Below are 72,089 nucleotides of genomic sequence, written 5' to 3'. Positions count from 1 at the left end.
GCACGTTCAAGCTTTTATCCAACCACGAAAAACATTTGGTGTATTACTTTAGAGAAGAGGAAAAGGAAACAACAATATTATAGCAATGTACCACAAATGATGAAGTACTACCTTAGCTGCTCGGCTGCTCCATTCTCCCAGAATAGCTCTAAGTCTCTCATTTTCTTCTACATACTGTTACACACACACACACGCAGGTAGAGAGAGAGAGAGAGAGAGAGAGAGATTGTCATGTGAACTACTTGGAAAAAGAAAGAAAAAACGCAACATCAAGCGACAGCCCAAAGACTGTACAAGACAGACAATGAAGATACTCAGATAGAATAACCCTAGTTGTTAGTAATTACTAACAACGGCTGTTATACCAGCGTATATGGTTCTTTAGGAATTGCCAACCATACAAAGTTGCACTTAGCTAAGCACTAGAAATGCCTTCTGTATTCAGTAAAAGAACCCGTAGATGGAAATACGTGTCTGGACTTCATTTTATAATATCTTTCATACCATTAAATAATGTTAGGCAAACTGGTAAACTTATTTCCTATCACAGAGATGCATCTACTCCCAGGAGTGAGAGGATAAACAATTACCTCCCTCAATGAAAAAGTGGGATGAGAAATAATTTAATTATTAATCTCAGAATCTCAGAAAGAGTTGAATTGACTCGACATAGCAATAATGTAAATGTAAGAATTACATTTTGACATGGACATGTAAATGGATGATCTGTGTTTGGACTATCATTATTTGCCTTTCACTAGATCTCACAGTTACATGCTACATACAGTAGTAATGTGACTTTGCTGTTTATGTTGGACATCCGAATTCTAGAGATTAAGAATGTATTTAGATAGCCGAAGCCAAACTATCCTGACATTTTCAGGAGATTCATTTTCCAGACAGATTGTCACACAAATAAAATAATACTTACATCTAATCGTGTCCCAAGGTGGCGAAGACATTTTCTCGTAATTCTTTATACTTGAAGAAATGAACAATAAAGGAAGACAATCCATCAAAATAAAAAATTTGCGCTCCTCAAATTTAGGTGAAACAAGGGAAACCACACCGTGGAAAAAATCGATGCATAAATTCATAATATTTCTTTGTCAAAAACAGGAGCTTTCAATTATCCTAAATATAAGTGAGTCATACAACTAAAATTAAATGGTACGTTTAGGATAACTATTAGGGTTAGCTTGAACGAGAAAAAAGCAGTCAATATATAAGCTTTATGTAATTGGAGCACATTTGACAAATTAGATATTACTAACTACGACCGTTAGCAACCAATAAATTAATTAACACCGTAAACAAAGGGACCCAAGAAATCAGTCTGATCAATGTGCTAATTTCTTTCAAAGGGGTCCAATTTTATTAGGCCAATAATGATTACATCAAAAGCTAATACTAAAATGTTATTTTATAATAAATTTATTCTTAATAGCAAATAAGTCCAATTGCTTAATGAAAAGTACAAAATATGCAAGCAAGACAGAATCAACACAGGAGACCGTCCCTAGAAGAAAATTAAACCCAGCTGTAATTACACCAAATATCTTACTTGTTTTCATAACCCAAAAATGCTACTTGACTTTTAAAGCATTTTAAAACACACCTGATTATTTGCATGGCGAATACGTTGAATCTCAGCATCCTTCTCCTCTATTATAGATCGAGCAAGCCTCAGCTCAGATTGCAATTGATTCATCTGAAACACACAAGTATTTAGAAGAAGAGAGAAAGGGATAAAACAAGAAGAGCTAATTTTCCAGTTTGAAAGCAAGACTCTTGTGAGAAAAGAAATTACAATCTTAATACCAATGACTTCCACTAGAAAACAATAAGGGAATGAGAGAGGAGAATCTCACTCAAAAAGAAGCCACAAAACAGACATGCAATTGCACGTATACTAGTCAGAACCATAGGTCAGCTGGAAATGAAAAAAGGACAAAAAGACACAAGCTACATAATACCTCAGCTTTAAGTGTGCGTAACTCTTGATCTCGAGTTGCCAATAAGTGAGCAAGATCAACCTGGCAGAACCAAGAAGACTCGTCAACATCATCATTTTGAAATCTTAGTACCAAATCCAAGTGATTAATGACTAATCAACATGGCTGATTCCATTATCAGCAGTCCATAATATCCAAATTATTAATTTTTTTTTTTTGGAAAGAAAAATCCTTGAGAGAATCATAAAAGATGAAAGTGCTGGTGTATTCAATATTGTTCTCACCATCTACTTTTGGAGTTTTTTCCTTTTCAGTTGCTAACAAATACTACTTGCTCAGTTAGTCAAAAGTCATTTGCATGAGCGATCAAATTAATAGAATCAGGGCCAACCTTTTGGATGCCCCGACTAATAGCTGGATGATAATCTTAAAAGGACAGTACTTCAAATGAGATCTTATAAGTTCATGTTTTCAAGTTCTCTTTTCCCCTCAATTTATTCTTATAGCTTAAATATAATTAACTCGACATGCAGCCAACAAGTAATTCTATTTCTTTTCTAGAGAATACAGAAACAGCAACACAATTTTGACAAGGACAAACATACCTGAGGTGCACTGCCATCATTAGATCTTTCGTATTTGCTTAAGGTTTCTTGCAGTCTAAGAATCTAGAAGAAAAAGGATTAATTAACTCAGAGAAAAGAAAGAAAAAGTTCCAGAAGGAACAATCGGGATTAAAATCCATTTGGTCATAAGGGATATATACGTCCTGAAGAGACAATACCTATAAATGTCTACAGCACTTCCCTTTCCAAGAAAAAACAGGAGATTCTTAACTTATAGTGGGAAATATCTTCTATGGGCTATTAACTGCCTGATTCACCAATTAGAAAAATTGGACCAGCCCAAAGTCCAGTTTCTACTCCCTCCCCAACCACCAGAAAGCTTGGGAAGCACGTTGCCAGCAACATAGGTTTTTAATAACCACATACCTCCTCACTCAAAAAGTGTATATTTTCTTGCTGATATTGCAACAATGCCATCTGCTGATCTGATAGTCGACCACCATCCTGGTACCTGCAGAACAAAAGCTCTTAGCAAAATTATCATTTGTATCATCAAGAACAAGCAGTGAAGCAACTGTCAAGCTCTTTCTTCCATCTCTTCCAGAAGTCCCCAATCCAAGGGCCATAAAGATAATGTCACACTGACATGATAAAAGCACAAATACATAGTGATCGGTCTGAAAACATACATAAAAAGATATTTGAGATTTATTATTTTAGCATCAGTTATTCCTCCAAAGGCCTCCCACTTCTCCAACTACCAAATGCTTGACCATATCAGAAATCAAAATAGATATCATGTAGCAAAAGCACTTATCAGTACTAACTATATCTCAACATTCATGAACTCAAACAAAGATGACAATTTTGTCAATCCCAATTTGTTTGACCCAACTCATTTTTGGTCATCCCAATTCATTTTACCTTCTTTTTTTTTTTTTTTAATGCAACGTTTCCCATCATCCATATTTACACGTGACATAAAATAAGCACCTCATTATATTCTTTTAGCTTTGATATTACATTGTTTCAACAAAACTTCCCATTTTCCCAGATTCCAGGCAGTAGTTTCGACACCTCTCTAATGCAATCAACAAGACCTAATAAAGCTTTTAGAGTTATCTATATAAGGAGTGAAAGAGTAATTTGACTTGCCAAACACATTGCACTATTTGTCTCCTAGTCAAGTAGAGTAGAGCGTATTTTTTATCTAATCACAGACTCAAAGAGAAGCGTGCTGAAGTTAGCTTTAGCTTTTTATAGAAGTGGCTACAAATGCTTGAAGAAACAGAAGCACATGCATGGCACCTTGTTTTAAATAGAATCATGAAAGAGCCCTCCATAATCTGATACAAATTTAGGGTAAAGTACCAGTGAACAAATTAATGGACAAAATGTTTCTCCATAATCAAAATGTAAACATGTGAGGTACCTCAAACCTTCCAGAGAACTTGATGGTTGAAGTGGAGAATAAAGTGACTTTAAAACATCGGGCTGGGAATCTAATGAATTGTACTGGTGAACACAACCTGCAGACAGTAGAAGGTTTAATTGACTTTATTTCTCATCTAATACATCCTGACAATATAGAGCAGGTTGGAATTTCTAATAGGTGATTTCAAAGCCAGAAAACAATTTTCAGTTCTCAAATATGAAGAGGATTTAACTTTTAGCTATCATCTCCCTTTCATGCAATTCTGCAGGAGTCTTTTCTAGACAGTCAAGGGATTTGAAAACAATAAAATTTTACCGAAGAAATCGACTCTTGTTAAAGGCATCCATTAAAGGAATTTACTCACCAATATAGACTGTGATGAAAGAACCAGCACATACTACTTCAGTCAGCATGATGATCCTGAAAAATGAAGGAATAAAGCTATAGAAAACAGTACAAAGAATAAACATATAAACTTCAGTACCACTCTATAGCTCATGCAACCTCCAACTCTGCATGAATGCAACCAAACATATATCCATGAGGTCCTAACAAAAATTAAAAGCCTAGAAGCGGCCCTCGGATCGGACCTGAGCCAGTGAAACCTTCAAGTTCTTTGTTCCGACTTCCGCCACCCGTGAATGATGATTTTAGATGAATTGTTCTTAGGGAACTAGAAGTTGATAGGCCATATCCATGAAGTACATCCAATGCCCAAATATAAATGCCTATAAAATTCCACCCCCAAAAAAATGACAATTTTGGTCCTATTTTTTTTCACTATCGATATATCAAAAACCACCTTCATTGTTTTTTGTCCTTGAACTGGATCTCTCTAAACCAAAGCGACAATGGAAGCAGCTTAGGTGTTACCCTCTGCCTCATTACACTCGTCATCTGTGCGAGTCCGTAAAAATATCGAAATCGAATATCTTTCAATTACAAATTCACATTCATTTGCTTTCAGTCATTTTGAGGGGATTTCTCTAAACTAGAGCGAAAAAGGAAGCAGCTTAGATTTTACCGACTGCCTCATTATACTCTATATCTGTGAGAGTTTTCTGGAAAATATTTTAACTGAAAATGTCTTCAGGTTGTTAGTTAAAATGTTTCTTCTTATTTCAAAACAAAGCAAATTAAATAAGAAATAGGGAAAATCAGTTCCTTTACCTTTTTCATTTGGAACATAGCAGACAATACTTAAAGCTCCAACAACGTTCCATATAAGACCTTGAGAGTCTCACTTTCCTCGTCTATAACTTGTCTACGGATGGTAATAAAGTTATTATTCCCCTTCACAGTTCCGTATTTCAAAATGCTCTAGTTATCCAAAACGTGAAATCCTAAAGATTTCTATAAAATCTATCCTCAAAACCAACTATCTGACTTAATATGCTACCTTGCTTAAAAGTGTTACCATAACTAAGTTTTCTTTTGGGAGATAACAAAGTCTAACACTAAGTTGGTGCTAGTCTAGCATAACTTCGATTTAGCTTTTATGTTTTCATACAATGTAACTCTATCATAGCACTCCTTCGTAGAGGAATAACTCATACCAGCAGTATACATCAGAGAAATTATTACAAATTAAGAAGGAAAAAGTCGCCAGGGGCCATTTCAATACTGAAAGTTGTTGAATGAACATCTCTTTATGCAAGGAGCCGCATATAACTGAAAAAATAGATGCAGCCAGTTTCTTGGAATGTAAACCTGAGTAGTGTTGATATAGAGAGGATGCTAATACGTGGATCCCAAACCATGACAAGCAGCATCGCTGAGGTTCCTGTATTGAAGTGTTTCAAATGGATATCCATTTAAAAACCAACAGAAGAAAAATGATTTGAAATCTTTTGAACAATCACAAAAGCAACTTAGGAATTAAACTAGTAGTTCCTGTAAGTGTCAGATAACAGAAGAATCTGACACGAAATTAGAGCAGTAAAGCTTTTCTTTAAAAGGAAAAAGAAATTTAACATCTTTTCATGGACACATCTTGTGATCATGAAAATTATCTTTTAAGCTCAGAGTTTGTATTACTTCTCACTCATATTTACTCAGCCTCTCTTTTTCCCCTTTTCTGAGAGTGTAGTGGAGGGTTGAGAAGAATCCAAATTTTGCATAATTGAAATCAAGAACCGGATCCCCATATGCAAATTAAAAAATATCATACATACAAAATAATTGTAATTCTGCAAGAAAATAACAGAGATGCAATTCACCTATAGCAGATTAGTCAGCATGTAAAATTTACAGATGGATACCATAGCAAGATTTGTTTTGACCACAGATTTGCGCTAGTGATGATTATCACTAGTCAAGAAAAAAAGAGCATAAAGAAGAGACTGACGCATAAACTAGAGGACCAGGTAATGCATACCATACGCGATTGTAGCAAATGGTAGGCGAATAATATGCTTCAGTTTCTGGCTGAAAATATAGTACCCCTACAAAAAGTTCGGATTACTACAAACTTCAGAAATCATCGCTTGTCTGATGATTTTGATAATAAGAACACTGCAATGAAGATGAAAAATATCAATCTTGATAACTGAATATTGCAGTAAAATGTAATTCCCATCCAAGTAGTGCCACCAGAAGTCTCCCATTCACCGAAAGAAAGACGACTGGAACCCTGAGAATTTGTATATTGTAGTGCAGAGAAGTTGCCAACTTGGTTAACTGACTTTACCTTTCTTGTACCCCCAGGATAGATAAGAGAGAAAAAAATAAACCAAAGCCTGGAAATCCTCGAAGCAACTAATGGGTTAAGAAGCACATTTCATGATTTCCTTGATCCATTCTCAAGATCTAGGTACTTCTACAATGCACTACCTCATCTGCGAAACCTTTAGTCCCATACAGTTTGTATATCAGGTTCTTCTACTATACTGATCTGTTTCTCCAACTTACTGGTACCCACCACTTTGCAAACTCCGTGGAGTGCGAACTAGCTTAGACCAGACTATGAAAGCCACTTGAATAATATGAATGTTTTGGCATCATAACAGCATTTAATATGCAGAAGACCTCACAACTAGATGATTTTTGCCAAGATTAGATATAAAGAGATAATTTTTATTCCATGTTTTCTTTGTTGCACATGTCACAAGAGAGGGAGAGGAGAAGGGCGAGGTGTGGATAAAAGTTACTTCCAATCCAATGACGTAATATAATCATTTATAGCTGAGGAAGTTTGATATAATTCATTGCCCTTCCAGCATTGTTTTTAACTTTTTTAATAACCTTCATCTCAGGCTATATTGAAAGAATAATATTAATCACCAGTCCAACAACAAAACCTCAATCCCAAGCTAGTTGGGGTCAGCACATATTTTTATCAGAAATACAATAGAAATACTGACCTGTAACCGTATTTTCTTAACTTGATAGACCAGATATTGCTGAAAAATGCCTACAGATATCAAACACTTCTGTTTTAGGCATAGAACTATAGAAGGAAGTCAGCTGCTGGAACAATATAATGAAGCGCAGCAGATTTAAAACTTATGATTTGCTGAAAGCAAAGGAAAGAAGCCAGAGAATTTGACTTCATATCGAACCTGTGACAGCAAGGAGGGCAACATTACAACTGCAAAGAAGTGGGAACACTAATCCTTCTATAGGGTGAAATATCCATGTAGCTCCCACTGCCAAAATAGCAAAGCCTGACTAGAAATCATCATAATTAGTTCACCTAGAAGGTGGCCAAATTTGCATCTTTGTCAAGCCACAAAGAATTCATGAACTAATACTTGCCAATAAGAAACAGTAGAAAATACTCCCAATAAGGCTTGTAGGCTTCCTATGACCGGATAGAGGTGCTTCATGCAGTACGTCCACAAACCTACAGTTGAACAAGCAGCATAATCAGTTATTAGCAAGAGAAGCTGAAGTATTAGGTCAAAGCAGGAATAACTTATTGTTCAGCCTCAGCATTTAACTTGAATAGTCATATGATTCCCTAGAGACATCTATAGTTTGCTTAGACACTACATGTATATCATCCTAAGTTCTTCCTCCATTGTTTAAATCTTTCCAGCCTTTAGAGAAACTCTCACAGACTACAGCCTTCTAACTTACCGTTAAGGTGCTGACTCTAAAGATAGCGAGAGTAAAGTCAGTTCGAGAACTATAAGAAACTCAATCAATTTTTGGTAGGAGCTCATAGAAGAAATTCAATCAACTATACCTTAAACCCAAACTAATTGCGATTGATTATGTGAAACCCTTGTATCCATTATGTTTTATTCAGACTGTTGTCATCCCAAAACTGTTGCACATGCCTAATTCGCTACGCCCCGACGAATTTAGTATCGGAGGATTCAACGTAGTTACACTTTCGTAACATAACCGTCATTTTATTGCAACCCTCCTCCTTTTCTCAAAACTTGTTCTTTGTGAAGCTCACGTAAGGACCGAAGCTCATAAACAAAAGAAAAACACAAAAAAGTTGATCTTATAATAGTGATTTTCCACCCAACTTGCGCACTTCAACTATTCCACCGGATACCTGCTAATTCCCACCAGTACGGTACCAGATAACTCTACCCACCAAGGCTTGAGCGGATGAGAAAAAATCACTTAATATTATTGTAACTTTGTCCAAGAATTATAATAGCAACCTCGCAAACTAACATTCTTTATAACGGCGATGTTCAATAAACATGCACACACCCTTGATTAATCAACTAGGTAGAAACTATCCCCCATCAACACAAGTATTGAGTAACTTTGTTCATCAAGGCTTAAGTAGATTTGAGAAATTCATCTAGTCACATTTGCTAGGATTCCAACCTTGTTTCCCAAGGTTGTCACTCTAGCTCTTCAACTACTAGGAAATCCCTTGGGACCCTTGTAGACTATCATTTTTTCTGGTTTAACCATTCGGTACCCGGCATCCACTGGCTCAACTAATCCGGATTACGGACCCCCCCCCCCCCCAACCAAACCTCCCCACAACCAAATAGGACCATCTACCAGGAATTTCTCCATTCCAAGGCTCGAAGCCGAGACCTCTTGTTAAGGGTGGAGGAATTATATCCTACATTCCTCGGTGACTAAAGTCCTTGCAAAATCCTAACACCCTTTGACTCCCAAATTTAACGTCTGCTCCACCGAAGCACAGTCCCCCGTGATTCCAACAGAACTTAAATAAGTTCAAATCCCTAATTATGTAACAACGAATATGACAAAAAGAATGTACAAGTATTTACTGAATTGATCAGCTTCTTAGCTAGGAAAATGTGAGCTTAAAAATTATTTCACTTAGCATGTAATTAAAAAGAACCATTCCTATATTTCAAAATGAAAACTAGAAAACTGACGATTTCAATCAGCATAAATATATACAACAACAGTATTCGAATAACTACGAATTTTGGAAATATATGAATGGTGCGAATAGATTGGAGGATTTAGCTCTTACAGATTATTTTCGTCTGGCGATGCAGAGATTAAAGAAGACTGTATTTCCGTTGACATCTTCTTCTAAATCTTCTTTCCTTTCCAATATTTCCAGTTTAAAACCGTTTTACTTCGCTTCCTTCATATCTAATTCAGATTCTTCATTCCTTTAAAATTAAAACAAATTGAGAAAATGACAGAAAAGGTTCATAAGTTTAAAATAATTCCTTACATATAATTATGAGATTTTTAAAATTTGTAAAAACTGAGTACTTTTAAGAGCCCGTTTGGACATAATAAATTTTTCCAAAATATTTTCACTTTTTCCCGAAATTATTCATAAAATTTCTAATTTTCACTTGAAGATGCATTTTAGAAATTTTCGAAAATTTAAGAGCCCGTTTGGGCATAAGAAAGTTTTACTTTTTTCGAAATCAACGCTTGGTCATAAAATTTTCAATTTTCACTTGAAGATGCATTTTGAAATTTTTCGAAAATTTAATAAACTCCAAAAAGCTATTTTTAAAAATTTTCACTTAGATCACTCACAAAACTTCAAAAACAACCCAAAATATATTCATGTCCAAACACAACTCTAATTTTCAAATATCATTTTCACTTGAATTTTTTTTCACTTTTTTTTTGAAATTTTACAAATCTTATGTCCAAACGCCCTCTAAAAAACTCCAAAAAACTGTTTTTCAAAATTTTTCACTTGAATCACTCACAAAACTTCAAAAACAACCCAAAATTTTATTCATGTCCAAACATAACTCTAAATTTCAAATATCATTTTCACTTGAAAAAAAATTTCACCCTTTTTTGGAATTTTACAATTCTTATGTCCAAACGCCCACTAAGTCTCTATTAAAATTTAATAAACTATATTTAACATGGCACACTAGGTTGGATACGAGTAGGAATAAGGATATTTGGAAGAAAATAGGCGTGGCTCGTATGGAGGATAAGATGCGTGAAGCGAGACTTAGATGGTTCGGGCATATGAAAAGGCGAAGCCCCTATGCCTCAATGAGGAGATGTGAACGGCTGGCTCTGGCAGGTAGGAGAAGAGGTAGAAGGCAGTCTAAGAAGTATTAGGGAGAGGTGATCAGGCAGGACATGGCGCGACTTCAGCTTATCGAGCACATGGCCCTTGGCGGGAGGATATGAAGGTCGAATATCAGGGTAGAAGGGTAATAAGTCGTAGTGTGTTCTTTCTGATATGTTCCATGTTTATTAGGGTCAGATGACTAGTACATTGTCTTCAATTCTTAGAGTGCTTGTATTAGAATTTTTTTTAGTACTATCTTCCGCTTCGTTTTTCTAGTAATCTGTCATGCATGTTATTGCTTCTTGCTATTGCTTTTGATATTGTTATTGTTTAACCAAAAATCTGAGTCCTTGGTCAAAGCTAAAAAAGAAATTCGGGTTACTGATAATCATGAGACAAAAAATAAAATACTTTTGAGAACAATGGTAGAAGGTAAATAGATAAGTATTTCAATGAATTCTCAATAGTATTCTGTGTCCTTACAAATGATGATACTTCTTCCTTTTATAGATCATTCTAGGTAAAGGAATAAAGCCTCAGCTTTAATGATATAATCATGAGCAATAAATGACATTAAATAAGCCGTTATACAATCATTCCTATTAAATACCAACTTTATAACGTATCAGATGTTTAATAATGAATTTGGACTCCTTTCTGTCATCTGATCCTTGCTTTCAATGCCTTCTAATCCGTTGGTTGTAAATAATTTAAATTGGTACGAGACTTGTATCTATACGCCGTCTCGTGCCTATTAAATTCTTCTTCTCGTGGTTGTTTTCACCGTGCCTCTTAGTCAATTGCTGTTCTTTGACCATTCAACTAATCCACGTGTCATGTCACATCATCTTTAATATAAATTCAGTTTTTTTTCAATACAGATATTCCCCCCACTTTCCATTTTTTTATCAATTAAATAATTGGGGAGTGGATCTTCATGTAAAAAGAACTTTTGCTACAATTAATGCTCGTGACAGTACTAACGTCTCAGCAGTCTTTTCCATTTAATGTTCTGTCCATGTGTCATTTTATAATTGATTCTGCTATTCATACCCTTCTTCGAGACTTCTTCATTCTCACTATTTACGAAGTAATAGCTGCCTTTATTATAGGCTTTTCATCATTATACTTAAAAAGTTGACGGTTCCCATTTTACACATAACTTTGTCTTCCTTTGTCTTCTTCACAAATCTTCAGCACATACTTCCTTCTTAACAATGTCTTCTTCAAACCCTAACCGTAAAAAAGTTCCAATTCTAGATCAGTTCCCCAACGCCCCTGTTAGACACAGAAGAGGCGGAGGAAGTAGGCTTCGAACAGGGTTAGAATCTACGCGAGGCGGCTCCTCTGGTTCTTCTTCAAGGAGTTTTGTCCCAAAAGCCCCTTCTTCTAAAAGTAGGGAAATTCTTGATACTTCTCAAGAACCCTCAGTTGATGATATAGTTCCCGGCGATTTGTCTTTTGAAAGTGACAAAACGTCTCTTCAAAAACAAATTAAAAATTTAGAAAGAGCCGATACTTACCCAACATTAGTAACCGAGCTTACAATCCCCACCATAAGAAGAGATTGTAACTGGAAGGATAGTCTCCGAATGTCAATTCCTTCCCCAAATCAAAGAATTTCCTCTTTTAGAAATGGGTATTCTTCTGTTTACACTTACCCCTTCACTTTAGGTTTTAATCCTCCGATTGACCCAGTTATTCTCGATTTTTGTCGTTTCTTTACAATTTGTTTGGCCCAAATTGGTCCATTGGTGTAGAGAACAGTGGCTTGTTTGAGATATTTATCATCCAAGGCCAATGTCAATTTCACCTTTTCTCATCTCATTCATCTATACCATCCCAACTTAATACGCCATGGGGTTTTCACCTTAACTGCAAGGAGCAAAAAAGTTTTGGTAAACCCTGAGGATGATAAAGATCGTGGATGGTATATCCGTTACGTTGTTGTCCGTACAGTGGATTTGATTGGCGAAACAGATATTCCCTTTCCTGAGAAGTGGAATTTTGAACGTAAGTTTCCTCTTATTTACCGTACCTACTTTTGAGAATTTCAAAAGAATGTTGTTTTTAACCTCGTCCCTTCTTGGTTTTTTGTAGCAACCATGGGAGATGTGGAACCTATTCCCAACTTTCGTGGTTGGGTAGACTCACTTTTGAAGATTGCTACTAGGGAGCAGAGAACTTGGAAATCAATTTCTTCTTTACATGGCTGGAAAGTCAAAACACATGGTATCCCCCCTTTTTTAAAAAAAATTTTGTTTTACATGTTAAGCACTTTTTCCTCAACTTTAATCATGTATATCCATTCTTTAATCAGGATTTGGCATTAGAGGAATGACAGCTGAAGTAGATATGGCCATTCACATGTCTGCGGATGCTGCTCTAGATTTAGATAAGGCTTGAGCCTTGCTGCCTAAAAGAAAAGCTACAAAGGAAAGTTCTGAAGAAGAAGAAGAGGAGGGTACCTCCCTAATTACCAGGCCAAGGGCCAGGAGACGAATAATTATTGATAATGAAATTGAAAACACTCCTGCTCGTACCTCCGTCACCGAGCCTGTTTTGATTCAATCTGATGAGGATGCCGAACCAAGAGATAATAATGAGTCAATTCAGCACCTTTTTGACAGTGGTTTCGGGAGTGGCGAGCTCAGACCTGTTTTTGATGAAGCTCCTCTTTCCTCATTTGTTCCTATTTCCTCCATTCCTCTGCCAGCCGTAAGTGTTTCTTTACCAGCTTTAACAACTTTCGTTTGTTTGCCAATTTCTACCGCTCCTATATCTGTTCCCTTGGCTGCTTCGACCGCACCTGCTTCTGCTCCGGTGTTGGTTTCTACATCTTTTCCCTCCATTCCTTCCGCTGCTCCTCTTCCCTCTGTTCATCATATAGAGATAGGTTCTAGCAGCGGAAATATGACAATGAGAAGTGTTACTTTGGAGGTTCCTGCCAATCATAGCCTTCTGAGGAAGACCGGCAGAGCCGATGTTTGGCTCGAACCTCTAATTGGAGATATCGAGAAGAAGAAGATGGAGAGCCATAGCTGCTTAACTTTGATGAATGACGTAGTTCATTCTACTTTGAAGGTATTTCTACCAACAAGTTTTTTTTTTTTTAAATTATCTTCAATCTCTCATTTCCATGACTTACCTCTGTAGGATAACCTTATTGGCACAAAATTAATGAGAAGAATTTCCTTACTGGAAAGAAAAGCTCGTGAGTCTGAAAAGTCTGTCCACGAGGCTGAGGAAATAGCTAGGGGAGCCCAACTTGAAGCAACCAATTGGAAGGAGCAGTTCGAAAATGCTCAAGGGACCATAGAAGAGTTGCAAGAAGATAAAAATCTCCTAGAGCAGCAAAACCGTGGTTTAACTTCTGAACTGGCAACAGTCAAAACCTCTTCAAGCCAATTAAAAAGAGACAAAGAGCTTTTGGAATGCTCTTTGTCAGAACAATTATCCAGAGCTAGTGAAGAAGTTAGAGAGCTGAAGACACTTTTGGCTAAAAAGGAAGAATATGCAGGAGAGTTAGTGCAAAGCTTGACTCAAGCTCAGGCTGACTTACAGACTTCTTCTGACGAGATTCAAGCCTTGAAGAGTTCTCATGCTTCTCTTGAAGCTTCCCTTGATTCCCATTTAGCTGAAAATCAAATTTTAAAAAACGATCTTGCTATGTGGGAAAAGAAATATGGACTTCTAGAGGAAAATTTTAACATAGAAGTGAGTTGCGCTTTCCTGAATTCTCGTCGTGATGCTTTGACGGAAGCTGCTCAAGAGGGTTTTGACTTGCAGTCTGAACTGGCCAAAGTCATAGATACCATCGAGAAAAGCCAACAGTCTACTGATGCTCCTTCTCCTGCCTTTGAAGTTCCTGAAAATGTTATTATTCCAGCTTCAGAGGGTGAAACTTCTACAACCCAGTCTGTGGAAGTTGAAGCTTCCGTGACAACCCCCTCAATTGAATGATGGTTTTATCCCTTAGTTTTTTTAAAGGATTTTTTGGAGAAAGTCCCCAGTTATCATAATGGGGCACTTGTATAAACTTTTATTGACTAAGTTTCTACTTAGTCTTTTTAATTATATCAAAAGTTTTGTTAGTACTTCAATATGTTCTACTCTTGCCTTTTCCTTACTTATTTAGGACTTATAGAATAGTTTAGCATTTTTATCCTTTGAAAATGCTTTATGATTCTTCCCATGACTTATTGACATGAGGCTTATAAAAGAGGGCCCTTTTATTTTATCGACACTTAATGAAGAAGATGTCTCAACTTTATAATGGTGTTAAAATACGATGAAAGTAATAGGAAAACACACGTTTTGTATGAAACAACTTTGGCAAGTTTTCATTCATAAACTTTTAACAAGTGTTTGACTGTTACATGTATTACAATACATCTACAACTTTTCTCGTAACTGTTTTTCTTGTAACAGATTTGTAAATAACATAAAATAAACAAGGTTTTTTTTTCATAACCTGTTTCAGTACATAGTCATGACCCTATCTTTACATGTTAAGAAGGGTTTGAGAGGTGACTTTGTTTATGAGTTTGAGAGATGACTCTGTTGTTCTCATGAATGCTGAAGACTTCGTAACTTTTTCTCAACACTTGCTTCTTTGTGGCCGATTTTTGTTCGATACTCGTATCTGTTTCTTTGCACCTATCTGTGTATAATATGTAGTCCCCCAAGTGTTTGAGCGGTGAAGTATGAAGCCTCGAGCACTTGTTTATTTCTTTTACTTTGGCCCTTTTCCTGAAACAGAAAGATATACGGGACTCGACGGTGTGATTATAGATGAATACTGCCTAACTCGTGTGTATTTCCATCAGATTAATTGTAACCCTGGGCTAGGAATTTAAGAATACTCCATTTTGCCTTGCAGGTTGTGACTCATCATTTGGCACGAGTTAGGATATTTAGCCTAGCATCTAAAATCATTAGTAAAATATTAATAAACCAAGAGAAGAATTTTTACATGATGATACCTGACCGTAGGTACTTTCTTAAAAGTAATATCTTTTTAAGTGGACAACATTCCAATGTGAGGGTAAAACTTTACCATCCATTGTTTCCAACTGGTATGCTCCTTTTCCCGCAATGCCACGGACTTTGTATGGTCCTTCCCATGTTGGACTTAGCTTTCCTGAGTTAACAGCTTTTGCAGATTGGAACACCTTTTTAAGCACGAAGTCCCCAATTTTGAAAAATCTGATGTGTGCTTTCCTGTTGTAATATCATTCTATTACTTGCTTTTGTGCTGTCATCCTTATCAAAGCAGCTTCTCTTCTTCCTTCAAGTAAATCTAGGCTAACCCGCATCTCCTCATTATTGGATTCCTCCGTTGCCTGATCGTACCGTGTGCTTGGCTCACCTATTTCAACTGGAATTAAGGCTTCCGTACCATAAACCATCGAAAATGGTGTTTCTCCAGTGCCTGTTTTGGTCGTTGTACGATAAGCCCATAGTACTCCGGGTAACACCTCGGGCCAATTACCTTTTGAATCTTGTAACCTCCTTTTCAAGTTATTGATAATAACTTTGTTAGTTGATTCCGCTTGTCCATTCCCCACTGGATGATATGGCGTAGATGTTATTCTTTTGATCTGCCAACTTCGAAGAAACTCTGTAACTTGTGCTCCAATGAATTGTGGTCCATTGTCACATACGATCTCCTTTGGTACTCCAAAGCGGCATATTATATTTCGCCATATGAAGTCTTTAACTTCTTTTTCTCGTACCTGTGTAAATGCCCATGCTTCTACCCATTTAGTGAAATAATCTGTAAGTACAAGTAGAAATTTTACCTGACCTTTTGCTTGTGGAAGTGGACCTACGATATCCATTCCCCATTTCATAAAGGGCCAAGGGGTTAAAACAGGATGTAGTAACTCAGCTGGTCTGTGCATATTATTGCCGTACCTTTGACATTTATCACACTTGGACACGAAACTGGTTGCCTCTTCTTCCATCTTAGGCCAATAATATCCTGTGCGAATTAACGTTCTTACCAGTGACCGTCCTCCTGCGTGATTCCCACAATGTCCTTCATGTACTTCTCTCATGACATATTCGGTTTGAGAAGGACCGAGACACCTTGCTAGTGGTCCGCCGAACATCTTTCGATAAAGATTACCTTGATATAAACAATATCGTGCAGCTTTTTTGCGAAGCGCGTAAGCCTTTCCTTTGTCATTAGGCACGGTTCCGTGCTGTAAAAAGGCAACAATTTCATTTCTCCAATCCCATGTTAGATGATTAAAATTTACCTCGTTTTTGTCAGGTTCAAGAACGGAATGAAATAGATGTATGACTGAAGCATCTGTATTGTTTGCCACGTCTGCTGCGGATGCAAGGTTTGCTAAAGCATCTGCCTCTACATTCTCATCTCTTGGGACCTGCACTACTTTCCAAGTTTGGAATTGCTTTATTAACTCCCATACCTTTGCGAGGTATTCTTGCATTCGTGACTCTCTGGCTGTGTAAGTCCCCAACATCTGATTAACCACGAGTTGAGAATCACTCTTGATTATAATCTGTGTTATGCCGAGTTCTCGTGCCAATTCTAAACCTGCAATTACAGCTTCATATTCTGCTTCATTGTTAGTTATAGAATGACATTTTATAGCCTGTCTAATGGTCTCACCCGCAGGTGGTACGAGGACTATTCCTAAGCCTGCCCCTTTTACATTAGATGAACCGTCAGTGTATAAAACCCAAGTCCCCGGGTTCGCACCATTAAAAACTAATAATTCTTTTTCTGCTTCTAAATGCATCCCCTGGCTAAAATCAGCCACGAAATCAGCTAGTACTTGAGACTTTATAGCGGTCCTGGGTTGATAAATAACTTCATATTCACTTAGTTCTATAGCCCATTTTGCTAATCTTCCTGAAAGTTCGTGTTTATGCAAAATATTTCGAAGCGGAAAAGCAGTAACTACAACAATGGGATGACATTGAAAATAAGGTCTTAACTTTCTAGATGCCATGACCAAAGCTAATGCTAATTTTTCTAGCTGTGGGTATCGTGTCTCAGCTTCCAATAAGGACTTACTTACGTAATAAATAGGAGATTGTTTACCTTGGTCCTCGCGGACTAAAACAGCACTTACCGCGACTTCAGATACGGCCAGATAAATGAGAAGTTTTTCCCCTACCTTCGGTTTTGCCAACAACGGTGGTTTTGACAAATAAACTTTCAAATTTCTAAGGGCTTGCTGACAATCTTCATTCCATTCAAAATGATCTTGCTTTTTAAGTGCAGAGAAAAACTTAAAACACCTTTCTGAGGATTTGGAAATAAATCTCCCCAAAGTTGCAATTCTTCCCGTTAATCGTTGTACTTCCTTTTTATGAGTAAGGATATCCGGGATTTCTTCTATTGCTTTGATCTGAGAAGGATTCACTTCAATACCACGGTTAGAAACAAGAAAACCCAAAAACTTACCTGATGCAACTCCAAATGCACATTTTTCTGGGTTGAGTTTCATATTAAATTTTCGCAAAATTTCAAAAGTAATAGATAGATGAGAAATATGATCATGATATTGTTGGGTTTTGACGAGCATATCGTCTATATATACCTCCATTGTTTTCCCTAAATGTTCTTGGAACATTTTGGTGACCAACCTTTGATAGGTTGCCCCAGCATTTTTGAGACCAAAGGGCATTACTTTATAACAATAAGTCCCCCTGTCTGTGATGAAAGAAGTTTTTTCTTCATCACCAGGATCCATTTTGATTTGATTATATCCTGAGTATGCATCTAAAAAACTTAAAAGTTCATGACCTGCGGTCGCATCAATTAGTTGGTCTATATGTGGTAAGGGAAAGGAATCTTTTGGACAGGCTTTATTTAAATCAGTATAATCTACACAAACACGCCACTTACCATTTTTCTTGGGTACAACCACCGTGTTAGCTAACCAAGTAGGATATTTTACCTCACGGATTGATCCGATTTTTAATAATTTTTGGACTTCATCCTGAATCACCTGGTTCTTGAAAGCACCTTGTTTCCGTTTCTTTTGCTTTATTGGTGTGAAAGAGGGGTCCTCGTTGAGTTTGTGAGTCATCACATTTGGTGGTATCCCTGTCATATCAGCGTGGGACCAAGCAAAGCAATCTAAGTTAGCTTTTAAAAATTCGATTATCATACCTCGCATGTTCGTGTTTAAATTAGCCCCGATATAAACCTTCCATTCAGGCCGTTGATCAAATAACATCACTGCATCAAGCTCTTCAATCGTCGTTTTTATGCTTTCATTCTCTTCAAGTTCTTGAATTGTGTCAGGCCTTGAGTCCAAATTTGTTTTCTCTTGTTCAGTTGAAGTTTGATCTTTTTTACCTTCAACTGTTTCCTGTAATTGATATTTTGCTTTATTTACGGCGCTCGTACTTGTTACAGCGTTGACACTTCTGGCCATCTGCTGATCCCCACGAATTTGACAAATTTCCCATGGTGATGGGAATTTGATAACCTGATGCAGGGTTGATGGGACAGCATCCATATCGTGTATCCATGGCCTTTCCATGATCATATTGTAGGCCATTTCCATATCAACTACCTGAAATTTAGTTTCCTTCACAACACCCATAGCAAAAGTTGTTAGTATTACCTCACCTTTTGTTACTACACTTGAATTGTCGAAGCCTGACAAAGTGTGCGCCTTGGGTAACATTTTGTCTTCAGCTTGCATTTCCCGCAGTACCCTTAGTAATATAATATTTACAGAACTTCCTGGATCAATCAAAACTCGTTTTACATTAGTATCATGTACAAGTAAAGATATTACCAGTGCATCATTATGTGGAGTTGTCACTCCTTCGGTATCTGCGTCATCGAACGAAATGCTTTCATTGTCAAGGACCTGCCGCACCCGTTTTCCGTGTGTAATCGTTACCTTAGAAACCTTGTTGGAAGCTTTGTAAGTTATGCCATGAATATCTTCTCCCCCGCTTATGACATTCACTGTCCTCTTGGGTGAAGGAGGTTGTGGTGGTTCTTGTCTGTTTTTCATATAAGCTTGTTTTCCTTTCTCACTAAATAACTCAGTGAGGTATCCTTGCTTCAATAAATGATCTACTTCACTCTGCAGGAATCTGCATTCTGAAGTTTTGTGCCCGTGATCGTTGTGAAATTCGCACCAATGATCCGGATTGCGTCTACTTGGATTTGACCGCATTTCTTTCGGCCACCGTACCTTATCTCCCATGCTTCTTAAAACAGCTACGAGCTCGGAGGTAGAGACGTTAAAATTATATCCACCGAATCGTGCCTTTAAACTCCTGTCATCATCACGTGATTCTTGTCTATTCCGATCATTCCTGAACTTTGAAGAAGAGCCAGAATCTCGGTTCCTTGACTTTTGATCGTATTGCTGGTTATCTTGCTTCGACCGTGGGTCCTTTCCTGCGGGTCCCATATATGGATCGTACCTGTTTTTACCTGATCTTTTTTCAGAATCTGACCTTCGGGTACCGCCCCTTTCTTCATGATGGAGCTTAGGTACGGTATCTTCTTCGATTCGCAACTTCGTGCTATACCTGTTGTAAACATCATTCCATGTGGTTGCAGGAAATTCTCGAAGACTTTCTTTGAGTCGTCTCGTGGCTTCAGAACTTTTGTCATTTAAATTATTTGAAAAAGCTATAGCAACCCAATTGTCTGGCACACGAGGTAGAGTCATTCTTTCACGTTGGAATCTATCAACGAAGTTTCTAAGCAATTCTGAATCCCTTTGTTTGATTTTGAAAATATCTTCCATCCTTTTCTCAACTTTTTGTGCTCCCGAATGTGCTTTAATAAAAGAATCTGCAAGCTCAGCAAAAGAATTAATAGAATTTTCAGATAAAAGAGAATACCAGGTTAATGCACCCTTGGTGAGTGTTTCTCCAAATTTCTTGACCAATACTGATTCAATTTCTTGTTTGGTCAAGTCGTTGCCTTTCACGCCGGTTGTAAATGCAGTCACGTGGTCACGTGGGTCTGTAGTACCATCATATTTCGGGATGTCAGGCATTTTGAATTTTTTCGGAATTGGAAGGGGAGCAGCACTAGGCTTCCATGGTTGTTGTGAGTATTTGTCCATGTCTACTCCTTTTATTACAGGTGGAACTCCAGGGATTTGTTCTATTCGCTCATTTTGTTCCTTCAGCTGTTTCTGCAAGGTTAGTACTAAATTTTGCAAATATGAATTATTTAAATTACCTGGTCCCCCTTCTTGTGGTTCACTGGGGGTTGCTCCGTTTCCAGAATTATCAAGACCAGAACGGGGGTTCTCCAATGTATTATTATTAGGAGTTGGTGTAGGTGGCGCAGCAGGCAATCGACTAACAAGTGCCTGAAGAGCTTTGCCGACTTGTGCATTGATTAGCTTTTGCAAAGCTTCAGTTGTAACTCCTTCAAAATGTTCAGATTGCTCTTGTTGATCAGCACGGGATTCAGTAACAGGAGTGCCTTCACGAGATTAACGTGGTGAATTTAAAGGAGAGGGAACCACGATATCTTGATTTTGATGTATTTGATTCTCATGGTTTCCCAATGTGTTGTTACTGTTGTTGTCGGCGTTATTGTTTGACATGGTGACGATAATAGATAAGATATAGCTTAAAAGGAAAGATTATCAGATTCCCGGTAACGGAACCAATTTGTTTAACCAAAAATCTGAGTCCTTGGTCAAAGCTAAAAAAGAAATTTGGGTTACTGATAATCATGAGACAAAAAATAAAATACTTTTGAGAACAATGGTAGAAGGTAAATAGATAAGTATTTCAATGAATTCTCAATAGTATTCTGTGTCCTTACAAATGATGATACTTCTTCCTTTTATAGATCATTCTAGGTAAAGGAATAAAGCCTCAGCTTTAATGATATAATCATGAGCAATAAATGACATTAAATAAGCCGTTATACAATCATTCCTATTAAATACCAACTTTATAACGTATCAAACGTTTAATAATGAATTTGGACTCCTTTCTGTCATCTGATCCTTGCTTTCAATGCCTTCTAATCCGTTGGCTGTAAATAATTTAAATTGGTACGAGACTCGTATCTATACGTCGTCTCGTGCCTATTTAAATTCTTCTTCCCGTGGCTGTTTTCACCGTGCCTCTTAGTCAATTGCTGTTCTTTGACCATTCAACTAATCCACGTGTCATGCCACATCATCTTTAATATAAATTCAGTTTTTTTCCAATACAACTATTACTTTCTTCCGTTTGCTTTTTTTCCCGGTTCATAGATTGTTGGTATCATTTTTCTCGCCTTGTTGTTGTTATTTACTTGTTCTTAATCTTGCTCTCGGGCCGAAAATCTTTAGGAAACACCATCTCTACCTCCCAAGGTAGGGGTAAGATATGCGTACACATTAGCCTCCTCAAACTCCACTTGTTGGATTCCACTGAGTTGTTATAAAATTGTAAGAAACTATATTTAACATGAACTGTTAGAAAGAAAAAAAACACAAATACTAGAAAATCTATTCAAATTCCAAAAACTACATTATACACCAAAAACACCAAAGATGGCATAATACACCAAAATAGACATAAATTATAATAACTGCACCTCCAAATATGAGTTCCTAATAAAAAAAAATGTCGCAGTTCCAGTTAAAATTTCCAATCAGAATTTATTAAATATTTCATGAAGTCCAAAGGTGCTCATTTTGACAAATTCAAAGACTACAATTACTCATGGTTATATTCAAATTGACTATTTTAAACATACCCTAAAACATAAGGGATCATTTTGTCAATTTCCTCATAAATGTTATTTGTGAGCTTAAGTTTTGTAATGTAATTTTTTTTACATAATTAAGTTAACTATAAAATAATTTTAAGTAAATATTTATAATAAATATTAAAAGCTTTATTCCTTTTAAGCTCATATGCTTTGTCACAAAGAAATACTATGACAAAGTTACGTAGGCCCTCAGCGTCAGAGTGAACCCCCGCAAGAATCCAGTTACCTGGAGTTTAAGTTCGATCCATTAGGCTCTTTAATTACTTTTTTAAACAATATAAGAAAACACGATCAAATTTTTTTGGCACAGTCTTTCTGTATTTTCTACTGACATATAAATTATATACTAATTATACATGATTACATACACACACACACAAACACACACACACACACACACACACACACACACACACACATATATATATATATACACACACACATACAGACATATACTATATTAAAAGCACGAAGGTCCTTAGCGAAATGTCATTCGCCTTTTTTATCCTTTTAAAATAGAGTTCACATTGGACAAAATCGTAATTCAAATTATTTTTCTAATATTTAGGATTTAAATCTACTAAAATTTTGATTATTAGATATTTTCTTATTTAAACTGATATAACTTTCCTTCTTTGAATTAACTAAACGATCCTATATTTAAAACTTTATAATCAATTAAAATTTACCTTATATAAATTATATACTACAATATTTGGATACTGGCTTATAATAAACTTTAACTTCAACTAAAATTATATCCACTTTGAATTTATGTAAATTAGCTAGCGATGGACTAAATTCAATTCATATTCAAATCCATAATGGTAAAATCGAAAGAATACAGTTTGTCTAGAATAACATCTATTCCTCCAATAAAGAAGTTATTTTTCCAAGTTGATTCTTATTAGAATTCTGCAACTTTTTACCGTTAATTGGACGAATATTTAATATAATTAAAATAAGATATTTTGTGAAATAAAATTATTTGACCTATGGAAAAAGTATCAATATCTAGGAATCTAAAATCAAATTAAGATTTTAATTATTTTATACAAATCATTTTCTTATATTTTAACAATATAACATTAGTGTAATTCCGTTCGTATTACCTTTGAATTATATATATATGAACTATAATATATTTTCATATAATATTTGAACTATTTTTCTATTCAAACATTGTTTTTTATTCATCAATCATTTTTTTAATAATATTTAAATTGTAATACCCGATTTTTATTTTTTTTAATATTTATTAATTGTAAGGTTAGTGAATTAATTTATTTATGGCTATTGGAAAAGTACTAAGATACTGAAAGATGATTTAATATAACATATAAGATACTGTACTAAATAGGTGGTTAGTGAACCAATTACATAAGATAAATTTGAAAGCGGAAGGAAGTGAATTTAGTTAGTATTTAAAAGGTTAATAAGTGGGTCAAGCTCACCACTTACTCATTGGTTAGATATTATAATCGGTATCCTTAGTTTAGTAGAAAAAGAAGTAATTGAGGTTTACTTTTTTCCACGAGAAGGGAACGACGGGCGGCGGCGATAGCACTGGGAAAATAAACACGATTCACAAACAGGTATCATATCGATGTTACTGTAGTTCACTTGCTATTTATTAGCATTGATTATGTTATGGTAATAAAAATAGTGATGATTGGGAAGTAAAAAGTGATAGCATTCATGAGTAAGCCAATAATTAGGGGAGACAATCTTGAATTTAGATTAATGGAGTTAAAGTATAAAATATGGGGTTTAGATCACTGCACTGGTAACATAGTGATTTAACGTGCATGCTACAGTGTCCTTTTAATCAACTAGAAAATAATTAGCCAATGAGTGGAAATAATAATTAGATAATGATTGGTGAATGGTGGAATTTAGAATTAAAATTTTGATTTTGAAAGGAGCGGCTATAAAATCATCTTTAGCAAGTTTGGCTTCTGCTATATTAATAAGGAACATATGATTTAACTAATGATGTTGTAATTATTGAAAAGTAATTTGTAATAGCATAGGAATAAAGTAGTCAATTTTGTTAGTATGAGAAACCATTACTTGGGAACTACTGGCTTATATATATGAGACCATTGTTTCCGCAAAAATGCCGCGTTTGATTTTTATTAATTGAATTAAGGGATGACCATAATTTTGATGCGTCTTAAGATTATAGAAACTATTCACCTAGACTAATTAGGACGCGTTATTTAATATTTTGGATAGACTGAGGCCATTGGAGGCCGTTTGGTTGGTGGACTAAACGTGGCAAAGTTGCAAAACTTCTCGATAACGAGGTAAGTGAGACTTTAAGCTTTGATGCTTGCTTTTTCAAAACCCGCTTTGAAAATATATTTTGTTTGCCTGGTCCATGTGTTGGGACAAGCGTGCGCTTGGCAGAATTGGTGGTCGTTGACCAGCTGCAAATATATATTATTTTGTATAAAGCTAAAGCATTTAATAAGTGATTTATGATGTGGTGTGGCGTAGCCTCGTGCTATGGCGCTGGGGCGTTAAAAATTATTTCTTTGTTGCCGTTATATATTTGGGGCATTGTGCATGCCGCCGTGATAGGTTTGGGGCATTGTGTATGCCGCCGTAATATATTTGGGGCATTGTGTATGCCGCTGTGATAGATTTGGGGCATTGTTATGCTGACGTGGACTCGTCGGGGTGTTTGGTTAATTTCCTGCACTGCCGTTAATGACAAGTCCTTAGTGTAGATTGTGTTGAGATATATATAGTGTTGTTGTTGAATAATTGTCTAGGCCTTATAGAGTAATTACATGGTGAAAGAATTTTTGTGCATATTATTTCTATGCTCGTTGTGTGTTTGTATTTTCTAACACTTGTTCTATAGGTATCCAGAGTGGCGGGTCGAAGATCTTACTGGGTTATATTTACGTATAACTCACTCCTTACCTGCTTGTTTATGCAGATACTGTTGTTGAGGACGAGGCTAGTGGCTAACGAGTTCGTTGAGTGGATTCTGTTGCTGAGGTGAGCCGCCGCATTGTTCGTGAAGGCCGCTATTTCAGCTCTACCTATCTTATGTTTATTATTTCTTTCGAGTTTGCATGCATGTCAGTCAAACTTCTATTACTCTGTTAGATGCTCGGTGGTCTTAGTATGAAATTTGTGTTAGAGATTCATTGCTTGAGTGCTCGTTAGAATTTATAAATAAATTATGGTTTTAGTTGGATAATTACTTCGTATTTAGTGATATTTAATGCATTTGGACTTGTAGGCGTTTCTCGCAGTACTTATATAAAAGGTTAAGAGTACATGAATTGATTCGTCTGGCGAGTGGTGTTAGCTAGGTGTCAGCCACGTCTAGGGGTAGTTTGGGACGTGACATAAATACTATACTCGATAATTTCAACAAGCAACAAAAAGATATTTGAGAATATAAAAGAGAAAGAAAGAATTTGACGTCAGAATAACATTTAAATATTGGATGTCCTAACATTAACAATGAATCAATAAAAGTAAACTACTTCCTCTAATGTTGAAACAAATAACTAAATCTTGCATTTATTCCAACAAACAATAGCGCTCTTTACCGAATTAACCGTATGGGATTATCATCCATCATTTTAAAGAAATCATGTTTTTTTTTTGATTTTTAGTTTATAACTCATATACGTTTAATAAGATTTATTTAATTTTAAAAAATTAAATACTCATTAATACAGGGTACACGCGCAAAGCACGTACCCTAAACTAGTATATATATATATGTTTTGGTGATAAGTCCACACTTTGAACGAGCATATCTAAATATATATATATATATATATATATATATATATATATATATATATATATATATATATATATATATTGTGAATTGTTAGAGAAGCCCTCCTATTAGATACTCCATTTGTTTCAAGTTATGTCACGACCCGGATTTTTCACCCTCGGGAGTCGTGATGGCGCCTACTAATGAAAGCTAGGCAAGCCAACCAATTGAACTATCTGCCTTATTTCCATTTTTAATCCGGTAACGGTTAAGAGCCAACAATTAGATAACAATAGAATTGAATAAGCGGAAGACTGCATTGTAAAGATTTAATAATACTGCTAATACCAATCCATAACAAATCTACCCAAGACTGGTGTCACAACTTCACAGGCTGTCTAGGAGTACTACAAATAAAGGTCTAAAATAAATAAATACAACACTGTCTCTGAAAATACATGAAAGAAACAGGAATAGTAGATAGAAGGAGACGCCAAGGGCTGCGGACGTCTGCAGGACTACCTCGGATCGCCTGATGAACAAGAAACAACAATCCTCACTGCGGTCCGAAGTCTACCGCACTGGGATCTGTACACAAAAATGTACTGAAGTGTAGTATCAACACAACCAACCTCATGTGCTGGTAAGTGCCTAGCCTAACCTCGGCGAAGTAGTGACGAGGCTAGGACCAGACTACCAAATAAACCTGTGCAAGATAGCGTACAAAAATAATAGGAAGCAGATAACAATGATGACAACAATGATCAACCAGGGATATAAATAGCAGGCGACAAGAACACCATAAATGCTTCTCAACAAATAATAAATACAAGTGCAATCAATTAATCAAGTCTTTCAAATATAAATCTTTCGCCTATAAATCCTTCAAGTAATAATCTCTAAGATAATATGTTTTTCAATAAATATATTTCGAATATATTTCCTTCAAATAAATATCTTTCAGATAAGCATCTTTCGAATATAATTCTTTCGAGTAAATGTCACCTTGTGACACCTCATTTCATAATCATAAATAATATAGGTCTCAGCCCATTTTCATATTTTCACGGCACCTCGTGCCCATATTTATGTCACAACTGCACCGACAACTCACGTGTCATTAAATAAAACCATAATATTTTTCCCAACACCTTGTGCCCACATATTTCTGTCTCACATTGCACAACAATATTCTCATGTTACTCAGCTTATAGGTTCCATAACCCAATACAATTAAGAATGTTCAAGGAGCCTCCTTCACTTAATATAAAGTAGAGTACAACTTCCAACCCAATTAGGAAATCAACAAGAAAAGATGAAGTTATTTTTAGAAATCATTTGATAAAGAAAATACCATTTTCAATTAAAGTACAATATCGAAGGAATCATTACCTTTAATACGAGAAATTAATAAATCAAAACATAGTAGAAATTTCTTTTTAAGTAAAGTACAACCTCAAACGGTTTAAGGAAACTTTAGTTGAGAAATCAATTGAGTTAAAAATGTAACAATTCTTGAAATTTGAAGTATTGGACATATTAAAAAAAAAATAAGGCGAGGTATTGTAAACACTATAGATTCCAACACAAAGGATCACAAAAGTAAAGAGATCTAAACAGTTAATACACTTGAATTGTTAATAACAAGTAAACACAGTAACCTGAAAGTACACAGCATCACCCTTAGTGCTTTAACACTCTCTCACCAAAACAATACACGGCATCACCCTTCGTGCTTTAACACTTTCTCACCAAAACAATACACGGCATCACCCTTCGTGCTTTAACACTCTCTCACCAAAACAATACACGGCATCCCCCTTCGTGCTTTACACTCTTCCTCACCCAAGCAACAAACACAAGACAAATAGGGTAAGGGAATCTATAACATCGAAATAAAATCAAGTAATAACGGAAAATCAGTAAATAAACGTACGTAACTCAGTTAGAATCAGGAAAAATCAAGGACAAGTGCACGACATCACCCTTCGTGCTTTTACTCTCGTCCTCACCATAAGAATCAATATAAACTGTACGGCATCACCCTTTGTGCTTTACACTCTTCCTCGCCATAAAATTAATATAATCGGCATGAAATTGTACATCGTGCGGCACGACATCACTCTTCGTGCTTTACACTCTTCCTCACAAAATCATACACGGCATCACTCTTCGTGCTTTAACACTCTTCCTCACTCAAACAACAATCACAAGAAATAAGGGCAAGGAAATAAATGAAATCACAATAAAATTCTGGTAAGGGAACAATAGTACAACAATCAAATCCCGGCAAGGGAAACAATATCAAAACAATAACATCCCGGCAAGGGAAACAACATCAAAACAATAATACTTCCACAAGTCATATTCCTCAATAGAAATTATCATATAGAGCATATACACTACGAAACGGAGTCAGATTAATCAAAGTATAAGACTCACGGGCATGCTTGACACCAACGTATAGATACTCGTCACCATGCCTATACGTCGTACTCAACAAATAACACATAACAGATAGGACACAAATCCTAATCCCTCAAGCTAAGGTTAGACCAAACACTTACCTCGCTTTGCAACCAATTCAAAATTCCAACAAGCCTTTGCCTCGCGAATTCGTGCCCGAAATTCTCAAATCTAGTCATAAACAATCCGATTTAGTTAATAAAAATTATAAGAATTAATTCTATATGAAATTCTACATTTTCTATTAAAAATCCGAAATTGCACTAAAAGTTCGCCCGTAGGGCCCACGTCTCGGAATTCGACGAAAGTTGCGAAATATGAAACCTCATCCAACCCCGAGTCTAACCATATCAGAATTACTAAATTTTGATAATATTTCAACCCTCAAATCCTCAAATCTATCCGAGAGGGTTTTCAAACTCTTCCAACTAAATTCACATATTTAATGCCAAAACTAGTAATAGATTCGGGTAATCTAACCAAAATTAAGTTAAGAACACTTACCCCGTTGTTTTCTCTGAAAATATCGCGAAAATCGCCTCTTTCCGAGCTCCAATTTGACAAAAATGGAAAATTCAGAAATAAACATTCTGTTCAGATTACGGGGGTACTATTCACGTGTTTTTACTGTTCACGGTACTGTTCACGGTACTATTCATGAGGTACTGTACACGGTACTGTTCATGGGGTACTGTACACGGTACTGTTCATGGGGTACTGTACACGATACTGTTCACATGCTGTAAAAGAAAATTCAGCAGCCTTTTTATATCCGTTAACCTTCCGAAATCCACTCGAGGCCCTCGGGACCTCAACAAAATACACCAATAAGTCCTAAACATAATATTGACTTAGTCGAAATCTCAAATTGCATCAAATAATGCTAAAATCGTGAATCACACCCCCATTCAAGCCAAATAAAACTAAGAACATCCAACTTCTATATTCGATGCAAAAATCTATCAAATCAAGTCCGATTGACTTCAAATTTTGCACACAAGTCATAAATGACATAACAAAGCTAGGAAAAATTTTAGAACTAGATTCCGACCCCGATATCAAAAAGTCAACTCTCCGGTCAAAACTAAGAAATCTTTAACCTTAGGTTTCTAGATTCCGTTAAATGGCGATAATTTAATCTAGGGACCTCCAAATTCGATTTCGGGCATATTAACAAGTCCCAAATCACGATACGGAACTCTTGGAATGGTCAAAACTTTTATCCGGGTTCGTTTGCTCAAAATGTTGACCGAAGTCAACTTAGTTGAGTTTTAAAGCTCTAGTTCACAATTTAATCCATTTTTCATATAAAAACCTTTCGAAGAATTATACGGACTGCGCATGCAAGTCGAGGAATTATTGATACCGCTTTTCAAGGTCTTAAAAATACCGAAATGATTATTTAATTTAAAGATGACATTTTGGGTCATCACAACTTACTGGATAAGAGGTAGCATTTTTCTAGTCCAATGTATTTTTTTTTTGAGAAAATCTCACTTTATACCTATTAGGCCCAAACTATTTACCTTTTAATACTCATCCCCAAACTATTTACCCTGCCTACCCAGTCGGCCCAATCTATTTACCCGGCCCCGGCCCAATCTACCCATCTCTCCCTTATCTTCGATCCAGCCCATTCTGCCCATTATTCCCACGTTTTCCTTCTTTCTCTATCAGTTAACAGAGTACACTTTCCATAACTCCATAGCCAACCGATGAGAACGCAAAAGTGAAACACATTCGAGTTGTAATTTTTTTCTTCCGATTCCGTTCTATCTCTTCGTCTAGTACCTAATTTTGGGTGACATTTTTGCTTTGGGTGAATTTTTTGCTTCTGAAAGTACATTTTAGTGAAAGTGGGTTTTCAAAATCATAGGATTTTTATGTTTTCCTTTGTACTTTTGTGAATCAATGTCTATGGGTTGTTGTTTTCTCTATGGGTCGGAAGAGTTGTGCACGTAGATGGTGGCGCTTTGGACAATATCATTCTTCAAAAGAAGTAGCTACTGAATTCGTTGCCTCAGCCATGTCTGGGCCTAGTTTTTCCTTATTTTTTGATTCTCAGTCTCCACTTAGTCGTAACCCTAGCAGTAGTCATGTTGAAAACACAACTGAAAATGTAGAATTAGAGGGTGGAAAAGGCAAAAATATTAATGCCGCGTCAGTCGATGAAACTCCCTACCTGTCATTACCCGACACAAATTTCGAACCAGTCATAGGAGATGTTCCTGTGACTGATAAGAGAAAAGGTAAAGTTGTTGAGGATTCTGAGTTAGGGGGAAGCCGACGTGAATCCGTGCCTGAAACAGAGACTCAACCAGTAGATGTTGATTGTAGCGATGATTCTCAGTTAAAGAAGAGAAAAATTGGTGTCGCACCCAAGAAGGTAATTTTCTTACAATTATGATCTTTGCGATTTTTAATGTATAGTACATTGTTATTTTTTGATTTCTTATTATGCTTTTGTATTATATTATAGTTATAGTCAGTTTTGTTAATTTTTTGAATTAAATAGACAGATTAAATTAATGTTCTGCTTGAGGTTTAAAAAAATGGTCGCTGATTCACTAGTGCTGTCAATCAGTAGCTGTTGTTGTCAACCAAATTTATTGAAGCCAGAGTTGCTCTGTGTGATTTCTGATTTTCAGCTTTGCATTAGATGATTTTGTACGTGATCTAGTGTTTAGGCCAGTTGATAGTGGTGGGGAGAAGCAAGTATGGAAGGAATGGGACCGTGTAAGTTATGTGTGCAGAATGAGCTTTTCTTTATAGGTGGCATGGTGTGGATGGAGTCAATGTGCAGAAGCCCCACGGCCTTGGCTGGTGACCACCACTGGCATTGATTATAGGCAGGCATCGGGGTAGAGTGATCATGTATGGGGCGTTTTCTGAATAACACCCATTGTCCCTTTTGAAACATCTGAAGAATCTCTTAACCTTAAGTAATAAGTTAGGACATGATTGACTTATTTTCTAATGAAAATGATTTGTTTAATTGGTGCTAAGTAGTATACAAAAAAAGATGTCAGGTACTCAGTTACATGATTGACATAGTACTTGAGTCTGGAAGGGGGAGGCAATGCTATTTGACATAGTTCTTCTAAAAAATTGCATTTATGTTCTTTATCCGATTGTTGCGTAACTGGTGTTTTGTTGCAGTGGCAATGGCACGCATGATGTTTCCCATAAAAGTTTTGTGCCTATAGACATAGTGTATGTGTGTTATGTGATAGTTTTTATAGTTATAGACAGTTGTTGGAACAACCCCGTACAACTATTTACCCTGTTAGTATAGCTATATACTATCATATGCTTCTTTTTTAGCTGTCTTCGCTATTTGTTTTTCCTTTAATAATAGTAGTATCGTACAGTATCTTGAAAATACTTTATAGCTGCATTCCTTTTTGCTTTTTATCTTTATTCCTATCTGTTATGTAATAGTAGTATAGTCATTTGTAGTTGCCAGAAATTAGTCAGTATAATTGTATACCCTGTTGGTATAATTATATGTCGTGTTGGTATCGTATGGTAGTTGTGATATTTTAGTTGGTTTAGTTGCATTTTAAGTGAATTCTATTTCTGAAATTATTTTATATGAACATGTTTTGCAGTGTTGGGATTTCCTTGTGCCTATTGACTTAGATTATAAACCAAAGGTTGATTGGGATACCAATTGCCATGTTATTCATCAATTAAAAGCGAATTTATCAAAGCGGTAACTTCGACTGTTTAAGAAAACATGCTTTGGCTATTTTTTGGATCTGCCACCAGTGATTGTGCAAATTCGTGTTATGCACCATTTGCTTATGAGAGAAGTACATCATGAGGTTAAAAATGAGATGCGGTTTGTATTGAATGATTCTAGGTTGCGGTTTGGCTTGGGTGAATTTGCACTTGTTACTGGGTTGAAATGTAAAGGTGATACAAGTATAGAGAGCATAGCAGAGAATAGGTTGATTTCAAAATATTTTGGGACTGCATCCGCGACATTTGCCCAACTAGCAGACTGTTTTAAGAAGAAGAAATGGGAAACAGATGATGATGCGTTGAAGATAGCAGTTCTGTATTTTGTCAACAACTTCTTATTTTCTCAACTCAAAACAAAGGCTATTTCACGGTCTTACATTGACTTGGTTGAGTCTGGTGATTTTAATAATTATCCCTGGGGTATAGATGTTTATAAAGCTACAATTGACTCGTATTCCAACAAGTTTCAAGATAAACCTTCTTTTTATAGACTTGATGGCTTCCCGTTGGCTTTACAGACTTGGTTGTATGAATGTTGCCCAAGTTTGGATGGTCACTTTGTTGATCATCTTGGAAACAACAAACTTCCACGAATTTTGAAATGGGTAGTCAGGGGTCAAATCCCGAATGAGCGAGTTGTTTTGCAAATGTGTAGCTTGCAACACAAGCAGGTAATTTTCTCATAGTTTTATTGCCTCTCTTAATGTTTTGGTACACTAGTTTAGTCACAGTTGTAGCAATATCCCAGTTTAGTGATATACTTTGTTGGTATACATGTATACTATATTGGTATCATGTATACTATATCCCAGTTCAGTGATATACTTTGTTGGTATACATGTATACTATATTGGTATCATATGGTAATATGGATCTTTTTTCTTTCATACTTTATTATCATTTCTATTTCTAACTAGTGTGCTTAATAATTGCAGCTAAAGAACATCACCCCAACTGATGATGAGAAGAAACAATTTGATGTGCGTGGTCTAAGCTTTGAAATTGAAGTTGAGTGCACTGACAGCCAACCCAGCCAGCCCGATAGCTTTCAGATTTTTGGCACTCAATTACCAAAGACACAAAGTATGCCTGAAAGTACCGGAGGTGATTCCCAACCTACCAATGCTGAGGTAATGAAGGAGTTACAAGCTTTGAAGCTTTTTGTAGAGAACAAGTTTGAGGAGGTGCTTGCAGCTATTGGTAGGCAGTCCGTGAAACCAGAGGGAAATTCAGCGGTATTCATCTTTTATATAATATAATGCTATAGTATATTGTTCAAAGATGCAATATATGCTTATAGGATACTATTCCATTCTTTACTTTTAGTGCACATAGTATTCTTGTAATATACATAAGACTAAAATTGTTAGTTTCTCATTTTCAGCACAAGCAACAGGATGATGATTTGCGTTCTGGTAAAATGTTGTATATGTAATTTTTGATTATTTTTTTATTTATTTAACTCTATGTATTTGTGCATTGACTAACCCTTTTTTTAAAAAACTTTTTTTAGCCCCCTTCGTAAATGAGCATGATTTTGGCTTGGATTCTAACTTTGAACTATCTGCATCTGCAATTGATCAAATCACCGCTATTACACAACAAACAACATATAAGCAGTCATTTTATGATGTTAAAAAGTCGGGTCCTGCTCCGCTGCCATTAGGAATCCCTGTACAGACACGAGCAGATGTTGTTATTGAGTCTAATACTGCTCCACAGGGTACGATGTTGATGTTACTAATTCTGTAGTTAGTATGTAAATGATGGGTTCTTGATAGTTTTTTATTTTTTATTTAAGTAGTGATGCTGATAATGCTTTTATGTGTTTAGCATGTCGGGTTGATGGTATTGGTCAAGTGGATGTTGGTGGAAGTAATGTGAATTTGCCTTCTGGTAATGTCTTCTATATATAACTTTTCATTCTTTTTTTCTAAATTTCTTAACTTTGTATATTTATTTATTCACTAGCATTTTCTAATTTAAGCTCCATGTCGACACGGGGGTGTTCTTCACTTGGATTCTGATTTTGAATATACTGATTCTCAACTTGATCTAATTGCTGCCATTACACAAGGAAGGAGACGTAATGTAAATCAATATGGAAATGATCTGACAACTCGTGCTGTAAATAAGTCTAAACCTGATTAGTCGGTATCAAGAAATATTTCAGATACAAACAGATGTTGAAACTACTCCTGCAGTTTTAACACGGAAAAGGCGCCCCACAGCTGTAAAACAGTCACCGTATAGGAATGACTGTCAATCTGGTATTAGTGCAGTTGGGGGATCCTCGAAGGTTATCAAAGGAAGATTTCCATTTGTAAATGACATTTCAGAGACTGTTGATTTTAAGCTTACGACTGCATTCTCAAACTTTGTTGAAGCAAATATGCAATTGGGAGAGTGCGTATTCGTTCCATGTACTTTTGTTTTCATTTTTTCTTAATGTTTGTTGTTATATTTCTTATCCATATCTTCTTTTATACAAAATAGGGAAGTGTATTTACCTGGTGATCAAAAGCTAGAGCCTTGTTTTGACTTTGAAGTTGAACAGATTGATGATAAGACGTTTTTCCATACCTTAAACTATTCTGGCAGGCCGCTCTCTAGTTCGGTATGTGTACTGCTTTTTATTTTTGTTGTTGTAGTAGTTCATTCATATTGTTAGTGGTAGTCATGTTTTCTTCCTCTCTTTTTTGCAGCACTTGAATATTATATTCTACTATCTTAGGAAGAAGGCGAAATATGGAATTAATATGCCAATCAAAGTCACAACTACAGATACTCTTTTTAATAATATCATTCAAAGGGTTTTCACAGAATTTGTAAAAGGTGGGAAACAAGATCATTTGATTGATAGATCAGACGATATCATGGAGTACATGAAAGGATTTAGGATGCATTGCAACACTCCATGGCACCAGGTTGATCATGTCCTTTTTCCAATTAATTTGGCAGAAATTTGGCATTGGATATTGGGGTGTGTGTCATTCCACAAGAGATGTTTTTATGTATATGACTCGCTACGTAGTCGAAAGCACAAAAAAGCTATTCAGAAAGTGGCAGAGGCTTATGCTGTGTTGATCCCCCTATTTCTAGTTAGTATTGAATTTTATAACCAAAGAAGTGACATTGTAGTAGAAAATGGTCTGCACATGGGAAAGAAGTTGACTAATCCTTTTGATATTAAACTGATTACAAATCTGCCAACACAGCAAAATTCGTAAGAATAGTTACTTTTTTTTTTACTTTGTTTTCCTCATTCATATTAACATTTTTACTTCTAATTAATTTTTATATTCTATTCATTTGTTTTATTTCAGAGATCGTGGAGTATATGTTGCTTGCTTTGCAGAGTATATTATTGAAGATCTTCCAATCCCTGTTGCCAATTTTGATGTGGATGGTCTTCGAGCTAGGTTTGGTATACTGTTGTGGCACTATGGGAGGAACAAGAAGTTGCATGCGAATCAAGTGAATCTGAGGCTCCAGTAGCACCTAAAAAGACTTGTGGAAAGAAATGCAAGAAGTAGTATAGGTCTCTTTTTGATTTTAGTTAATTGTATCATGAAAACTTTGCAGGATTTTAATAGTTTTTGGTGAAGTATGGTATTATTAGTAGTAAATGACCTTCTGCTGATTCAAGACTGTAGGAAACTTGTGCCTTTATAAAATATTTCCAGCTGCTAATATTTCTTTTGTCATATTTAATTATTCTGGTTCAAAATATGTGGTAATAGATTTCTTCAAGTACATGGGGGTTATCAGTATAGTTATGTCTCTTGATGCTGAAAATTTGCTTATTTTGTTTCTGATTTCAGCTTGTTTTATTAGGCTTTTCTTAGGTTTCTTCCATAAAGTTGTTGGTTTATTAGGATGCCGAGGTCCATTCCTTTGCCAGAGGGTAAGGTTTAATGGATTCAGCAAGTGAAAATTAGGGGCAGATGAAGTGAACACTTCCAGCAACATACAAAGTAGTTGTGACAGAATTTAAATGATCTGCTTTCGAATGTGATTATGGTCTAAGCTTTAATGTTCATCTGTAGTTTTAGCATAGATGGTGTATTAGTGTAGTAGAACTATATACCAATAAGGTATAATGATATACCATTTGGGTATCACGTTGTATTTGACTCATCTTTTTTCCTGCAGCAACTAGATGTAAGTACTGACATGAGTTGCAAAGTGTGCGCATTTTAGGTATCACGTTGTATCTGGTGCACTATTTATATTTCTGCGCATATTTTGTTTTAGCCATATTAGTGCAATACCACTATATACCAGCGAGGTATACAAATATAACATTGGGTATCACCTTGTATTAATGTACCTGATGATGTACAAATAACTGCATGTAAATGACTTCCAATTTGTTATAGTTCAATACAGACATGAACTGCAAAGCATGCACCACTTCTATTTCTGCACATATTTTGATACTAATAAGGTATACAGATATACCAATAAGGTATACAGATATACCACTTGGGTATCACAGATATATTTCAGCATCTTTTTTCCTGCAGCAACTAGATGTAAATGCATCCCACTTTTATATACTAAAATAGAAAATAAACAGATTCTTATTGAAAATACAAGTAGCCATATAAATTTGTTGCCAAAAAGTAATTTCGCAAAGAATCATCATACCAAATATATGTCCAGTGCAAGAAATGCATTTTATTTTTTGCTATTCAAATGCTATGATTCTACAATATATGAGTTGTATAAAAACATTGAAGCATTATATCAATCTCTCTTTGGAATATTTCGGCATGTTCTCCGGTTGTGTCCTTTTCTCCCGCATAGTGCACATGTAACTGTATTTCCTTCCCAGCCTCCTATGCCTCTCTTCTTTTTAGGTCTTCCTGGTTTGATTTTTCCTTTTGGTGGCAGTACCACCTGCGAAGAGACATGTTCTGGAATTTTCCATGTTGTTTCATCACGCAATGGATTTACTGGTATCTCATATGTTTTCAGCAAGTAGTCTATGCTGTAGTAATCCGAGCAATACTTGTATGAATCCATATGGAATTTTTGTATAACTACCATTGCATGTGGACATGGAATATCGTCTAGCTGAAACCTCCCATAGGTGCAGTTTCTTTCATGTAGGCGCACCACATTTCTTGTTTGGCCATCAATTACTAAATGTAAGAATTCAGTTGATGGCAACCCTTAGTATAATTTTAATTAAGAAAAGTCATTAGCTATATGAAGTAATAGTATTTTTTAAATAACAATATTCAGTTGTTTAGTGAAATCACTAAGATAAAAAAGTAAAAATACAGTACATGCAGTGTTTTTATGATTTTGAAAATGTATACCGTCATCGTCTGTGATAAGATAGTATTATCTACCAATATTTTTTCATACTTTGCACCAATCTTCTTAAATGATTCCACTGCATCCTTCCGATTGGTGTAATTCCATTTTTGAATCAATGTTGTCATAAAGTCAAGCAAATTCACAACTGGGAGGTCTCTCGCATGCTTGTTTGCTGCATTTACTGATTCCGCAATATTCGATGTCATGGTCATGGTTCTATTTGCCTTGGAATGCGCCCGAGACCATTTATCATATCCAATATCCATCAGGTATGTTTTCACTCTACTATCAATAGCTTCTAACTCTGCCATATGCCTGTTGAATTCTTCAACAGTGTATGCTCTTGCTAAAGCAAAATATACTTCTTTGATTTGTTTTTGGCTCTTCCTGAAGTTTGTCTTTATGTTGTTCCACAGATGGAACATACATGCACAATGAGGGACTTCTGGATAAACAATTAAAGTTGCTTTCCATATAGCATCATGCCTGTCTGATACAATGCACATTCCTTCTCTTTGTCCATAGGTTTCTCTCAACTGCACGAAGAACCATTCCCACGATGCATCATTTTCCGAATCAACAATTGCATATGCGAGGGGTAGAATGTCCTGTAAACCCAAAGAACAAAATATCAATTGCAACACACTATATTAATTTAGCATTTCATATAGTAGTATAGTCATAGGTAGGTGCAGGTGTGTAGCAAAACAACTATATACTCTGTTGGTATACTTGTATACCATACTGGTATCATATAATATTTGAAAATATTTTTTTTGTTTCTTTAACTGAATGTAATTGGATTGTACACAAAATATTAATTTAGTATTTCATATAGTAGTATAGTTATAGGTACGTGCAAGTGTGTAGCAAAACAACTATATACTCTGTTGGTATACTTGTATCATAAATATTTGAAAATATTTTTTATTTCTTTAACTGAATGTAATTGGATTGTATTATTACCCTCTGCGTCTTGCGTGGAAGCCATGAGTATGGTCCCTCTATATGTTGACTTTAAAAAACTTCCATCAACTACAACTGTTGGCCTACAGTAGACCCATCCTCTAATCGATGCATATATAGTTATGAATGCATACAAGAAGCTCCCATCTCCTTCAGTGTGTAGTCGTGTCACTGATCCTGGGTTAGCGTACTCTAACATATAAAGATATGTTGGCATTTTCTTGTATGACTCACTTGGTGATCGTCTCAATAATTGTATTGCTTTTTCTTTTGATCTCCATGCTTGCATGTAGCAAGTCCATACCATATGCTTTTTGGATGTCTCTCTGGATATCTGTTGGTATATATATGGTTTTCGGGTCAACAAGTTTATCTTGTACCACAACTGCAACAAAAGCTGAGACAACTTGCTTTTGTGAACAAAATCTCTTATCAGTTAAACAACTATGGACAGAATTGAAATCTGTCACTTTGAAAAGATTTGATGCTCGCAGGCTTGATGCTTTAAGTCTCCAAGTGCATCTTTCATCCACGCATTCAAGGATATACCTGTTTATAATACAAATACAGTTATGTATCATATTTTATTGATAAAAACACACACACAAAAATCCGTACAATTATATACTCACATGGTATACTCTGTTGGTATACTTATATACTGTATCAGTATCATATTTTGCTGATAAAAAATATAGACAAAGCAGCACAATTCTATACTCACATAGTATACTGATTTAGCATACATATATACTATATTGGTATTATGTTTTACTGATAATAACAAAGACAAACCAATACAGTTATATACTCGCATAGTATACTGATATAGCATACTTATATACTATACCAGTATCACTGATAAAAAACACAGACAAACCAATACAATTCCATACTCTCATAGTATACTGATTTAGCATACTTATATACTATATAGGTATCACATAGTTTTTTTACTTGAAAACATGCAGACGAACCTTCTTGGGCATGATTTATGAACCCGATATTGACATTTTTCTCTAACAGCATACTGTTTCATAATGAGAGCCAGCAGGTTCTTGTCTTCATAAATTTGTCCTTTTTCAACATTTTGATGAAATTGATCAGTTATGATGTTTGCATCATCAAGTTCTAAAATGGCGTCATCTCCTTCTTGCACATCAAACGTAGTAATCATATCAGTGCTTTCAAATTGTGCAATTTCTGGTGAAATTGGAGCAACATCGAAACTGGAGGTGCTTGCAGCTATAGTGTTTTTAGCAAACGACACACACAGGGGAAATGTTGTCATCCCTGCACTTGATTTTTTCAATTCCATATAAACACTAACACTCATATCGCTACAAATTGTAATTGGTGGATATCCTCCAGCAATAGCATACTGAATAACTATTGTTTTACTGTCCTTTTGTAGTTGCTTTACAATTTCTCTGAGAAGTTGTTCAAATTTCCAATAGGTCTTTATTAGAATTGCATCAACATGGAAATTTATGAAATTATTGTTATCATCCCATTCTCCACTATGTTGCAGCAGAATTGGAATATTTTTCATGATTCTAAAGTTATAATCACTTTTATGTCCAAAATTGAATCTCAACATTGAAAATTTCAACAGTGTTCGAAATCAACAGTGTTCGAAATTTCAACAAAACAACAGCGAAATCAAACCTTTAGATCTCCAGATCTCCAAACCTAGATTAGAATTTTCAGCTAAAATTCAGAAATTTAGCTCCGAAATCAAAATCAAACCAACACCAAAATCAAAATCTGAAGAGAACAGCGAAATTAAAATCCGAATCAGCATCTTCGATCTGTTTTTTCACACTTACTGCTCTTCGATCAGTGGAAATCTCAATTTTGTGCGCTAATTTTCTGAAATTTTGAAGAGCTTCTGCGTTTTTCCACGTTTGTGCGCTAATTTTCTGAAATTTTGAGCAGCTTCTGCGTTTTTATACGTAGGGCATTAAAAGCGTGGGTAGTTATTTTGTTATTGTCGTTTATTTATTAAATGGGTAGGAGTTGTAATTATTTAGTGGGTAGAATTCTTTAATGGATAGAGGAGGGTAAATAGTTTCACTTTTATAGGTAGTCCTGTCTTTTCCCCTTTTTTTTTTCGGTTGAGAAAAAGAAGGGTCTTTGTAGGAGAATCGACATATTTTATTGGACAATTGATCCAAAAGACTAGGCTTACACCCGATTCAGACAGGCTTCAGTTCAGTCCAATTCATCTTAAGCCAGGCCCACTAACTTCTCTTACTTAAACATCTAACTTACAAAATTTTCCAGCTAAAACACATTTTGAAAATTCAAAACTCTTTGAAGCTTCAAAATTCAATGGCATCACCGGACACCGACGTGCCTATGGTTCCCGCCGGCGAGGGTTCAACCGGCGTTGGATCGTCCACTAAAAAGCCCAAGCGATTTGAAATCAAAAAGTGGAATGCTGTTGCTCTCTGGGCTTGGGGTCAATTTCTAACCCTAATTAATTTCCTTTGTCTTTCCTTTACAATTTTTTGTTGCGTAAATTTGACGATTTTAATCTGATTTCTAAGTACCATAAACCGGTGACCTATTCAAATTTTAAACTGATAGTAGTTGTTAGGTACCATTGCACTTGCTAGTATTTCGTGACGATTGTGAACTTAGTGTACATATATGTACATTTACATAAATTGTGTTATTTAAGAATTCACGAACATGTCAATATATAATGTGTGTGTGTGTATTTTTCAAGGTGAATCCTTGATGGACAAAGTAATCTGGTACCTATGCGTTTAACCAAAAAAATAGTTTTTGAAGTCAAAGTAATTAAATAAATAATTCGGGTTTCTAAAAACCAATTTGATTCACTTTTCCAACTATAATCAATACAAAAAAGGAACAAATAATGATAAGGAAATAAATTAAGAGAGTAAAGGAAATGGAAATCTTGTTGATGATTGCAGTCTTTCATATTTGTATGAAAGTAATAATCTTCCAATAATAAATACATGTTATAGAATTCTGTAATTGACAATATAACTTAGTAGTTTTTCGTTAAGGATACAAGAAATGGAAAGGGGGTTTACATAGTACTATCATTCGTAACTGTTTGCCTTATTTAGCTCTTGCCCGTTACTGTCATTTATTACATTAATTGTACGTTACGTGATTGATTTGTAACGATTGAGGTAATAATTACAAATCTCGTGTAATCAGGGATTGACTACTTTCCATATTCGTAGCTATTAATGATCTTAATTATCAGTCTCGTGGCTACATTCTTATGTTTAACCTCGAGGCTAATAGGCACATATATGTACGTATATTGCGCCTAATTACCCCAATGATGTTGCACACATCTTCTCTATACGTCATTCTTTTTTGTCGTAATAACTCCAATGACAACTATCATCATAAAATAAGTCCATGTCACAAGTCTATTTTCCACTAATACAGATAGTCCCCCCACTTTCTGGATAAACGCAACTGAATATTTTGGAAGTAGAGAGTTTGTTTATGGTGAGAATATTTTGCCGCCTCTCTCTTTCTCGATCATTATGACATGCTGCAGAAGTGAAAAGATATGACCTCCTTCCATTTAATGCTCGAGACACGTGTCTTGCTGCGATTGGTTCTGAAGTTTGCAGCGGTTTCCCATGCACAGACACCTGTTGCAAACTTCAGAATCAATCGCAACAAGACACGTGTCTCGAGCATTAAATGGAAGGAGCGTATGTCTCTTCACTTCAGCAACACATCATAATTGGAAGAGGCGGCTAAATATTCCCGCCATAAATAAACTCTCTTCTTCCCGAATATTCAATTGAGAATATCCTGAAAATGGGAGGACTATCTTTATTAGTAAAAATAGACTCGCCATGTGGACTTATTTTGTGATGACAGGTGTCATTGTAATTATTACGACAAAGAAGAATGATGTGTACTGTGTCTATTAGCCTCGAGGTTAAACATAAGAGTATAGCCACGAGACTGATAATTAAGGTCATTAATAGCTACGAATATGGAAAGGGTCAGTCAATCCGTGATTACACAGATTTGTTATTATTACCTAAAGCGTTACAAATCAATCACGGAAAATTAATGCAATAAATAGCAGGAGCTAAAGCAAACAGTTACGAATGGTAATACTATTTAACCCCTTCTATATCTTGTATCCTATCGAAAAACTACTAAGTTATAGCGTCAATTACAATTCTCTATTATTGGAAGATTTATTACTTTCATACAGAAGAAAGACTGCAATCATCAATAAGATTTCTATTTTCTTATTATCATTTCTTTCTTTTTTCGTATTGATTATACTTGGAAAAGTGAATTAAATTGGTTATTAAAAATTTGAATTATTTAATTGTTTTAACTTCAAAAACTATTTTTTGGGTTAAACATTGTGCTGGTGGAAGATTTATTCCTGATTTTAAATACCATAACTCGGTGATATATCAATATTATAAACTAGTGATTGCAAAGCACCATTACACTTGCTTTTCCATGTGAATGGTTTAAATATAGTCAGACCTCTATATAACAACCATTCCCTATAAAAGTCAAGACTGCGGCTTATAGTCACGGAGGCTAGGAAGGAAGCGAAGTTGGCGGTCACGGAGGCTAAGACTGCGGCTTATAGTCGTATGTACGAGGAACTAGGGGAAAAAGAAGGGGAGAAGAAGTTATTTAGGCTGGCCAAGCTGAGAGAGAGGAAAGATCGAGATTTAGACCGAGTGAGATGCATCAAGGACGACGATGGTAGAGTATTGATGGAGGATTTCCGGATTAAGAGGAGATGGCAGACTTACTTTCAAAAACTTCTTAATGAAGCAGGGGATCGGGATATTGTGCTCGGTGAATTGGAGCATTCCGAGAGTCACAACGACTCTGGGTACTGTAGGCGCATCAATGTTGAGGAGGTCGTGGGAGCTATGAGTAAGATGAGTAGGGGCAAAGCGACCGGACCTGATGAGATTCCGGTAGAATTTTGGAAGTGTGTGGGGAAAATAGGTTTGGAGTGGTTGACTAGGTTGTTGAATGTTGTTTTTAAGGCAAAAAGGATGCCAAATGAGTGGAGGTGGAGTACGGTGGTCCCATTGTATAAGAACAAAGGTGATATTCAGAGTTGTAACAATTATAGGGGTATCAAATTACTGAGTCATACTATGAAAGTATGGGAGAGGGTGGTTGAAGCAAGGTTGAGGATGACAGTGTCCGTTTCTGACAACCAATTTGGTTTCATGCCGGGTCGTTCTACCACTGAAGCTATACACCTTGTTAGGAGGTTGCTTGAACACTACAAAGATAGAAAGAAAGATCTGCACATGGTGTTTATTGACCTAGAAAAAGCGTATGACAAGGTTCCTAGAGAAGTTCTCTGGAGAAGCTTGAAGGCAAAAGGCGTGTCGGTTCCCTACATTTTGGCGATTAAGGACATGTATGATGGGGCAAAGACTCGGGTTAGGACAGTAGGAGGCGACTCTGAGGATTTTCCGGTTGTTATGGGGTTACACCAAGGTTCTGCGGTCAGTCCGTTCCTATTCGCCCTGGTGATGGACTCGTTGACACTTCACATTCAAGGGGATGTGCCATGGTGCATGCTATTCGCCGTTGACATAGTTCTGATTGATGAGTCGCGAATCGGTGTTAATGAGAGGCTGGAGGTTTGGAGACAAGCTCTTGAATCTAAGGGTTTCAAGCTTAACATGTCAAAGACGGAATACTTGGAGTGTAAGTTCAGCGCTGAGCAGAGGGAAGTGAGCGTGGATGTGAGGCTTGAATCACAGGTCATCCCGAGTAGAGACAACTTCAAGTACCTTGGGTCGGTTATCCAAGGGGAGAGGGGAGATCGACGAGGATGTTACACACCGTATCGGGGTAGGATGGATGAAATGGAGGTTAGCATCTGGAGTATTGTGTGACAAGAGAGTGCCACTGATACTCAAAGGTAAGTTCTATAAAGCGGTGGTTAGGCCGGCCATGATGTATGGGGGTGAGTGTTGGCCGGTTAAGAAATCACATATCCAGAAGATGAAGGTAGCAGAAATGAGGATGTTGAGGTGGATGTGTGAGCATAGTAAGATGGATAAGATTAGGAATGATGTTATTCGGGAGAAGGTGTGCGTGGCTCCCATTGATGACAAGATGCGGGAAGCAAGGCTCAGGTGGTTCGGGCACGTTCAGCGGAGAAGCCCAGATGCTTCGTGTAAGGAGCTGCGAACGGCTGGTTGTGGAGGGCCTGAGAAGAGGCAGAGGGCGGCCTAAGAAGTATTGGGGGGAGGTGATTAGGCAAGATATGACGATGCTTCATATTTCCGAGGACATGACACTCGATAGGAACATGTGGAGGTCGAGTATTAGGGTTGTAGGTTAGGAGGTAGTTGAGTCTTGTCTTATGCCATAACTTTGCGAGACTAGTTTGGTAGGGACATTATTTTGCTTTTGCTTTGTATCATTCTTCTTGATTTCATGTTGTTCTTATTTTTCATATATATATATTCTTTCATATTATTTCTGTGGTGTTATTAATATTGTCTTCTTTTGTCTTTTTGTCTTTTTGAACCGAGGGTCTTTCGGAAACAGCCTCTCGACTCCTTTGGGGTAGGGGCCGAGGGTCTTTCGGAAACAGCCTCTCTACTCCTTCAGGGTAGGGGTAAGGTCTGCGTACACACTACCCTCCCCAGATCTCACTAGTGGGATTTCACTGGGTTGTTGTTGTTGTCCCTATAAAAGCCAAGTTTTCGTCGGAACTGATTTTCTAAGTTTTATTTTACCTCTCCATAACAACTTTACACCTATATCAGCAACATCCATATTTATAGCAGAATGTTCTTTGTAAAACTACTCCTCTATAATAGCCATGTAGAATGTCTAAGATTACTAATAATAGTTCTAAAAATATGCATATAATCTTTTTCATTGAACAAAGTTTCTATCTTGCATAATACATAAGATATAAAGATCTACACATGATATGTTTTTCATTAGAAAATGCCAAAAAATATTTATATAGAAGATTCAATTGTTATGTACTTAGATTGCCTTCAAGGGGAAGCTATCCGATATCCTTTTGCTAAAAGTTTGGACATAAATTTTTGTCAATTCAAGTGTTATATCGCTAGTAAGAGAATGGAATCTACAAAATAAGCTACAATTACAAAGTTTTTTCATCAATCTTTAAAGAATTTATTTTGTAGGATCTTTAAAATGTGTAACCTTAGAACTAACTCTTTGTACATTTAGTTATAAATTTATTAATAATGTATTAATTTTCTTAATATTTAATTAGTAACATACGCATATCTTTTTAGATTTTAAATTTGAATAATTTTCTTATCCTTTATATGCAACATTAAAAAAATGGATAATTTTTTGTCTATAATAGCAAAAATATATTTTGCAAAAATATATTTTGCGTCAAATGTATAACAATTGACCATGTTACTATATATAGGTGTATAACAACCATTTACTATAAAAGCCAAAACAATATCGAAACAGACGAGGTTGTTATAAAGAGGTTTGACTCTATATGTTTTAGGAATTTACTCTATATATACTTTTTTTTCGAGTTCTATGCTTTTCTAGGAGTTTGTTTAGCCTTTCAAAAATTTGTACTCAGTAGAAAATATAATGAACTTCTAGTAATTATTAGTAGTAGTATTATTGTTGTTGTTGTTGTTGTTATTTTGGATTATAATGGACTGCGTTGAGTTTATATGGAGTAACATGGTCACTGAGGATTCATACTGCCGGCCTAAGTTTGTTTGAGACTGAGGCATAGTTATTGTATATAATTTTTTTTCGAGGTGAAAGTATAGATCGATCCTTGCTGAAAAATTGAATGTCCATGGATGCTTGTGTTCTTGATGTTTTTGCAACATCAGCTCCTTGTATATTGTTACATCTTATGTTTCTGGGGTTCATATTGAAAATATATTATAAATGTAATAGCAGTTCTGTACTTCCATTTGTGTATTTTTTCGTGTTTGTGTGTGTATTTGATTTATTCACTTGCACATTTTCATGAATTACATTCAGCTGGTCTATCTAATTTATTTTAATTTTTTACATTCTTACGTTCAATAATCAATCCTTGTGACTTTGGTTGCAGATATTGTGGTTGATAATTGTGCAATCTGTAGGAATCACATCATGGATCTGTGTGAGTTGTGGCTCTCTTTTCTACATTGTTGAAGCCGGTTTTTTTTTTCTCTGATATGATACCATTCATTAAATCTTTTATCCTCTTAATATTCGATCTTAGTTTATGCTAATTTTGATTAGGTATCGAGTGTCAAGCTAATCAAGCTAGCGCGACAAGTGAGGAATGCACAGTTGCTTGGGGTATGTTGCTCTTGTTATGTGTGAGAATATTGATTAAACAGCTTAGTTGGTCAATTCGCCGCGACTTTTGTGCTCTTTATGAAATTAGTTTGCATAGGAATCAACTTATGCGGTATTTTATGTGTACTACTATTGACAACTTAGATTTTGTCAAGACATAAAACTACTTGATTCTATTCACTCGTTGTGATAATAAGAAGGATGTGTTCGTGCCAATGGTCATTAAGAGGTTGATTCAGTGTTATTAAGAGGTAGATTCGCCTTATTTTAGAGTTTAGGCAATTGTGGTGCCTTAATTATTGGACAGTATTGGAGTAGATGATTAATGCTCTTTTGCAATATCAATAATTGTGTTAGATGAAGGAGATTGATCTCTCTCAAAGCACAGTGTCCATAAATCAAATTAGGTGTATAAATTTGATAGGACACAAATCGTAGGATTAGAGTTTGTTGTTAAATGTAGGTGAATTAGAAAATTTGGGGTAAAGTTAACTGTATAGTGAATTCTGGCTTTCCTAATATAAAATGGAATTTCTGGGCGTAGTTTGAAGAAATTTTGTCTATTTATGGGGGGAGAAAGCTCATACTTTTGAAGATAGAAGCACTTTGGATAGCTAAACAAGAGATCACCACACAAGAACTTAGTGTCATGTCGAGATCAGTTGTATATCTTGATTTTGTTGATTTTTTTCCAGAAATGTAAGAGTTGAATTGGGATTTTGGTAACCATGCTTTGTGTTAACAGAAGATTATTTGTTTATTTTTTATTTTCTGGCATCCACATTTTTTATTTGATTATAATGGTTCTAATTGAAGGTTATTTGTGTTATTTTAATTTTCTGTCATCCAGAGAAGTCACAATGATTGCCAATTTTTACTTCTCCTGCATCTTCTGTATTTCATCTTCTCCTCTTGCTTCCTCTTTTGTTTTTGGGTTGCAACTCAAAAGTCATTTGTTGCTCCGGCGGTATGAGCTCAAAAGATGATGTGATTAATATCTTGTATCTCCTCTCACTGTATCTCGCCCATACACTCCATCAACAAACAGAGTACCCACAGTCTCGCTCCCACCCTTTGTAATTCCCCCGTTTAACCATGAGGCTACGTGAATAGGAAAGACCAATATCTGTATACCACTGAAATATGAAGGAAGAAGAAAGCCATTTAATTACTTGGTGGAGAAAAGATGAAAACAGTTTTATTTGTTTGATCAATTTTTGTTTCCTAGAATGTATTTTCTTTTGTTTTTTATATTAACAATGGACGCATGTTTCTGTTTTGATAAGTCATGTTTTTTAGAATACCTCTTCCGTTTTCGAGAAATAACTTTCCTTCTTGTGATTTGGTCATGATTGAAGTCGGGATAGCTTGGGATATGCATGGCATTTGTTGATGGTATTAAAACATTTCATCATTCAGCTGGTCATCGACTTGTATGTTTCCGAGCTAACAACTATGTTAATTTTTTCCCTTTAAGTTACGCTGACTTACCAGATATAATTCTGCAGTTTTCTCCCTTTGATTGATGTGCTATACTAAAGTCTGTTAGTTGAATGTGTACAATAATTGCATTATAGTGCTTTACAATTGTTTGTACAGTAGAGGTGCAGACTGATGAGGCACTACTACATGAAAAGGATCTTCATATCATACCTTTCCCTCAAAGTTTGTTGTAGCGAGTGTTAAGTTGCTATTGGCAGAGAATATTAAATTGGAATTGCCTCCAGCTCTATGCTTTGCATGTCTTTTGTATCATTAGATACTTGACACTTGCCGTCACTTGAATGTGTTATTTCCATTCTAAGCTGGTATTCATCTGTGTTTATACAAAATTACGGCATCTTTTGTGATCAATTCTGGAAGATAACAAATCTAGAAATGACCACTAAGTTCCTTGAGTCAGTCTTGACAAGGTAAGAAATGTGTCAAATATTGCTATATCTGGAGCTCCCTTTTTCGACCCTCTCGGAGTGGTCTACATTTTCTATGAAGTGTATGAAATTGATGAAGTTATGCTACACTCACAATCCTGTTTATGCCATTTTGGATGTGGATTAATATCTGTTATTGGGAGTTCATTGTTTGCCATATCTGCTGATCCTGTAGGTGTTTGCAACCATGCATTCCACTTCCATTGCATTAGTCGGTGGCTCAAGACTCGTCAAGTGTGTCCACTTGGTAAGTTGCATATTGCTGTCTTTGCATATGAGTGCCACAATAGTATGTTACATTCTAACTAAGTATATATATGATTGTTCCATCTTTCAGATAATAGCGAGTGGGAGTTTCAGAAGTATGGTCACTAGAATTTATTGTTGGTGTACAGTGAATAGGAGTTTCTGAAGTATGGTCTGTTGGATTGAAGTCCCTGTCCTCTCTCTGCTATCATCGACGTTGAAAAGAACGATTATAACGTCTACTTATGTTCCTTCCATTTTCGTTCTGCAAATATGAAAGCCAAGGACTCAAACTTTGTTTTTGTTCTCATGTCTGTCTTAGGTTGCCTCGGAAGAATGAACTGTAATTGGAGATTCCTCTTATGCCAATTCTTGTCTCGTTGAGGAATGTGTCAATGAATAGAATTGGTTATTCTCCTTAAATATTAGCAGTGATAGAATCCTTAAATCGAAAAAACAGAGAGGAAAGTAAATAAAAGGGAGGGTGGATAACGATAAGAAAACCAGGTGGAAAGAAGTTAAGGAATCGTATTAGATCTCAATTGCATATTCTTTTACCAGTCTTGAGAAAATCAAAGCTCAAAGGGATCATCGTACTGGAGGTCAACTGAATGGTTTATTTGTTGTTTTGCTTTTTAATGAAGCATGTTGCGAGAAAGGGGAAATTGCCATGCACGCAATATATACACGTGTTATATAGGTGTTTGCGGTATAGGCTTTCTATTAGTGATATTAACTTTATTTTATTTTATTTTTAGACCAAGGTAACATAGTTCTTGAGCTGAGGGTTTTTCGGAAACAACATCTCTATCTTTATAAGGTAGGGATAAGGTCTGCGTATACACTACCCTTCCTGAGCCCTACTTGTAGGATTTTTTGGTTTATTGTTGTTGTAAATGTAGACCAGGGTAAATTAGAAAATAACCATCCAATACTCCTTGAAACCATGAAATAGTGGGTTCACATAATGCTGGTGTGGAACCGTGGAAAAGCATTAGAGGGAGGGCGAAATTTACTTCCACCGAGTGTGTATACCAAACCTTACCAATTTACTATAGTTATACATATATATTATATATAAGGTGACTTGGCATCGAGTCCGGAACAAAAATATGGTTTTTTTTACTTAAAATACGTAAATAAGTGTTAAAAAAAAGTTACCAAACTATATATAACGCCACAAATAGTGGCGCTATACAGTAACGTTAACTGCACCGTTACTGTATAGCGCCACTATTTGTGGCGCTATACTGACACACCTTACATAGCGCCATTAATAGTGGCGCTATACCCCTTATTACCATCACACATAGCGCCATTAATAGTGGCGCTATACCCCTTAATACAAATCCTCCGTCTTCTTCTTCTTCGTTCCATCTCCCTCATTTCTCATTTCTTACTCCCTTCTGGTCCCCCCTCCCCCACCGATTCTGCCCAAATTTTAAAATAAAAATAAAAATTTTGGGTCCCCCCGTCACATAAAAGTTGAATATTGGTGGTCCCACTGTCGAGTAGAGCTTCGTGTTATTGTGGATTCACTCTTTCGGAGTCAAAATTTCGATCTATTTACATTTCGAAAATTCTAAATCGAGGTATTTCAATTTATTTTAAGTTGAAACTTTTATAACAATGCATATTACTTGATTTGTATGTGTTCTATTTCGGTTTGTGTTTATTTTTTCCGAAACTAGCATGTTAAATTTTATCCGGATTTAATTTAAGTATTGTATAAAAATATGTAAATTAGTCTAAAAAATGTGTTTGTTAATATCCTCATGTATATTTATGTGTTTTTATGCCGTTTAGTTTAGATTATTTTTTAGCGTAGTAAAATGTAGACCTTTTTAGCGTAGTAAAACGTAGAGCCTTGTAGCGTAGTATTGTGTAGTAATTGTTTAATTATCTTATATTCTAGCACGAAACCCATAATTATATATATATATATATATATAATTCTTACAATTAATTTATTAAAAAATATGAATAAAAATTATAAAAAAAACATAAAATTATTAATGATAGTTTGGTACTACTGGGCCTCAGAAAATCTAGCACGAAACCCATAATTATAAAATATATAAAAATATATATATATATATAATTCTTACAATTAATTTATTAAAAAATATGAATAAAAATTATAAAAAAAACATAAAATTATTAATGATAGTTTGGTACTACTGGGCCTCAGAAAATCTAGCACGAAACCCATAATTATATATTCTAGCACGAAACCCATAATTATATATATATAATTCTTACAATTAATTTATTAAAAAATATGAATAAAAATTATAAAAAAACATAAAATTATTAATGATAGTTTGGTACTACTGGGCCTCAGAAAATCTAGCACGAAACCCATAATTATAAAATATATATATATATATATATATATATATATATAATTATAAAAATTATATATATAATTTTTACAATTAAGTTATTAAATAAATATGAATAAAAATTATTAAAAAAACATAAAATTATTAATGATAGTTTGGTACCACTAAGCCTCAGAAAATCTAGCACGAAACCCATAAGTATATATATAATATTTACAATTAATTGCACGAAACCCATATATATATATTATTTTTACAATTTAGTTATTAAAAAATATGAATAAAAATTATTAAAAAAATATAAAATTATTAATGATAGTTTGGTACCACTGGGCCTCAGAAAATCTAGCACGAAACCCATAAATATATATATAATTTTTACAATTAAGTTGTTAAAAAATATGAATTTAAATTATAAAAAAACACATAAATTTTAATGATAGTTATTAAAAATTATGAATTTGCAGTTGACGACATGGATGCACCTATACATCCCGGCCCTCGGACGTCGGAGCTACTACCCCTACAGCCCCAGCATAGATCCGAGCATATATGGGGGGGGGGGAGAGTTGCTTACGCAGACTTTTCGGGGCAGGAGAGTGGATTTATTGTGGGAGTTTTTGACTCCTCCCCGCGTTCTACATCCCCGTGTGGTCCATCACCTGGAGGAGATGAGATTATATAGGATCATTAGCATTGGCCGGATACAGCTCGACTATGCTTTGATCACGGCGTTGATTGAGCGGTGTTGACCGGAGACGCACACTTTCCATCTACCCATCGGCGAAGCCACCATCACACTCCAGGACGTCGAGATTTTATATGGCCTGTCCACCGATGGCTTGCCAGTTTTACTGCCTGGGAATATGAGATATTTTAATCGGGCTTCATATATGGATATGCTGCACAGGCTCACGGGCTTCAGGTCCGAGGACCCAGATGTTGCAATTGGGAGCAGTCGTATGCAGTTGGTCCCCATTAGAGACCACTTGGTGCAGATCCACGATACTATCACCAACGACTCAGCGGAGGTGGATGTGGAGCAATATACGAGGCTGTTGTTGCTCCTTCTATTTGGTGGGGTCTTGTTCCCGAACATTTCGGGGAACCTAGTGAGCCTCCGTTTTCTGCATCATATTGCGGACTTCGATGATACAGTCAGCTACAGCTGGAGTGGTGCTGTCCTATCTTTTTTGTACAGGCAGATGTGCCGGGCATCCATGGGCACACAGAGAGACGTTTCTGGCTTTCTGCCACTTCTACAGGTGACAACTTATTCAAATAATTTGTCGTTTAGTTACAATTCTATCTAGTTATTGTTAATCTTTACGTCAACTTTGTGTTTTAGGTTTGGGTGTGGGAGCGATTTCTGCAGCTTCGGCCACATCTACCACAGCTACCGGCTAATGTACATATTCCTGATCTCCCTCTAGCTTGTAGGTGGGTATTGCGTCGTAGACTTGCACGAGAGTATCATGACCATCATGATCTCCCATTCTGTAGGGATGTGTTGGATTTTCTGGAGGATGCACAAGTGAATATCTAACTAAACTTACCAATTATTGTTTAACTAGGTGTTGCGCATACTAACGGTTTGTGTTATTATTTGATAGTTCATCTGGACGCCGTACAACGAAGAGCTGATAGGTACCCTGCCAGCGTATTGCACGCACGACCGCCATATTTGGAGGGCTTCCGTCCCTCTCACGTGCCTCGATATTGTTGAGCATCATGCCTCAAAGCGAGTATTTCGTCAGTTTGGATTTCCGCAATCTATACCGACTCGGCCTGCATGGGATCCTTTACATTATGAGAGGGATGATAGGATGAGAGTGGACGACACATTTATTGATTGGCTGACAATGCAGTTGGGTATTTGGGACAGCCGAGGGGACTTGACCCCAGCTCCGCAACACTTTCCTATCGAAGTTTATATGGCATGGTACCACACTGTTTCCCGACTTTTTATCGGGAACCCAGTTCATCAGGTAGATGGTCGATACATCTCATACGCCGGGAGACATGAGGCTCTGGTATGTTTTCTATTATTATCAATTACATTAATAGTATTTTCTAGTCAAATACGTAGTTTATATTAAAAACTTTTGTGCAGGCGATTGGATTGCATACCATATATCGTATGGGGAAGCAGATGCAGAGTTATGTCCACGATCCTGTGATCATGCAGGACTATAGTCGTCGCTTAATGGATGTGGCTGCCCAGACACTGCAGCGAGGCCGATCGGATCAGCGTTTGGCACACCAGCCAGATTATGTTGACCCAACCACGTACCAGCGAGGTCGTGGTATGCCACGGGGTGGTGGCCGACGAGCTGCTGCTGCTCCATGACGACCTGCTGGTGCTGGACGACGTGGTCATGGGCGGAGAGGAGGTCCCCAGCAAGGGGGCTTTGAGGCTCATGCTGATGATATGGGAGGTGGCATGCATGAGACCGACATGCCGTCTTACAGCCTTGGCATTTATGACACTCCAGGGACGTCGCAGGTGACCCCATCGGGTCAATTCTTGATCACGGGCTCGGATTTTCAAGGAGTGGAGTTGGGTAGATATTTCCCTGGCCCGTCTACCACTGATGAGTCTCGACCGATCCGAGATTTTGATAGTGGGCACCGACTGAGTTATGGCAGCTCATCACATGAGAAGGTATGAGTTTATTAGTATTAAATTTTATTACTGTTTTTACTATAACTTATTTATTTTCTTTAACTTTATTAATTTACTTTTTTAGGCTTCATGCGATGCTGCGACAGATGACTACATTCAGGATCCAGACACGATTATGGTAAGACAATATAAATTTTTGTGAATTGTTATGTAGTTTTCTATACTAAGTTTGATATTATTATGTAGCCTTCTACTGGACCTGACAGCACCACCGATACATGTCATCCTGTGCCGCATCCGGCCATAAGGAGACGACTTGATGATGATGATCCTGATAGCGTACCCGGGCGGCAGGGGATGCGCCTCAGGCCAACGGCTACTTTGAGACACACCGGATGCGGGACACATTGATTCGGTCTTCCATTTTTATGTTTTTTTGGTGTAAATAATATTTTTGTATACATTAACAACAATATTTAATCGAATATGACAGTTACTTTTTTTAGTTCTCATTTCATTTTATAGTATTTGGTATAGTAACACAACAACTTAAACTTAACTTCCACTTAAATTAAAATAAAATTTAGTACAACAAACAAGGAAAATATTACTACAACACAAACACAAACATAACAGGCCAACATAATAAAAATACATGACATATGAAAATGACACTAAACACATACACGCCAATGCTCCATCCTCAGTTGTCATTTATTCTTCGCTCCAACCACTTAAATCGTTCTTCCATTTGTTCTTTTTCTTCTTCTAACTCTTTCACTCTCGCCTTCACCTCCGCAAGTTCCCGTTTATATTTTTTGTTGCGTTCCTTGTGTGCTTCACAATTCCATTCTGCTCTCCATTTTTTATCTTCCACCTCCTTCAGTTTCTCCCTCATTTCTGTAATAATTCTATCTCCCTCCTTTTGTATTCTATGCTGGTATAACCACATATTATGAAATTCCTGTAATCTATCCTTGTAGCTTTCCTGATAATATGGTTCCTCATCCCATTCATCAAATTCACAAGTAGGTTCGTCGGGTTGCTTGTACAACTTGTTCATACAGCACCAATAGCGACATCCAACGTTAGCACCTTCCCACCCACAATCCATCATGCATGGTTTTCCATATAAGCAAATTGGTGGACGACCAGGTTGAGCCATTTGTAAAATATTTGCTTATAATAAAAACCTTACTTACTTTTAATGAAATATTTCTTGGGGAAAATTTTTAGCACACAAAATAACTACAATGACCCCATTATTTATAGGCGAAACAACACACATATAGCGCCATATCTAATGGCGCTATAATAGATAGCGCCATATCATGATGTTGACAAGACGACTTTATGTCAGCCGGTCAGCTTTTTCAGCTTTTTCAGTTCGACAAGACAAGACACACATAGCGCCATATATAATGGCGCTATATTTTGTGTATTAAATATCGTGATAGCGACAAGACAACACACATGATAAATATACCGATAATTATATTAAATTATTATTTAAATAGGTAAAAAGAGAAAGTACAAATCATAATTAACAAACAAGAAAATATTATTTCATAAATACTTAAATCGTATACATAACAACTAATTATTACAACATGAACTCATGGGTAGTTAGGTACAATAGAAGAACACCCACCCTGAGCTTGATAATTGTTGCCACCCAAAGGACATTTTCTACGGTCGTGGCCTGTTTGCGAGCATATACCACATTTGCGCGCATATACGATATCACTAACATCCATTTGGTTCCGTATACGCGTTCTCTTCTGCACCTGTCTTTTACGTAAATAGGACTTGTTACACACCACTTTAAATGGTTCTGGGGACCAGTAATGCTCAGAACCCACTGGTTACAACTGACCACTATATGTGTTTAGGTATTTGGAAACACTATATTGTTGATCAATATAGTTGGTCTCCGCATAACCAACACGTTGAAAACACTTGATGGCATGTGAACAAGGCATGTGGTAGATTGACCATTTCCCACATGAGCATAACCTTGTGGATTCATTTACAGTATGTACATTATTACTCCGATTATTATGGATAGCGGTGCGAACTTCAAAAATACCTCGTTCGTTATCATATTGCAAAAAGGAATGCCAATGTGCTCGCCGTCTGTATTTCTCTAATCTCTTCATAGGTACTGGCATAAATTCAACACCCCTTTCCATCAATTCCGTTGCAGCTGCAGATCGTTGCACAAACCTCTCCACCATCTGCTTGAATGACATACACACAATGGCTGTGACGGGCAATCCTCTTGCCGACTTTAATAACCTGTTGAAGGATTCTGACACGTTTGTAGTAAGAATTCCCCAACATCTGCCACCATCTGCATGCAACGTCGACTTTTCAGGATCATGTCGCATTAACCAACGATATGCTGCCTCGTCTTCTTGCCTGATAGAATCCATATGCCTCCGAAATTTATGTTGTTGGTGGTCTGTTGCTGCCATCCACATCAAATCATGTAGATCTTTTTTGGGATGTGCCTTCTTGAAATTGGCCTTAAAGTGCCTCACACAGTAACAGTGGTATGCATAAGGTTCTTGCCAGGCAGGAAGGTTCTCCACAGAACTTAATATACCCCCGTGCCGATCAGATATTAGACAAATACCTGAACGATATTTGACAACGTGCTCTTTCAAGTGGTTCAAAAACATTGTCCACGTCTCTGTGCTTTCATTTGCACAAATAGCAAAGGCTAGAGGAAATATCTGTCCATTAGCATCCACTGCCATGACTATCAATAGCTTGATATCGTACTTTCCATAGACATGAGTTCCGTCTATGGATATTACGGGCCGGCAATACGGAAAACCATCAATTGCTGGCTTAAACGCCCAGAATACGTAATTGAATATATATATTCTGGTTTACCCAGACTCCGCTCAAGCTTCCATTCAATAACTGTTCCGGGGTTAAAGTGCTGCAGTGCAGCCATGTACCTAGGCAGATCTACAAATGACTTATCCCAGTTACCATAGACTATTTCAAACGCTCTTTTGCGCCCAAGATATGCCTTTCTTTTAGTAATTGTGTGGCCATATTCCTGGTGGACTGCTGTAATGCACTCTTTGATTTTATACCTTATGGACGCTTCGATGTGCGGAATAAGTACAAGAGATATCAAGTCAATATCCAAGTTGAAGTGATTCCCGTTGAAAGTGTCCATTTCGCATGTGTGGGTGGGAATGTATTTACCCACTTTCCACATACCTGTCTTCTTCTTCGACGCACGCAACATCCAATTACATGGCCAAAACCACCTGCGGCAAATAGCCTTGTATACCGTCGGACTTGACTCCGATACCTGCATCTCACGACACTCTTTAACATTGTGCATTTTACAAGCCCTGCTTACGCGTGCTTTATCAGGAAAAAGCATCCCCTTTGCAAGCACCGTTGGTCTAGACTCATCCCACATTGCTGTCCGGATTTCATCAAAATCCCTTGTGAGAGCTTCCACATCCGGCACGGCTGGCAAGTTATCAATATAAGGAATCTCCCTTGAATGAAACGACACTTCAGACTCGTACACTTTTCGTCTATGGGGGGCTCTCTTCAAATCGGGTCCTTCCTCCTCGTCCTCTTCATCACCATCCTCACGAGCAAATGGTGTCTCGTCTCCCGATTCATCGGCATTGTTATCGTAATCGCTGTTCTCTTCCTCACTCTGTGCATCTGCCAGATCCTGATGTAATACGTCGTTTTCGGGCAATTGAGTGAGTACGGGTAGTTCAACTTGCTCGTTTTCACTGCACATTTCAACAAAAATATAAGCTACTAAATTAATAAATGCTTTATATATGGCTGTAGCTTTTCACTTACAAGTCGTAATGTGATGACATTCCATGATGAACGTTTTCAGTTAGGTGATGACTATCGGATGGGCCACTTGTAAAATTCATATCCGGCCGGTACCCCCTATTAAATAAATGAGCGTTAAAATTAATTCAATACGCAAAAATATACATAATTAACATAAATGAAAATTGAAGTTTACCACTCTTCTTGTGAATTATGGAAAGCAGGGTATAAATTATTTTCTCGCTGCTCATTCGCCGACGGTGATAAATTTAAATCAAGAAAAAATCTTTCATCCGGAACATGTCCGGCAAAAACTGATCCAGAATAACCACCCGATGACTGGGGGTTATCTCTACTACGCACAACCTCATTTTTTGGAACGTCTTCGACCTTCACGTACATCTCCAACATTGTGATTACAAGAAATTCCCGACATTCGTCCGGAGTCCTCAAGAAATCACTCAAAGTGTCATCATTGTCGATGTTAAACTTTGAGTAAAAAGCAACCCCTTGCGGCGTAACGGAATATGGATATCTTCCGGTTACTTTGAGTATCACTGAACGTTTTCTCACACTCATTTTTTTGCATAACAACGATATCAATGTTTCATACTCCATTGAAAGTGGCAATTTAACATTACACTTAGCAGGTAAACTGTAGCCCACAGAGTTATTCTCCATCACAACCTAACCCCCCCAATATAATGATACTCTTATTCTACGTTCTTCAGACATAATGAAAAAATGCTTGAGAATTTAACAACAATAGAAACCAACAAGAGTTAAAAAAATTTTTTGAATGAAGTTGTGGCGATTCTACGATGTTTATATAGGAAATGGCTAGCCGGGGTTTTTTTTTTTGTATATAGCACCACAAAAAGTGGCTTTATACGCTTTTAAATTATTGAACCCAGAAATTATTGGTGGGGTCAGGTAATAAGGGGTATAGCGCCACTATTAATGGCGCTATGTAAGGTGTGTCAGTATAGCGCCACAATAATGGCGCTATACAGTAACGGTGCAATTAACGTTACTGTATAGCGCCACTATTTGTGGCGTTATATATAGTTTGGTAACTTTTTTTTAACACTTATTTGCGTATTTTGAGTAAAAAAAAAACCATATTTTGGTTCCGGATTCACTTGGCACCTCTCTAAGGCTAGGATTGCTATTTATCTTTTTTCTCATTTTTTTTGGGATCTTCTTTTGTCCAACAATCTTCATTCCTTTCAATGGACTTTTATAATTAATACACTTAATTTATGTACGTTACTATTTTGTTCCAATTACTCAATGTTTACCACCATCTTTAGTACTTAATCAATATTTTAAGGGAAATTTTCATAAACACTATCTTTTAGTAGTAATTAGCCATCTATAGATATCATTTGCTATATTACATATTATAGATACCTTTTATGTGATTATAAGATGTATTTGATGTATTTAAGCTATTGTATCCATGAATACAGTAGCAAAAATAGGCGTGAATCAGGGAAGTCCAGTTAATCAGTTGTTGTATTCGAGTGTATTCGACTGTATTCATGGAGTGAAACATGGAATTACAGCTGAACAAATTATTGTATTCGACTGTATTCACGGCGTGAATAGGAGATTACACTGTTTTAAAATGAAAAGTGAATCAATTAACATAATAGACTCCTAATATAACTCAACAAGCTCAATTATAACACACACATTTTGTATTTTCAGTTATAAAAAAGATTCTCAACCAAAAAATACCCCCAAAACATAGCAATCTTCAGAGAAATTATATTATACATCTGAATACATAAATTATATTAATTAAAAAAAACTTATGAATACAATTATGGCATATAGCGAGACAGTGAATACAATGAAATACATAGAATACAACGGGATACATTGAAATACAATGAGAAAAAAAAATAGTGAATATAATGAAATACATGAAATACAACAAGACACATTGAATTACAATGAAAAAAAAGACAATGAATATAATGAAATACATGAAAATATATTGAAATATATTAACAGAAAATCAAGTTGCTCAGCCCCAAACTCCATCGTCTTTGTTCAAGAACAAATAACCGGATTATATGTCGGCGGCTGCTGTTCAAAAATCAGTTTAATGTCGGCGGCTGTTGTTGTTGGTGAGAATCTTGAACATAGCAATCTTCAAGAATTAGTGCATCTATTATAATGAGATGGGGGCTTTGTACAAGAATCAGTTTAATGTCGGTGGCTGCTCTGAAGTGGGCTTTACACAAATCCGGTGGAAGGAGGAGGAGATCGGAAATTTTAATGGGATGGGGGAAGAGAATGGGATGTATCAAAGTAGAGAGAAAAAGAAAATAGTGTAACTGATTAGCGTATTTAGTGACTTAGGACTAGGAGGTAACCAAAATTAAATATTTTGCTATAAACCTTAAAAGGTATCTATAGAATATAATTTTTTTAAATGGTATTTATTTAAAATAAATAAGGTGTTAACCTAGGTAAAAATTCCATATTTTAAATCTTTCAGACCATTATCCTCATTTTACCGAAAATGGATATGGCACCAAGACCTTTCATCATTCTTATTTAATTTGTTTTATAATTCAAAATTAATTACCCTATTTATTACATCTCATTGTGTTTCAAAAAAAACCATATCTATTTTTTTTAAATACGCTTTTCAGCTCCATTATGACTAAATATCGTATCTCACATTCTCTATATAATAATCTTATTCCTGGGTTTCCTAGTGATTAAAAGTTAATCATATCTCTTACAAAGTTATATTTGATGTCAATGTGTTTGGTCTTGCTGTGATACTTTGGATCTTTTGTATATGCAATAGCCGCTTGACTATCACAATATAGAGTCATGGGACCCTGAAAGTTCTTTGTAATATCCAAATGCTCAAAGAATCTGTTCAACCAAACAGCTTCTTGTATTGCAGACGCACAAGCCACGAACTCAGCTTCCATCGTTGAAAGGGCTGTACAGGTTTGTTTCTTACTTTTCCATGATATAGCACCATTAAGTAAGAAAGCATAACCGAACGTTGATTTTCTATCATTCTAATCACCAGCCCAATCAGCATCTGTATATCCATCCTCTCAAGTATAAATCATTTCCACTATAACATAGTGAAATATGCAGTTCCCTTAAGGTATCTGAAAATTCTCTTCACAGCTTTCCAATGATCTCTTTCAGGATTGGATTGATACCTGCTAACCAGACCTACGACATAACAAATGTCTGGGTGAGTACACATCATAACGTACATCAAGCTCCCGACCACACTTGAATATGGAACTCGAGACATGTCTTCCTTTTCATTTTCAGTCTTGGGACACATTTCAAGGCTTAAAGTTTCACCTCTCGCTATAGGAGTATCCATGGATTTGCAACCATTCATGCGAAAACGCTCCAAAATTTTCTTTATATAACTTTCTTGAGATAGACTTATGTTACAACCCATATCCACATGTGTTAGATCATGCCATATATTAGTTAACATAAATCCAAGAAGGAATTATCTTTTAGATGATAAGAAGTCAATCCTATTGGTCTTAAGTGATACAAGAGTGTATAAGGGTGATTAACCAGTATTAGAAGTTAAACGAATCAAGGATGTTGTAACTCGTATTTTCAGGTAATCTAGCGGTGCTTAATACACTCAAGAGGTCATTTATTAAGGTATTTTAATCATATAATATCCGTATCATAAATCTTGAAGTCAAACGAGTTATGAAACAAAAGTCGACAAAAGTTGTCGCAACTTAGGTTCATAATTTTACTTAAACATTAGGTCAAATGTTTCTAATCTTTTCCCATAATTTACAAGGAATTACGGGGTTATCTACCAAGCAAATTAAATATTTATGAGTCTAGTTTCCAACGCATTAAACCGTTCATTGATACGATCTCGGAGTAGAGAGATATTCGCGTTTTCGCGAGACTGCGCCAAACACCTCTCTATGGGGCCCACTAAGGCGGTTTAAGATATTTGGACCTATATAGGATGCCTCCAACCCATTTTAAGTCATTTCTTATCACTAGTTTCAGACCTTAGAACCCTAGGAACATCCTCTCAAGGTTCTCTCAAGATTCAAGACCCAAAAAGGGCAAACAACACAAATCAAGTGTCGGGAATTCCGTGGCGCTAGTAAGTCTCTTGTTCTTCTTGTTGTTGCTCATTTTTGTGTCGTTCCAGCTCGTGTGGGAGGTTGTTTTAAAGGGTTTATGTTATGTAAATACTCCCTCATGTTCTTAATATCAATCCTAGGTGATTTCAAGCCTTCTAAAGTGATTCTAGTGCCGAAAAACACTAATTGATCGCTAGTTTCGCTTTTTTGTTGTTGTGGCAGCATTGGAGGGATATTTCATGGAAATTTAAGGTCAAATTGGAGTTGTTCTTTCTGTATAAAGGTAAGGAACCTCTTACTCTATATGTATTTAAGATTATCCAAGTTGCGGCTAAGCCATTGAAGCTAGAACTTGTGAGATATATATCGAAAGGCGTGGTAGTAATGTTATTGTTTTGTGGACTGTTTTGCGTTGTTGTTGGGCTGCATATTTTACTACTATCTTGTGGAGTTTTGGAGGAGTAAGGGTGTGGATAAACACCATATATATGTAGGGTTATGGGCTGATAGTTATCCGTAACATTTCCAGGTTGTTTGACACGACTACGGTGGTCGTCGTATGTATGAAGTGATTAGGCTGTGTGTGGACTATTTTGGGAGGCTCAATATGTTTATTATTGATGTTGTTTGGGCTGTTTGGTGACTGTTTTGAATGGTGTGAGGTCATATATATAGGGGAGGTGCTGTCCGTTTCATCGTAAAATAGGTTGTGGTCGATACATAATAGTTATGACGCTTAAATGATAACGATAGTATCGTTTCTCTTATTGTAGACTAAGGAGTTTTGACAATTGAATAGATTGAGATTGGGGCAGTATATACAAGGTATGTGAGGCTATCCCTTTCCTTCTTTTGCACGACTCCGATTGTACATAATGTAATGAACGAGCTTCCAAGATACTCTACTCTTAGAAACTAGCAGTACTTACATTGTTTTCCCTCTTATGGATGTTGCTTATCTTATTCTTATGTTATCAATGTTGTTCGTACTTCCTAAATCTTATAAGGTTCATAGTGAAGAGTTAGTCCTAATAACGTGTACAGAGGATACCGACCTTACGTCACTCCGAAAGGTTTAGAATGTGATTCTATGAGTCGAGCATGCATTATATATATGTATCTATTTTACTCTACCGAGCCACGCTATAGTTGGCCGGGTACGGCACCTATTGTGCAACCACTGATCAGTTGGGTTTTACCGAGCTCCACATGGCCGGGTACGATTCTACCGAGCCTTATGATGGCCGGGTACGTTTTTTTTACCGAGCCTATTATGGCCAGGTACGATATGATGATGATGATGCCCACAGAGGCGAATGCTTTAAAGGTTTATGTATTTATACATATGTATCATGCATTTCATGTAAGTATCCCTCAGAGGTACTAAGATGTTACAGGTTGTATATTCTCTATCCTTGCTTACATTACTGATTGTATTTATGGTTCCTTGCCTTACATACTCAGTACTTTATTCGTACTGACGTCCTTTTATTTGTGGACGCTGCATGTCGTGCTGCAGGTCCTGATAGACAGGCAGGTGCAGCTCCCCCACCACAGTAGACTGTCCAGTTCAGCGGTGATTGGCGAGATCCCTTCTCCGGACTTGCCTTGGTCTTGGTATGCAATTTTTGTTATAGACATTATGGGTATGTCGGGGCCCTGTTCCGGCTATGTTGCCACACTTATGTTCTTTTAGAGGCTCATAGACAGGTGTCGGCTCATGTATAGTTTGGTATGCCTTGTCGGCTAGTTTTTGTTGTATAGTCTTTCATAGTAGCGTGGTAGCTCATACCTTATATGTAGTTTCTTGATTGTCTGGTCATCCCCTGCTATGTATGTTCATGCCGTCATATTTTATTGCTGGTTGTCCATGATCTAGGTCTACCATTTATATTGATCTCGTCAGCCCTAAAAGATAATAATGAAGGTTAGATGAAATGTACGTTGGTGCTCGGCAAGTGTGGTCGGGTGCTAGTCATGGCCCTTCAGTTTGGGTCGTGACAAACTTGGTATCAGAGCAAGTCTGTCCTAAGGGTTGTCTATGAGCCGTGTCTAGTAGAGTCTTGATTATGGATGTGTAGCGCGCCACATTTATAATTAGGAGGCTACATGACATCTAGGGTTGTTACCTTCTTCCTGAATCTAGATCGTGCGTAGAGTTGAGTCGTAAGTGTTCGTCTCTAATATTCACCTTGTTTTTTTCAGTGATGCCTTCGACTAGGAAGCAAACGATTAGTAGACGGCTTGATACAGCAGCGGGAGAGGGTACCAGTCAGGTGCCCCAAGTCAGAGCAGGACAAAGTGAGGCTCAAAGTGAGATGCCCTCTCATACCTCATCTACTCCATCTCCTCCAGAGGATATTAGAAGGCACCCAGCGCCTCCAGTTCCTCCGTCTGGCACTCTAGACCAGGATATGCGGAGTGCTTTGCAGTTATTGACTAGCTTGGTAGCTGCTCAGGCTCAGAGGCAGAATACTGCTGAGAAACCAGTTAGTACAAGAGTTCGTGATTTTATTAATTTAGACCCTCTAGTTTTTACCGGATCAGACCCCAAGGAGGACCCACAGACTTTTATTGACCAGGTTCATCGTACACTTCGGGTTATGCATGTTAGTGATACAGAGGCAGTAGAGTTGGCTTCTTATCGGCTACGGGATTTAGCGGTTCTCTGGTATGATAGTTGGGAGAGATCCAGGGGCCCGAACCCTCCTCCAGCTGTGTGGAAGGAATTTTCTGAGGCCTTTCTTCGTCACTACTTGCCAGTTGAGATACGACGAGCTAGAGCTGATAAGTTCTTGAACCTTAGACAATGTAATATGAGTGTGCGAGAGTACAATATGCAATTTGATTTTTTGGCAAGGTATGCTCCCCATATGGTGGCCCAGATGAGTGATAGGGTGCATATGTTCGTGAATGGGCTGGGACCACATCTGATAAATGAGTGTACGACAACCTCCTTGGTGGAGGGCATGGATATTTCCCGTATTCAAGCTTATGCCCAGACCCTAGAGGATCGTAAGCGCCAGCAGAGGGCAGTTAGGGAGCAGGATAGAGGCTAACATAAGAGGGTGAGATTTGCAGGGTATTCTGATAACTTCAGAGGCCGCATCAGGCCACAATTTTCGAGGAGTTCGGCGCCACCTGTAGCTAGTGCTCCTCCACAGTTTCATAGGCCTCGATATGATCGATCCTATTCTGGTCCAGGTCAGAGTTCGCGGGCATCTGGCTCGCAACATCATAGGGATACTAGTCAGATGAGACCACCAACACCACATTTTGATCAGTGCGGCAAGGCCCACTTTGGACTGTGTCGTCGAGGGTCTGATGCATGCTATTTGTGTGGGCAGCCTGGCCATATGATGCGGGATTGTCCTAATAGAGGAGGTGATGGTATGGCTCAGCCGACTGGATCTGTGTCTGGTTCTTCCTCATCAGTTCGACCTCCAGCACGGGGTTTTCAGCAGTCGACAGGTCGTGGTAGGGGTAGAGGTGCAGTGCCGAGTTTGAGTGGTGCTCAAAATCGAACCTATGCTCTAGTAGGTCGACAGGATCTCGAGTCGTCTCCAGATGTTGTTACATGTATTATATCTGTGTTTTCTTATGATGTATATGTGCTGATTGATCCGGGATCTACATTATCATATGTTACACCCTTTGTGGCTAATAAGTTTGGCATTGAACCTGAATTGATAAGTAAACCCCTCGCCGTATCTACTCCGATAGGAGATTCTGTGATTGCTAGAAGGGTATATAGAGGTTGTACTGTGATGATTTGTAGTCGTCAAACCTCGGCAAATTTATTTGAGTTAGAAATGGTTGATTTTGATGTGATAAAGGGAATGGACTGGTTGGCCTCATGCTATGCAAATGTTGACTGTCGTACGAAGATGGTTAGGTTCCAATTTCCGGGTGAACCCGTCATTGAATGGAAAGGGAACATTGCTACACCGAAAGGTAGGTTTATTTCCTATCTTAAGGCAAGGAAAATGATCTCAAAAGGTTACATTTATCATCTCATTCGCGTTAGGGATGCGGAGGCGAAACCGCCTACTTTACAATCAATCCCTGTGGTCAACGAATTCCCAGATGTTTTCCCAGATGAACTCCCAGGCCTTTCTCCTGAAAGGGAGATTGAGTTTAGCATTGATGTGTTGCCTGACACTCAACCGATCTCTATTCCTCCATACAGAATGGCCCCGACAGAGTTGCGAGAGTTGAAGATGCAGTTGAAGGACTTGCTGGATAAGGGCTTTATTAGGCCTAGCACTTCACCTTGGGGTGCACTAGTCCTATTCGTGCGGAAGAAAGACGGGTCGTTACGGATGTGTATCGACTATCGACAGTTGAATAAGTCTACTATAAAGAACAAGTATCCACTTCCAAGAATTGATGACCTGTTTGACCAACTCCAGGGTGCCAAGTATTTCTCTAAGATTTATTTACGTTCAGGGTATCATCAGGTGAGGGTTAGGGAGAAGGATATTCCAAAGACGGCCTTCTGGACAAGATATGGGCACTTTGAGTTCTTGGTGATGTCGTTCGGGCTAACAAATGCCCCAGCAGCTTTTATGGATCTCATGAATACTATATTCAGGCCCTATCTTGATGTGTTCGTGATTGTATTCATTGAAGACATTCTAGTGTATTCTTGTTCGGAGATGGAACATGCGGGCCACTTGCAGATAGTATTACAGACGCTTCAGGATCGTAAGTTATATGCTAAGCTCTCCAAATGTGAATTCTGGCTGAACTCAGTAGCATTCCTTGGCCATGTGATATCTGATGAGGGTATTAGTGTCGACACTCAGAAGATCGATGCAGTAAAGAATTGGCCGAGACCTACAACACCATCAGAAGTCCGCAGCTTCCTAGGGCTAGCAGGATATTATAGGCGGTTTGTAGAAGGATTTTCCTCTATATCATCACCATTGACTAAGTTAACATAAAAAGCTACCAAATTCCAGTGGTCTGACACTTGTGAACGTAGTTTTCAGGAGCTGAAGAATCGATTGACATCTGCACCAGTGCTCACTCTTCCTGAAGGAACAGAAGGTTATGTGGTGTATTGTGATGCCTCAGGTATAGGTTTGGGGTGCGTATTGATGCAGTGTGGGAATGTGATTGCTTATGCATCAAGACAATTGAAGAAGCATGAAAAGAATTATCCAACCCATGATTTGGAATTGGCTGCAGTAATATATGCTTTGAAGATATGGCGGCACTACTTATACGGCGTCCATGTTGACATCTACACAGATCACAAGAGTTTACAATACATCTTCAAGCAGAAAGAGTTGAATTTGAGGCAGCGTAGGTGGCTTGAATTATTGAAAGACTACGACGTCGAGATATTGTATCATCCCGGTAAAGCCAATGTTGTGGCAGACGCTCTCAGCCGTAAATCAATAGGAAGCTTAGTACATATTGAGGCAGGTAGATGGGGGTTGATTAAAGAGCTTCATCAGCTAGCCAATATGAGAATCAGATTGTTAGACTCTGATGACGGAGGTGTTACTGTACAGAATACATCAGAATCATCTTTGGTAGCCGAGGTAAAAGCACGACAATATGAAGATCCTATCTTAGTACGATTAAGAGAAAGCATTCAACAGTGTAAAAGTATGGCTTTTAGGATCGGAAAAGACGGGGCACTGAGATACCAGAGCCGATTGTGTGTGCCTAATATGCAGGGTTGCGAGAGAAGATTATGAATGAGATTCATCAATCCCGATATTCCATCCATCTCGGCTCGACAAAGATGTATCATGATGTCAAGGAGCAGTATTGGTGGGATAATATGAAGAAGTCTATTGCAGAATTTGTAGCCCAGTGTCCCAATTGTCAACAAGTAAAGATAGAACATCAAAAACCCGGTGGATTGCTTCAAAATATAGAGATTCCGACCTGGAAGTGGGAGGTGATTAATATGGACTTCATTATTGGATTACCTCGCTCTTATCATAAGTTTGACTCCATCTGGGTGATAATTGATCGACTTACAAAATGTGCCCATTTTCTGCCAGTGAAGACAACTTACACGGCTGAAGATTATGCAAAGTTGTATATCAAGGAGATTGTTAGGCTTCATGGTATGCCCATATCTATTATATCAGACCGAGGAGCTCAATTTACGGCTAACTTTTGGAGGTCTTTCCAGAAGGGTTTAGGCACACAGGTAAATCTCAGCACTACATTTCATCCGCAGACTGACAGACAGGCTGAACGTACCATTCAGACACTGGAAGATATGCTACGAGCATGTGTTCTAGATTTTAAGGGGAATTGGGATGATCATCTTCCACTCATAGAATTCGCCTATAACAATAGCTACCATTCCAGTATTAAAATGACCCCATACAAGGCACTATACGGGAGGAGATGTAGATCACCAGTTGGATGGTTCGAAGTCGGTGAAACAGAATTATATGGGCCAGATTTGATTCACCAAGCTATTGAGAAGGTGAAAGTGATAGAGGAGCGATTGAGGACGGCACAAAGCAGGCAAAAATCTTATTCTGATGTCCGACGTTGTGATCTAGAGTTTGAGGTTGGTGATTGGGTTTTCCTGAGGATCTCACCAATGAAGGGTATTATGCGTTTTGGAAGAAAGGTAAGCTGAGTCCAAGGTATATCGGGCCGTATAAAATTCTTTGACGGATTGGACAGGTTGCTTATGAGTTAAAATTGCCATCCGAATTGGAATTTGTCCACCCGGTATTCCATGTATCTATGTTGAGAAAATGTATTGGAGACCCTTCTCGAGTCGTCCCTATCAAAGATGTACAAGTTACAGAGGACCTATCATATGAAGAAGTGCCAGTGGTGATATTAGATCGGCAAGTCCGCAAGCTGAGAACAAAAGATGTAGCTTCCGTCAAAGTATTGTGGAGGAACAAAAATATGGAAGAAATGACATGGGAAGCAGAAGAGAAGATGAAGTCTAAATACCCTTACTTATTCCAGAATGAAGATAACAAGGATGCTGGTGGAAGACAGGATACATTGGAAGGTGAAACGGCTCTATGAGGTAAGCAATAATTTGAGAATACTCCTCCTTAATACAAAATGGTGATATGTAGATAATGTAAATACGCATAATGCTTTGTGTAACCTTGTGAAGCCATATGTTGGGCTTAATTACTTGCAAGTTTTGCTAGTGACCATTTTATAGGGGAAAATTGATCGGAAATTTCCATTGGAATCCACGATGATTTAAACTCCCCATAAACCCTTACATTCGAGGACGAATGTTCCTAAGGGGGAGGGTGTTACAACCCATATCCACATGTGTTAGTTCATGCCATATATTAGTTAACATAAATCCAAGAAGGAATTATATTTTAGATGATAAGAAGTCAATCCTATTGGTCTTAAGTGATACAAGAGTGTATAAGGGTGATTAACCAGTATTAGAAGTTAAACGAATCAAGGATGTTGTAACTCGTATTTTCAGGTAATCTAGCGGTGCTTAATACACTCAAGAGGTCATTTATTAAGGTATTTTAATCATATAATATCCGTATCATAAATCTTGAAGTCAAACGAGTTATGAAACAAAAGTCGACAAAAGTTGTCGCAACTTAGGTTCATAATTTTACTTAAACAATAGGACAAATGTTTCTAATCTTTTCTCATAATTTACAAGGAATTACGGGGTGATATACCAACAAAATTCAAGATCTATGAGTCTAGTTTCCAACGCATTAAACCGTTCATCGATACGATCTTGGAGTATAGAGATATTCGTGTTTTCGCGAGACTGCGCCAAGCACCTCTCTATGGGGCCCACTAAGGCGGTTTAAGATATTTGGACCTATATAGGATGCCTCCAACCCATTTTAAGTCATTTCTTCTCACTAGTTTCATACCTTAGAACCCTAGGAACATCTTCTCAAGGTTCTCTCAAGATTCAAGACCCAAAGAAAGGGCAAACAACACAAATCAAGTGTCGGGAATTCCGTGGCGCTAGTAAGTCTCTTGTTCTTCTTGTTGTTACTCATTTTTGTGTCGTTCCAGCTCGTGTGGGAGGTTGTTTTAAAGGGTTTATGTTCTGTAAATACTCCCTCATGTTCTTAATATCAATCCTAGGTGATTTCAAGCCTTCTAAAGTGATTTTAGTGCCGAAAAACACTAATTGATCGCTAGTTTCGCTTTTTTGTTGTTGTGGCAGCATTGGAGGGATATTTCATGGAAATTTAAGGTCAAATTGGAGTTGTTCTTTCTGTATAAAGGTAAGGAACCTCTTACTCTATATGTATTTAAGATTATCCAAGTTGCGGCTAAGCCATTGAAGCTAGAACTTGTGAGATATATATCGAAAGGCTTGGTAGTAATGTTATTGTTTTGTGGACTGTTTTGCGTTGTTGTTGGGCTGCGTATTTTACTACTATCTTGTGGAGTTTTGGAGGAGGAAGGGTGTGGATAAACACCATATATTTTTAGGGTTATGGGATGATAGTTATCCGTAACATTTCCAGGTTGTTTGACACAATTACGGTGGTCGTCGTATGTATGAAGTGATTAGGCTGTGTGTGGACTATTTTGGGAGGCTCAATATGTTTATTATTGATGTTGTTTGGGCTGTTTGGTGACTGTTTTGAATGGTGTGAGGTCATATATATAGGGGAGGTGCTGTCCGTTTCATCGTAAAATAGGTTGTGGTCGATACATAGTAGTTATGACGCTTAAATGATAACGATAGTATCGTTTCTCTTATTGTAGACTAAGGAGTTTTGACAATTGCATAGCTTGAGATTGGGGCAGTATATACAAGGTATGTGAGGCTATCCCTTTCCTTCTTTTGCAAGACTCCGATTGTACATAATGTAATGAACGAGCTTCCAAGATACTCTACTCTTAGAAGCTAGCAGTACTTACATTGTTTTCCCTCTTATGGAACGATTGATGTTAATGTTGCTTATCTTATTCTTATGTTATCAATGTTGTTCATACTTCCTAAATCTTATAAGGTTCATAGTGAAGAGTTAGTCCTAATAACGTGTACAGAGGATACCGACCTTACGTCACTCCGAAAGGTTTAGAATGTGATTCTATGAGTCGAGCATGCATTATATATATGTATCTATTTTACTCTACCGAGCCACGCTATAGTTGGTCGGGTACGGCACCTATTGTGCAACCACTGATCAGTTGGGTTTTACCGAGATCCACGTGGCCGGGTACGATTCTACCGAGCCTTATGATGGTCGGGTATGTTTTTTTTACCGAGCCTATTATGGTCGGGTACGATATGATGATGATGATGCCCACAGAGGCGAATGCTTTAAAGGTTTATGTATTTATACATATGTATCATGCATTTCATGTAAGTATCCCTCAGAGGTACTAAGATGTTACAAGTTGTATATTCTCTATCCTTGCTTACATTACTGATCGTATTTATGGTTCCTTGCCTTACATACTCAGTACTTTATTCGTACTGACGTCCTTTTATTTGTGGACGCTGCATGTCGTGCTGCAGGTCCTGATAGACAGGCAGGTGCAGCTCCCCCACCACAGTAGACTATCCAGTTCAGCGGTGATTGGCGAGATCCCTTCTCCGGACTTGCCTTGGTCTTGGTATGCAATTTTTGTTATAGACATTATGGGTATGTCGGGGCCCTGTTCCGGCTATGTTGCCACACTTATGTTCTTTTAGAGGCTCATAGACATGTGTCGGCTCATGTATAGTTTGGTATGCCTTGTCGGCTAGTTTTTGTTGTATAGTCTTTCATAGTAGCGTGGTAGCTCATACCTTATATGTAGTTTCTTGATTGTCTGGTCATCCCCTGCTATGTATGTTCATGCCGTCATATTTTATTGCTGGTTGTCCATGATCTAGGTCTACCATTTATATTGATCTCGTCAGCCCTAAAAGATAATAATGAAGGTTAGATGAAATGTACGTTGGTGCTCGGCAAGTGTGGTCGGGTGCTAGTCATGGCCCTTCAGTTTGGGTCGTGACAACTTAATAACATTTTGGAATGGTCTCTTTGGATCTTAACTCCAAGGATATAGTCTGCATCGCCCATATCTTTCATGTCAAATGACTTTGAAAGCCATGACTTGATAGTTTTGACATACTCCAAATTGGTTCCGGCTAATTAAATATCGTCCACATAAAGAGAGAGAATTACAAACATCCCATTGGACTTCTTCACATAAATGCAATGGTCTTCATTGATCATGGTGAAATCATATGAGATCACCTCCTTGTGAAATCTCAAATACCG

The 72,089-nt window shown here is 37.0% G+C and overlaps 3 protein-coding genes and 1 long non-coding RNA gene across 4 annotated transcripts in view; 3 read left to right on the top strand and 1 right to left on the bottom strand.

The window, feature by feature from the left end:
• Window positions 1-9,539, bottom strand: part of LOC107765101 (protein FIP1) — a 9,839-nt gene extending 300 nt beyond the window's left edge. Inside the window, exons 1-14 of the mRNA XM_016583707.2 lie at window positions 9,382-9,539; window positions 7,709-7,800; window positions 7,517-7,621; window positions 7,319-7,368; window positions 6,334-6,400; window positions 5,667-5,739; window positions 4,321-4,376; window positions 3,954-4,050; window positions 2,948-3,032; window positions 2,561-2,623; window positions 1,977-2,036; window positions 1,619-1,711; window positions 112-174; window positions 1-11 (exon numbers count right to left, since the gene is read on the bottom strand). The exon at window positions 1-11 is cut by the window's left edge and continues 300 nt beyond it. Coding sequence (XP_016439193.1) covers window positions 1-11; window positions 112-174; window positions 1,619-1,711; window positions 1,977-2,036; window positions 2,561-2,623; window positions 2,948-3,032; window positions 3,954-4,050; window positions 4,321-4,376; window positions 5,667-5,739; window positions 6,334-6,400; window positions 7,319-7,368; window positions 7,517-7,621; window positions 7,709-7,800; window positions 9,382-9,437 — 971 coding nt within the window. The 5' untranslated portion in view covers window positions 9,438-9,539. The remainder of the gene's footprint in view (window positions 12-111; window positions 175-1,618; window positions 1,712-1,976; window positions 2,037-2,560; window positions 2,624-2,947; window positions 3,033-3,953; window positions 4,051-4,320; window positions 4,377-5,666; window positions 5,740-6,333; window positions 6,401-7,318; window positions 7,369-7,516; window positions 7,622-7,708; window positions 7,801-9,381) is intronic.
• Window positions 9,540-12,368: 2,829 nt separating this feature from the next.
• On the top strand, window positions 12,369-12,763 carry LOC142162608 (uncharacterized). Its single transcript, XR_012693835.1, has 3 exons — window positions 12,369-12,423; window positions 12,511-12,642; window positions 12,731-12,763. It is a non-coding gene; the product is annotated as an uncharacterized LOC142162608 (long non-coding RNA).
• A 17,549-nt stretch (window positions 12,764-30,312) lies between these two features.
• LOC107829403 (uncharacterized) lies at window positions 30,313-35,729 on the top strand. The gene is made up of 15 exons (XM_075220777.1): window positions 30,313-30,762; window positions 30,896-30,951; window positions 31,025-31,112; window positions 31,988-32,091; window positions 32,242-32,794; window positions 33,059-33,358; window positions 33,508-33,538; window positions 33,637-33,846; window positions 33,957-34,019; window positions 34,111-34,250; window positions 34,297-34,529; window positions 34,620-34,740; window positions 34,829-35,349; window positions 35,450-35,600; window positions 35,709-35,729. Exons 1-15 carry the CDS (start codon window positions 30,313-30,315, stop codon window positions 35,727-35,729), a joined length of 3,042 nt encoding a protein of 1,013 aa, XP_075076878.1.
• Window positions 35,730-40,695: 4,966 nt separating this feature from the next.
• Window positions 40,696-49,354, top strand: LOC142162915 (RING-box protein 1a-like). The gene is made up of 5 exons (XM_075220032.1): window positions 40,696-40,884; window positions 46,522-46,572; window positions 46,695-46,754; window positions 48,861-48,932; window positions 49,023-49,354. Exons 1-5 carry the CDS (start codon window positions 40,755-40,757, stop codon window positions 49,058-49,060), a joined length of 351 nt encoding a protein of 116 aa, XP_075076133.1. The 5' UTR covers window positions 40,696-40,754; the 3' UTR covers window positions 49,061-49,354.
• Window positions 49,355-72,089: the final 22,735 nt, after the last annotated feature.

This window comes from Nicotiana tabacum, chromosome 8 (assembly GCF_000715075.1).
Source record: "Nicotiana tabacum cultivar K326 chromosome 8, ASM71507v2, whole genome shotgun sequence".
NCBI classification, from domain to species: domain Eukaryota; kingdom Viridiplantae; phylum Streptophyta; class Magnoliopsida; order Solanales; family Solanaceae; genus Nicotiana; species Nicotiana tabacum.
The sequence above is the reverse complement of the archived record's forward strand: the minus strand, read 5'-3'. Positions and strand labels throughout refer to the sequence as shown.

Coding starts and splice junctions, on each gene's coding strand:
- LOC107829403 (XM_075220777.1), top strand. CDS start 30,313: ATGGGTCGGAAGAGTTGTGCACGTAGATGGTGGCGCTTTGGACAATAT. Junction 33,539..33,636: donor GGATGATGATTTGCGTTCTG/GTAAAATGTTGT, acceptor AACTTTTTTTAG/CCCCCTTCGTAAATGAGCAT. Junction 34,020..34,110: donor TAATGTGAATTTGCCTTCTG/GTAATGTCTTCT, acceptor TTCTAATTTAAG/CTCCATGTCGACACGGGGGT.
- LOC142162915 (XM_075220032.1), top strand. CDS start 40,755: ATGGCATCACCGGACACCGACGTGCCTATGGTTCCCGCCGGCGAGGGT. Junction 40,885..46,521: donor TGTTGCTCTCTGGGCTTGGG/GTCAATTTCTAA, acceptor CTTTGGTTGCAG/ATATTGTGGTTGATAATTGT. Junction 46,573..46,694: donor GAATCACATCATGGATCTGT/GTGAGTTGTGGC, acceptor AATTTTGATTAG/GTATCGAGTGTCAAGCTAAT.